General features: G+C 31.2%; 4 protein-coding genes across 4 annotated transcripts; 2 read left to right on the forward strand and 2 right to left on the reverse strand.

The window, feature by feature from the left end:
* The first annotated feature begins 4,622 nt into the window (after positions 1-4,622).
* Notum (palmitoleoyl-protein carboxylesterase notum) lies at positions 4,623-27,866 on the forward strand. Its single transcript, XM_065504543.1, has 4 exons — positions 4,623-4,738; positions 25,152-25,824; positions 25,895-26,401; positions 26,470-27,866. The coding sequence occupies exons 1-4, from the start codon at positions 4,640-4,642 to the stop codon at positions 27,540-27,542; spliced, it is 2,352 nt and encodes a 783-aa protein (XP_065360615.1). The 5' UTR covers positions 4,623-4,639; the 3' UTR covers positions 27,543-27,866.
* Positions 27,867-36,210: 8,344 nt separating this feature from the next.
* On the forward strand, positions 36,211-50,374 carry LOC135955497 (uncharacterized). The gene is made up of 7 exons (XM_065505847.1): positions 36,211-36,274; positions 36,346-36,759; positions 36,820-36,958; positions 49,390-49,553; positions 49,613-49,801; positions 49,872-50,035; positions 50,109-50,374. Exons 1-7 carry the CDS (start codon positions 36,211-36,213, stop codon positions 50,325-50,327), a joined length of 1,353 nt encoding a protein of 450 aa, XP_065361919.1. The 3' UTR covers positions 50,328-50,374.
* A 12,260-nt stretch (positions 50,375-62,634) lies between these two features.
* Positions 62,635-63,727, reverse strand: LOC135953640 (death-associated inhibitor of apoptosis 1-like). The gene has a single exon (XM_065503600.1). The coding sequence runs from the start codon at positions 63,706-63,708 to the stop codon at positions 62,776-62,778; it is 933 nt and encodes a 310-aa protein (XP_065359672.1). The 5' UTR covers positions 63,709-63,727; the 3' UTR covers positions 62,635-62,775.
* A 4,149-nt stretch (positions 63,728-67,876) lies between these two features.
* LOC135955235 (death-associated inhibitor of apoptosis 1-like) lies at positions 67,877-69,135 on the reverse strand. Its single transcript, XM_065505564.1, has one exon. The coding sequence runs from the start codon at positions 69,095-69,097 to the stop codon at positions 68,150-68,152; it is 948 nt and encodes a 315-aa protein (XP_065361636.1). The 5' UTR covers positions 69,098-69,135; the 3' UTR covers positions 67,877-68,149.
* Positions 69,136-72,089: the final 2,954 nt, after the last annotated feature.

Raw genomic sequence — 72,089 nt, forward strand, 5'->3', positions numbered from 1 at the left:
TTATCTTTGCCGCTCTTCTTCATCTATACATTTATTAAAGAAGTAAAACAAAAAGCAACAACAACAACTACAAATACAACCATTGAGTCAATAATGGTGATGATGATGACGACGACGATGAGATGACTATGACGATGATGATGATGAAAATACAAGAAGATCCAACTGTCTTACTTTAAGCTCTACAATAGTGAATTCTCTTTTTGGATTTTTTTTCGGTTGTTTTTATGGTTGACTGATGTCTGACTTACTTACAACATTTCGTTTGTCTTTCTGCTTGCGTTTCGTGTACCTTTACAACATTATTTCTACCAGTCGAAAATACGTATAACATCTGTGCGCGTGTCTCTTATTACTCTTGTAATTTATTGTTGTTTTTTTTTTCTTTCTGGTTTTAGGAAATGAAAATCAACTTGAAATGAATGTGGCAAAAGCTTAAGGCTGTTGTAATGCTATAAAGTTCATGGAACAAGATTGATTTGTTAGAAAAGGTTGTTGTGTTTTATTTAATTGTAGTTGATTTTTACTTATAGGAAATTGTTTGTGTTATAAGTAGTGTTTAAAGTTTAATACGATACGCTAATATTTTTCCAGATATTTTTCGAAATGTTCCATGGCAAGAAGTATGGTATAATGATGCCCGAAATCCGGATTTGTTTTTGGACAATCTCATGTGGGTTTTGTGAACCCCAAATGGCAGAGTTTTGACGATTAACAAAGCCATCCATGTGAAATGGCGCTTCATTGCTAAAAATTTATTATTTTTTTTAATTTCACTCAACAATGAGACAAAGTAGTTCTCCCTGCAATGCTCCATTTTTATTATCCTTAAACTGTTGAAAAGTTTCGACTTTTTTAAAACAAATACTAATTTAATACGATAAATATTAGATGTTCAAATTGAATATATTCGAATTAAAATGATATCAGAGTGTTCCGCCAAATAAAAAATATTGTCAATTAATATGCTAGATTCTGTGGACAGGCGCTCTCCAAGCAGCTCAACTGGGTATATCCTAAAACTGATCCCATTACGATAAACGATGGTTACCCAGATAGTGCCTCAACAGACATGTGTTGTTTCCATATTGACGGACTTGTCCCCTCCTCTTCGTCATTATGAAAACTTCTGCTCATAGCATCCGTTGCTATGGTAAAGTGTCCTTCGATAGTTGATAGCAGTGCTCTTATATCACTGGGTTTCGCCTAATCTGAGCAAGGTCATACCGTTTCTGTTGGACTAGCGACAATAGTCCTAAAAACACTTTCATTTTCCTTCATGTGGGACGCTCACTTCCCTGACATTGTCCCTTTATCTGAAGGGAACATTGTGAAACTATCTGTTGAGCCATTTGAAGTTTCAATTCTCATAAACGAGGATAGACTAAAATGGACCCTGCGTAATTCTGACCCATATAAATTCCGGCGAATCTACACTGGAATGAGGAGCTATTTATAGCTTGGTTAACTCGTATATATTCGCCCTGCTTAGCTTTGCTACATATTCCGGAGTCCTGGACCAGATATACTGTAGCATTCATTCCTAAGGGAGGGAAAACTTCTCATACTAGATAAAAATATAATCGATTTGCACTTACGGGTGGAACTTAATCGATTTGCACTTTCGTTCATCGATTGATCCAACCCGACTTTCTATGCCTACGTGAAGGGCAAATCTGTTGCGACGACTTTACACTCGCTTGTGAGATTTGTAGAAAAATCACTCGAGCAGAAGGAATATGAAGGGGTCTTTAACTGTGTGACGCCAGAGACGATTACTACATCTTTGGGCGGATTCGATATAGACTAGTCTATTATTTGCTTCATAGGTAGACTTCTGACTAATAGAGTCATTATTCTGCTACTATTTTCAAACTAGCGACTCCACAGGGAGGGGTTCTATCGCCACTCCTGTGGAATCTTATCTCTGCATGATGTGTAAAACTGTCTCATATGCTGATGTTGCTGTGGCTATTTCTGGGAAACATATTGATACATCATTACAAAGCCTTCAAACTTAACTTAGTACACTTAGCCGCTGGAGCACTGTAAGAGGACTTGGTGTGAATCCTGTTAAAACGGAGCTTGTGCTCTTTTCAAGAAGGTACAAAATACCCTCCTTCCCATTACCGCGCTTCAACTTGTGGAACTTAGGCTCTCGGATAGTGCGAAGTATTTGGGTATCATTGGAATCTGAATATCCAAGCGAGAGCGGCTAAGGCAGAAGGCCATTGGGAAATCCTGGGGAATAAATCCCAGAAATGCGAAATGGCTCTTTGACATAGTGGTAAAGCACTTTCTTGTATTGGCTAAAGGATGATCTCATGAACTAACAATTGGGAGGGATGTATATGTAATATTCCTACAAACATTGACTAGTCTACACCCTTTATTGACAGACACTTTTCTGTATCGATTGCGAGCGGGTCAACTTCTTCTAGAGACTCGTTTAGTATGTATACAGAAGGCTCCAAGTCTGCGATTATGTTGGGTGGGTGTTTCTATATTCCCCGTTTCCAGAAGATGGTGTAATTCAGGCTATATGATCAATGTGGTGCAATTCAAGCTGAGATTTCAGCCATCAAAAGGACGGTATACTGGATGAAGTACTACTTGATATTGGCTATTAAATCCCTATCTGTTGTCTATTCGACATCCAGATTGATACATGAATGCTGGGTGTCTCTTAACGAGATGGCGAGACATTCAAAACTGAAGTTTTTCTAGATGCCGGCTCACTGTACTCTGCAATAGTATCGCGGATGAACTGGCCAAAGCAGGCTTACGACTGCGAGAAAATCGATAATTTTTCTTGTTGTAAATCACTCATACAGCGCAAATTTATTGAGTCTGCTCAGCTCAGATGGTCTAGTTTGAAAAATTTCTTGGTATCGAGGCTTACACGGCTTATACGACCATCCTATCACGAGCTCGGCTACGAATTTTGATAGCCGTGCCTACAGGGCACTGCTTAATTGGTGCGGATGCTAGGAGACAGAACACTCCTTATAATGACTTCTGTAGAAGTTGTGATGCAAAAAAGAGGAGGAAACAGTTAAAAACCTCCTCTGTATTTTCCCTGCTCTATAGGGGGCCCGGACTACGACAATGGGTATTATTATGCACGGTTTAGCGGATCAATCGAGAGTGGATATAAGGAAGATAGATTCGTTTATTTCTGCATCGGATTGTTTAAACATCGAACCCTTTTCCGACATGTGAAGGACCTTTTGAGGACCTGAACATGATCCTTTAGGGTATCACAAATGGACCAATTCATGGACGCAAGTGAGCTGTTAAAACCGGTTGCCTTTATAACCTAACCTAACCTATGTGGTAAGCATGCTTCATAGCATACCAACATTCTAATTATCCATAAAACAAGATGAGTTTCACTACTTTCTTGAATATCCAAGGGATGCGCAATTTATTATATTCGGGAATTTTTCTAAAAATAAAATTTATGAAAATAACTGATATATTGCAATTCCTAGGACCAGATCTAGCTCTCCATTTTTAATAGAACATGACTTCATATATATGAAAGACATAAAAGTAAATACCTTCAATCTTACTCCACTAATTACAAGATCAAAAGCAATTATACTTTCATTAAAGTTCAAACTAAACTGCTGACAATTATAAATCGAAAAAATGAGACAGAGAAATATTGATCGATTACAATTTGATCGTACAATTTCCTTAGAACACTTTACGCATACGTGCACATAAACATAACGATAACAAACCTTATCTTAAACAAAATAAACGTTTTTGAAATTCTTTGCTGACTTTTTCCTTCCATTCTCTTTTAAACGATCAATTATTATTTTTGTTATTATTTTTCACATTCTAAACAATACATTTTTATTTATTTATTTTCCAACATGCACGATTTATTTGAGACAACTACAAAAAGAGAGTGTGTGTGATAGAGAAGGAGAGAGAGAGTGTTCCATTTTACAACGTTTCATTTATAGTTTTTGTAAGAACTAACCACACAGAGCTGGAGAGCGAGTGAGCAGAGGAGAATGTACCTGTGTGAAAATATCACTGTTTAGTTTCTTGATCTTTAAGTTAGTGGCTTTAAAAGATTTTGAAACGTCTTCGTAGTTAGTTGGTTGCTTTGAATGTGTGTGCATTTAAACGATCTTCAGAAGTAAACAACATTACGTACTTAAACACGAAAAGTATCTTTCATTCCGTCACGATTAATCGAAGTGAATAGATGTGCGTTCGGTTAAAATCAAAATAAAACAAAATCAAAAAAAAATCGTTATAAATAAACAAGAAAAAATAACGTTTAAATAATTAAAACTAAACGAAATTCGTAATATTTTTTTGCGGTAACGGAAAAGAAATACTTGTTTATTTATCTTTTGATATAAAAATCTTTAAATCAGCTAAAAAAAAACGAAAAATATGTGTGAAAATATTTAACGAAAAAATATATAATGCCTTATATTACCAAGCTAATTAATAATAACAAGCTAAATTTGATAACAGTGTAAAATTATGTGGAAAATTTAATTAATTTTTAGTGCAAAGAAAAATAATTTCTTTAATAAAAAAAGAAGGAAAAATATTTCTAAAGAAAAATTCTATTTATATGAAAAGAAGAAAAGCCTAATTATCAATTATGTTGAATAGCAGCGAAATTAAACATAAATTGTTTAACAATTCTCATCTACCAATGAATACAAAATCTCAAAAACGGATTAAACATTTAAATTATAAGGTAAGTGTTACAACAAAGATTTTTAAATACATACTTGATCGAATGGAAAACTAAGTACCAGACCAAAAATATAAAAAGGGTAGAAAACATGTGAAGTAGTAACATATAGGCAATAGTTCTAAGACTTATCAGGTTTACCGACTTTTTCTATTTCAAATATTTAAATCAAAAGATGTGATTTCTGAATATTTATTTAAAAAGTTTTTTAAGTACTTTAATTGAAGAAAGATTCAAAGTAGATTCTTAGAATTATTAAAACAACTAAGGAAATATTTTGAAACGATTGCTTTCAGGAAATTCTGAAATATTTCCAGTTTTATAATTGAAGCAGCCCCTGGTCATATTTTTCTGAAAATTTTAGAAAGATTTTTAGTGAAGTTAAGTAAAAATTGATACTTTATTCTAAAGATTATTAAAAATTAAACAGTTTTGATGTAAATCATTGAATAAACAAGTTTATTCCTGATTTTTTTTTACGTTCCCTATTTTTTGCCAATTTTCCTAAATAAAAGTTCTGATTATTCCGATATTTTTCGAAAATCTTAGTCCGTACAATTATAGATATAGTCAAGAGCTTTCAGAATATAGTAGTAAGAGCTTATAAATTTGTATACAGAAGACGCTTCAGTGAGCCTAAGTTCAGAGTCTTGCTTGTGAAAAGTATTTAAGAAATTACAAACCGATTTGAACGAATTTTGGATTTATTTAAATTCAACAAAGCTTTATCGACAGAAATGGAGTAAATCTTTCCAAATACGTGATCAAAGAGCTGAGAAATTTAAACACATTTGCTGCTACAGTGTGCCAAATTTCAATATATCTGGTGTGAAAATTATTCAAACTTGTCCGTTTTACAAATATAAAACGATTTTTAAGAATTTCACATTTTTAAATTGTTTAAATGATTAGTAATGGAAAACAAGTTAATCTTGTAAAATAATATTTGAAAATATATTGAAAAAAATACAAAACAGTGGGCACTATTCCGAGCCAAAGTAGACAATCTTGGTTGTAAAAAGCATTTAAGAAAATTTAAATCAATTTGAAAGAATTTATCAGTAATTTAAATTCTAGAATGCCTTATCCAGAGCATATGAGTTATTCTTTCAATATATTGTTTAGAGAGATGTCAAATTTAAATACAGTGGATGCTACAGTGAGTCAAAGTTAATTAAATGTGGTGAAAATTATTCAAAACTTAACTGCTTTAAAAATATAAAAAGATTTTAAACAATTTCACACTTTTGTTTAAACTTTAGTGATATAAAATAAGTTAATCTTTCAAAATACTGTTTGGAAAAATATAGAAACCTTAAACAGTGGGCGCTACAGTGAGTAAAAGTAGACAGTCTTGGCTGTGAAAATCATTTAAGGCAATAAAAACCGATTTGAAATAATTTTCGATATCTTTAAAAACAGTGGACGCTATGGTGATCCAATGTAGACAATATTTAAATGAATTTATCATTTATTTTAATTCTACTAATCTTTATGCAGATAATAGGAGTAAATTTTTCAAAATATTGTTTAGAAAGATGTCAAATTTCAATATATTCGATGTGAAAATTATTCTAAACTTGTCAGTTTTACAAAAATAAAACTGATTTTAGGGATTTCGTATTTTTTTAATTTTATTAAACATTAATGATAGAAAAGATGTTAAAATTTCCAAATATTGTTTGGCAATATGTCAAATTCTAAAACAGTGGGCGCTATAATGACACAAAGTTGAAAATCTTGGTTTGTATAAAACATTTAAGGCACAATAAACAGCTTCCAACGAATTTGGCATTTATTTAACTTATTTTCATTGTCTCTAGATAATCTTTCAAAATATTGTTTAGAGAGATGTCAAATTCAAATACAAAGGGAGTTACAGTGTGACAAAGTAGACCATTTTCAAGATTTGTTCGTATTACAAATATAAAACGTTTTTACAGTATTTCAAATTTGTTTAATTTTATTAAGACCCAAATCCCAACAAATTCAAGCACTTGAACATTTTGTTGGAATAAACTTGAAAAATATTTGAAAACATTAAATATTTTTCACATAAAAAACATATGGCTTATATTTATGTTTCCTGTTTACTGGATAATGCTATTGATATATAATGTAATACAACTATAATTCAATTGTTTGACTAAAATTCAAGGCTTGAATTACACTTGCTTTCAACTTGAATTCAAGTAAAAATGCTTATTGGGTTTCAAATTTGTTTCAATTTTATTAAGCACCCAATAAGCACCAATCAAAAAATTCAAGCACTTGAACATTTTGTTGAAATTTGACTTGAATGCAAATTTAGTTATGTTTTTAACTTGAAAAATACTTGAAAAAATTTAATATTTTCAAACAAAAACATATGACTCGAATTTGAATTAATAAAGTGTAACACAACTGCAATTCAATTGCTTGACTAAAATTCAAGGCTTGAATTACACTTGCTTTCAACTTGAATTACAATAAAAATGATTATTGGGCAATAGTTATAACAAATTAAATAATCGTTCAATATATTATTTGGCGAAACATAGTGGGTGCTACAGTGGGCCAAATTTTACCATATCTGGGTGAAAATTATTAAAAAAAAATCGTTTTATAAATATAAAACCATTTAAAAAAATTACACATTTTTAATATTTTATTAAGCAATAGGAGATTATCATTCAAATCTAAATATTTATAGCCAAAAATATTTCCAAATATCGAGGTAGTCATTTGTTCATATCTTAGCCATTTAGGGATCGATTTTTCTGATTTTAACTACCGAAATTCTCTGGTATATTGATACTAGACTCGTGCCAATATTTTATCTGAATATGTTAGAAATTACAAACGTTATGACAAACTTATAACAATTTAAACATATAAAAACTAACATTAAAATTATTGCCATGAATCTCTTAATACCAAACAACTATTTGAACACTGTCACTGCAACATTGTTAACGCAAAAATTAACTCCTAAAGCTATGAATTTTAAAACAAACTCCAACCAATTAATTGTTAGTTAAGCAAAGTAATTATTTAAATAACTGACAGCCTCTGAACAACATACCCCAATCTACAATGTTGTTACAAGTCAATAATAAAACCTAAGGAGAAGAAAAAAACCTAAGCTAAACTCTACAATTACTTAAACACAAAGTGTAATTGTAACCAATAACCAGTTGAAAATTACTTAGAAATGTTGAATTTATTAGTGATCTTTAACTAAAGACTACTAAAAGTAATGTAGTAAAATAGTAGTAAATAAACTCAATATAAATAGAATAGAATATATAGACAAGGCAATTAAATTAAACGATCAGATTTCAAAGCCGCAAGAACAGCTTAATTTCTAAAAGCTTATAGGCAACAATAGTTTTTTTTTTTAATTTGATTTTGCTTCAAAAGACTTAAAAGCCGATCGATTTGAAACCAAATAAAAAAAACAACAACAAGCAAGCAACAATAAATCCAAAAACCACATGTAATTCCCACTAAATGATATTATCACAGTAATAAAAATTAGGTAGCAGATCCCTTAAATTATAATCAATTTAAAAGAATCCGCACATACTAAACATTTCGCGTGCAACATCATCATAAAAACACAAAAACCGAAAAACAAAAAAACTAAAAATAATAATAACAAAATACAAAGTGGAAGCCGCATTTGGAAAATCGTATACAACCCAACCCAAAAAGCAAGCCATAAAATGAATGACCGACCGTGCAAGCAAGCAAACAACCAAACCTACCAACCACCGGCCAAAACAATAACAACAGCAACAACATTTAACGTTCAAGAAACCCTCATCAATTGTGCTCCAACATACAAACGATGAAGCTGAAGTTTATTTGTCTCGTTGGACGATTTTATGTCTGCAACAACAATAATGCGAGCAACAAACTCGACAATGACGACGTTAAAGACGAACAAGAAAAAGGTTAAAGCCAAAAAGGCAAAAAATACAAATCAAACCAAACCAAAATAAAAACAACCAAAACAATCTAACCACCATTCAACCCAGCCAAACAACAACTAGCCAGCCATTCAGCCGACAGCGATAGCAGCTACTGTTTACCGCCAAAGAGAAGATCAATGGGCGCATGCGCCCATTGATATATACGACAACCGTAAAGATGATGACGACGATTACAATGACGAGAAGCTTACTTTTTTTTCTTTTCTGTTTTTCATCTTCTTCTTCATCGTCGTCGTCATCATCATCATCTTCAGCGTAGTGGTCGTCATCTCCATCGTCATTGTCGTCTTCGTCTTCATCTTGCATGGCTTTCTTTTAATAACACAGCATGACCATGTGCAAATGCATTCGAAATACGAGTATGTTGGCTAAAAATATTTTATTTATCTAAAAGAATGTTTACGTTTGATGAATATTACAAAATTATTCATCTGATTCCAGAAAAATTCCATGTTTCGATATCCCAATCAGGTCCTCTGCACGTACGTTTGATATCAAACCACATGCAGGAATGAATGACTCCGACTCTCCATAGATCGTTACAGAAAAGAACTGCCTAATATATCGGTTATTATTCTCGAGAGAGCAGGGAAAGCAATAATATGTCTTCCTTTAACTCCCTCTAGTCCTCATCAAGATAACTTCTACAGAACTCATTAAAAGGAAGATTAAATCTCCTCGCATGCGCTGCCTTCAAACAGTGCTAGCCGGCTTTGGTTCCTTTGTGACAACCCATTGCATGAATGAATGAATGAATGAATGAATGATGAATCAGGTCGTGCAAAAACTAGCGTCAACAATAATAATGTTCCTATCCCCAAGAGAGATCAGGACAAATATAGATAAATAGAGGAGCTGTTCCACCACCTTCATCCTCATCATGACAACTTCTAGTCAAAACATTATAGCGATCAATACGCTGTCAACACCGTTACCAGAACCCACAACCATTCGCTCGTACACCCCATCAAAGCCCCCGACTAACTGCAGTCATGAAGGGGCCAAATAATCCTTAATGTCGAGAATGTAGTCAGAATAAACCATCTGGTGTGAGCAGAGCAATTTCAGAATTACAACAAAAAAGCGACTTTGTGAAGTTTTTAGACAGATTTGCCAGATTATCCAGAGCATTATAATCTTTAAACACACATTATGGAATCAAGTTGCATGAGTAAAGAGGTTTTGTTGCTACACCTTTTTCTCCTAACGGAGTGGGTTTTTTTCGCTACTCTGAAAACAGTAGTAGTCCCTTTAATGGATATAATAACTCATTTCTTCAGAAGTTACCCTATGAAGCTAACAATCGACCCCTCCAGAACTCGGAAAGGTCACTCTCTGTGCTCGACAATCTCAACTGATCTGTATCGACTGATCTGTCCTTCATGTAAGAGTGGTGAGAGGCAGAAAGTCCGGCCGGAACTATCTACAATGACAGATACAGATCGATTATACGTTCCAGGGTTTTCAAGAGGAAAGACATCAAACTAATGGGAAAGTTCTTCGGCCGAAGACTTATATTTTTCGTACATTCGAACGTAATAATCTCTAAATGTAGCCAAAAAGATGGAATTGTTCTTTAAAAATTTAAATTTTTGTTATAGTTTTAAAGGAGCATTAAAGTATTTATTCTTTTCTAGTGTTCGGAAATTCGAACTTCTAAAATACAGCTCAAAGGATTATCTTTCTTTTGCACTCTATAAAAAACAAAAATGTTTTCAAAATATTCCCTCATGTACAGCTTTCGAACATTAAATTTTATATTTAAAATTAAAAATAAAAATGCTTTCTTTCTTAATATTCGAAAATTCTAATTTTTAAAACTGTAAGCAAACTGATTATGTATATTTCTTTTACAGTTTATAATAAAACAAAATGTTTCATCGTTATCCTTTATCTAAACTTTCGAACATTGAATTGTACTTTCAAAATTAAACAATTTGTTAATACTGTTGGTTTATTAAAGCAGTATTAAAAATACTTATCTTTTTTTAATGTTCGAAAATTCTAACTTAATTTCGAATTTCTAAAATTAAATTTTATATATAAAATTAAATTTTTATTATATTTTGTTATGTTTCTGAATGGACTATTAAAAATATTTACTACATAGTAATATTCGAAACTTAATTTCGAATTTCCAAAATACATAGCGCCAAACTGATACAATCTTACAGTTTATTTTTCTGAATATTACATTTAATTTTATATTTAAAATAAAAAAATGTTGTTGTTTTAATAAAGGATCATTAAGAACTAGAATTTGTGTTAATGTTCGAAAATTCGAACTTAATTTCGAATTTCCAAAATATAGCCAAACTGATTCAATCTCGTTTGCGGTTTATAAAAATCATAATTTTTCTAAATATTTCTTCATCTACAGCTATTTCTTAACTTTCGAACATTGAATTTTAGATTTAAAATTGGAAATTTTGTTATATTTTGTTTGGTTTTTCAAAAAGCATTCAAAATATATACTTTTTCTTAATATTCGAAAATTTGAACTTAATTTCGAATTTCAAAAAAATAGCCAAACTGTTTCCATATCCTTTAGAATTTATATAAAACATAATTTTTCTTTATATTACTTCATCTACAGCTATTTCTTAACTTTCGAACAATAAATTTTATATTTAAAATTTTAAATTTTGTTATATTTTGTTTAGTTTTTCAAAAAGCATTAAAAATATATACTTTTTCTTAATGTTCGAAAATTCGAACTTAATTTCGAATTTCTAAAAAATTGCCAAAATTATTTTATTTCTGTTTCAGAGTCTGAAAAATAAAATGTCTTAGTCATACTCTTTCAAATTTGGTAGTTAAAAGCTTTCGAACTTAGAATTGTTTATAAAAATGTAAAATTCTTTTTATATTTGGCTTGCTTATTTAAATATCATCATAAATATAGAGCTTTTTTGTAATGTTCGAAATTTCGAATTTTAATTTTTGCTGTCTATTCATCTACAGCTATTTTAAGCATTAAATTTCATATTTGAAATTAATAATTTTGACAATATTTTGATGGTTTCATAAAGGAGCATTAAAAACTATAATTTCTATAAATTCGAAATTAATATTCCTTCAAAAATCTTTCGAACATTATCTAAATTTTATATTTAAAATTGGAAATTTTGTTATATTTTGTTTGGTTTTTCAAAAAGCATTAAAAATATATACTTTTTCTTAATGTTCGAAAATTCGAACTTAATTTCGAATTTCTAAAAAATTTCCAAAATTATTTTATTTCTGTTTTAGAGTATGAAAAATAAAATATCTTAGGCATACTCTTTCAAATTTGGCAGTTAAAAGCTTTCGAACTTATAATTGTTTATAAAAATTTAAATTATTTGTAATATTTAGCTTGCTTATTTAAATATCATCATAAATATAGAGTTTTATTTTAATGTTCGAAATTTCGAATTTTAATTTTTGCTGTCTATTCATCTACAGCTATTTTAAACATTAAATTTCATATTTGAAATTAATAATTTTGACAATATTTTGATGGTTTCATAAAGGAGCATTAAAAACTATAATTTTTGTTAATGTTCGAAAATTCGAACTTAATATTCCTTCAAAAATCTTTCGAACATTATCTAAATTTTATATTTAAAATTAGATATTTTGTTATATTTTGTTTGGTTTTTCAAAAAGCATTCAAAATATATACTTTTTTCTTAATGTTCGAAAATTCGAACTTAATTTCGAATTTCTAAAAAATAGCCAAAATTACTTTATTTCTGTTTTAGAGTATGAAAAATAAAATATCTTAAGTATAGTCTTTAAAATTTGACAGTTAAAATCTTTCGAACTTAGAATTATTTATAAAAGTTTAAAAATTTTGTTATATTTTGCTTATTTAAATATCATCATAAATACAGAGTTTTTTGTAATGTTCGAAATTTCGAATTTTAATTTTAGCTGGCTTTTAGTCTTTGATTTCATAAAGATTTGTTTAAATCGTGCCCCTTGTCAACAACATTATTTTAAATAACTGCTTTTTACAGTCATGCTTTTATTATGTTTGTATGCTTTTGTATGTTGTTAAGCTGATCTTGGAAAAAAACTTAAAATTTTAAAATGTTTTACGAGACCGTTTCATCTTCACGTAGTACATACCTATACATATATGTATATAAAAAAAACGACTTCAACAAAACAACAATAATATACGAAAACAAAAAAATAACCGAAACAGACGTAATCATCATGCTCTTAATGTAGCGCATACTACCTGTAAACATTTAAAAAATTGCCACAAGCACATAAACAACAACAGCAGCAAGCAGCAACGGCAACAACATCAGAAAACATCTTTAACGAAATGAAGAAGTACGAAAGCACAAAATTAAAGAATAACTTCACCGAAAACCCAGAAGAAAAAAACACTACAATATAGTATATCAGCATTATTTTATTTTACTTTAGTTTAAGTACAATCGGTCTCTTACTTAGTTAGTTATAGCCACCAACAACAACAATAACAACAACAAGTAACCATACCTTAACGTCTTGTCTCTTCACAGAGTCAGAGTCGGAGTTTTTTTTGTTGTTGTTGGTTCTGTATGAGTGTGTTGTTGTTTTTGTATCTTTCTTTGCAACATGCCGCCAAATAGGCGGCATAATACAAAGTAAAAAACGGCACGGGCTTAGCGCGTTCAGCTTAAGTTATATCTCAAACATACAAACACACACACTCACAGATACATAACCACACATACATTTAAACTACTTTTTATTTTTTTGATGTTGTTATTGTTTTTTTCAAGTTGTATCTTTCTTAAAATACGGCCAAAACCAGATGGACAGACAGACGGACATAATCCAACCAAACTTCTTGTTACTCTACTCTTTCAAAAGAAAACAGTAACAACAACAATGAAAATCTTGACTTTATGGCAAGCAGCGCGGCTCAGGAATGAACTTTTTGCTTTGAGGTACTATATAATGCTGAAAAGTACATTTTCGAGTTAGGTGCTAAAACAACCACTTCTTCTATGAAAATCCCTATTTATGTCTAGATTTAGGTTAGCCTTAATATGGATAAATAAATCAAAGTAACATTTATCTTACAAGCTATAATAATTCATATAATAGCACTTTTACATTTTAGATGCCTGGATTTTAGATTTCGAAATTGTTATTATTGTCTGAATAAGTACCCTCTTACTATAATATTTTTCCTTTTGTTTTTCCTTTCCTTTCATGTTATTTTTTTCATTTTCTGCGTGTGTTTGTGTTAAACCTTTAAATTTTATTTAAGAAATTTATCAGCTTCCGAATTACCTGTTTATTTATCAACTCTACTACTTACTTTGTATACAAAGTTATGCAGAAGGATCTTGTTTCTTTCTTACAATCTGCGTCCTCCTGTCTTAAGCCTTGAGCTTGTTTTGCTTTTAAAATGATGCTTAAATGTATTTTGCTTTTCTTGACGTTGTTGTTTTAGGAAATTCTTAAGAATAAGCGTGTTTTATGGCATAACAGGTGTTATTTTAGGTCAGTAATTAGTTGTTATTTTTGTTATTGTTATTATGGTTGTGTTTTTCCCTGAATTAAGTAAAAGGATTGACGCAAATCGCTTGCATTAAGGTTGAGGTAAAATAAAAGAATTTGGAAATTTTTGAGAAAAAAGAAATTCAATTTTAATTTTAAGCAACTATTTTACACTTTCGAACTGTGGGTTTCAAATTTTAATTATGTATGAGTTTTTAAATATTGGGTTTATGACTTAAAAATTAAGGATTTTTTTTTTTAAATTTATTGCTTTTATTTTGAAACATAAATTTATTCAAAGTATTGACCATTGTTAGCTATGACCTTTTCCCTTCTTTCTGACAAAAGAACTACTCATCTTTTGAGGCCAATAATGAATCAAGCCAATATCGGATGTTCTGTTCCAAAGTGAATCGTATCCCAAAGAGAGCGTGTTGCATCGACCAAAACAAATAGTAGTCGGACGGGGCATGGTCTGGACTATAAAATGGGTGAAACAAAACTTTCTAAATTCTTCATTATAAATACTTTTTAACAGGTATTGCAACATGTGGCCGAGCTTTGCACAGTGGTTTAGAAAGGTTTTTTTTTTGGAAATAATTCCGTATCTCGGCAACTATTAGAGATATTGTTACAAAATTTGTTAAGCTTCCTAGCGCTAATGGGGACCAGTGTATGGCCCCTCAAAATTGGTCACATCGGGTCTAAAATTTAAAAAGAATCCATTTATGATCCGAATAAGCTGAAATTTTAAATATAAATAGTCCAAGTAGCAGGTTATCTCCATTAATTGAAGAGATTTATTTTATTTATTGATTTTTTTTTTTTTAAATTTGTTCCATCTTATTATGGTTTTTTAGATATGGTGGACCTAGGGAGGGTCCAAATTTGTTTTTTAAAATGTCAGCTATATTGGTGATAAAACTCTAAATAAAATAAAAAAACTTGGTAAAAGTTATCTCGTCCCTATGAAAAGTTGCATGCATCCTAATTTGGAACATGTAAAAAGGGCCGTAATTTTTAAGTTTTTTCTTTTGTAGAAAAAAATTTTCTTCGGGACTATAAAAAATTTGTATATGATCTGGAAAGAGAACTTAATTGAAAAACATGTAAAGTAAAATTTGGCTCACTTAAGCGGACATAACACCCCCCAGACCTATCAAAACTTGGCTAATTTTAAAGAAACAATTTTTGGTTTGAGTTAAAAATTCTAAAAATAAAAAGCAGCGATCCTCAAAAAAAACTCCATATTTGTATAATCCTATTTGTTTCTTAAACACCAAAAAAGTTTTTTTACTATCGCACGGTAAATAACCTTACAGTAGGCCCTTTTCTAAAAAACACAGTTTTTGGAACACATTTTCTCCGTTTTAGGAATTTTGGTATTGGAACATAAAAAATTTTAAAAATTATAATGCCATTAATTTTAGAATATTTGAATCTATATTAGTTCCAAATTTTGTTATGATATCTTTAACCGTTAAACTTTTACATTAATTCAAATTTTATAGTTTTCTTCATGGAAAATCCCCATATTATAAATTTTTTAGTTTTTAAGATAAATGACGTGCCAAAACTTTATAAAATTACTTAATTTTATTAAAATATCAATCTTCAGGTTCTAAGCTTTCTACCAATATCAAATACTTTTATAGAAATCCTTTATTTACTTCACAGAAGTTCCACAAAACTTGCCCCCTTTGAAAAATGTTTAAATTTTTTCATACATATATTTCATATATTTCATTGGTGAAAACCTTAAGACATTGTCAACGAAATATTACGGTTCCATGTCTGGCCGCATATTCAGCACTCGCTACATGTGAATCAGTTGTGTTCGATACAGGTTTCCTGATGGTCTGGCCAGATTTCAGCAGCCAATTCTCTGTATTTGCTCCCACCAAATACAGAGAATTAATATAGCGCCATGGATATTTGGCTCTGGTAGCTGGACGGGCTTCACACACGATCTCGTAATGGATCCATTTTTCATCGCAAGTAATGATTCGGTTTAAAAATTATTTTCTTTTATAGCGTTAAAGCATCATTTCAGACATGCAAAATCGTCTTTCAAGGTCTCTTAGCTTCAAATCGTATGTTACCCAATTTCCCTGCTTTTGGATGAATCCTGCTGCTCGCAAAAATTTTGAACTTGCTGCTTGAGTAGCTCCCATTGATTTTGCAAGTTCTTGTTGAGTTTTACAACAATCTTCATGGAGTAATGCCTCCAATTCTTGGTCTTCAAACTTTTTTGGCTGGCCTGGGCGATCTTTGTCTTCCGTGTCAAAATCACAACTTCTAAACCGCACAAACCATCTCTCGCAGGTTGAAACCGATGGAACACATTCACCTTAAGCTTTGGTGAGTAATCGGTGTGCTTCAGCGGCACTCTTTTTTCAAATTAAAGAAGTAAAGCTAAACTTCCCGAATATGACGCTTTGTTGGCGCAAAATGAAAAATGCTTTTAGAATTTCATTGTCTAAACTATTCATTTCTAAATTTATTCATTGTGTATTTAAGAAAACAATTCCAAACCCTATTATATTTTTTATCAACTTAAGGTAGGCCAAAGAAATTTACATTTTTCCACAGAAGTTTCCACCACTTTTGTAAAATTTCTTACAGAAATGTCTGTGTGTTTTAATAAATTATTAACACGAGTAGCATTTTAGCTTATCAAAACTTAATTTTTAATAATAATAAATATTTTATAACTTTTTATAGACATTTACTAGCACTAAATTAATTTAAATATTCATTCAATCATTAATGACGAAAATAAAAATGGTTTTTTAACAAATTTCTTAATTAACTCTAAAATAACAAACCAAAAAAAAAACTATAAAGTTAAAAACATTAAAGCGGTATATATTTTTTTCACTTCTTAAACACAACTTTGATATTTACCGCCTTGGCAAAAACAATAACTACAACAAAGACCCAAAAATCTCAAACGGCCTACAAAATTTAAACAAACTGAAATGAAATGAAACATATCAAAATTTACAATATAAAAAAACCAAAAAAAGAAATAAATATAAAGCAAACTAAATAGCAAATTAAAGCCATAAAACTTTACATAGAGAAAAGAAAACCGAAATATAAATCAAATATTTACTACTTATAAAAACGGGAGAATCAAACCAATTTAAATAAAATTCAAATCAAATTCAAACACACACAATCACATACATTTCAATTAACTAATTCACAGCGCCAGTGATTAAAATATTGATAAGAATACAAATTAAATTCAATTAAATTAAACCGCCTCTATTTTTTTTTTTGTTTGTAAGATCCATCAAAAAGATCAACAAAAACTATCTAAAGGGCCGGCCGCTTCCAACAAAATTCATCAAAGAAATTGAAATAAAAAATTAAAAAACAGCAACCTCAAAAACGTTAAATGTTTGTTTTTACGATTTCCAAATTTATTTTTAAATTTTCAAAAGAAATTTAACGTTTTTGCAAAGTGTTTGTTTTGTTTTGTATTTTTTGTTCGTATTACAGAAATATGTCTTTGTTATTATCATGTTTGTATTCAAAATTGTAACCTTTTTTTGTTGTTTTGTTATTTTGAATTTTATTTTCGTATATAGAATTTGAGCGTGTGAAGTTTACCGCCTGTGTTCTTAACATTCAGGCCTTTTGAATATTGTGATTTTGTAGCAGTCAATGATAATGATGATGATGAGATTTTTAATGAGCCTAAATGTCTAATATTGACAATTTATTCAATATTTATTTGTGTTTGAAATCGCCGTTGATTAAGTTTGATATATTTAAACGTATATTTTTAATATTATTTGTATTGTTTAGAATGACAGCCTTATTTGTGCCTTATTTGGTAGTAAAAAGTGTGCCAAATTCGTTTGTAAATATTATAAGGGAGAACTTTTTTGTTGTTGTCATGCTGACAGTTATGGAAATGTATGAAATCATTAGATGATTTCAACTTCATTTTCCTAATGAAATTATAAAAGAAAAGGGTATTTAATGTAGTATATAACAGGATGATCCTCCACTGCTTAATCGAAATTGAACAAGAAAGATAGGGACCATGTATTGGACCCTTTGTAATACCCTAAAGTCCTGAAATGGTCCTTCACATGTCGAAAAGCGGTTCAAAGCCGAAGCAACCCGACACACGACTAAACGAATCCATCTTCCTGACATCCAATCTCGATAAATCAGCTAAATCGTGCATAAAAAGACTGCCCATTGTCGTAGTCCGGGTCCCCAATAGAGCAGGGCAAAGACAAAGGAGTTGTTCAACCGTTTCCTCCTTGTCTTCGTCATGAAGATCTCTTTCAATCTCCTGCGCATGCACCAATTAATCAGTGCTCTATCAAAATTTGTTGCCGAGCCCGTGATAGCACCGTAAGGGACATTAACCTATGATGGTCGTAAACGTGACAAGTAAGCCTCAATACTAAGCAATTTGTCAAACTAGCAAACTGGGCAAACTCAAAAAATTTGCGCTGTATGAATGATTTACAAGCAAGATTCGGGAACAAAATAATTATAGTGATGGGTTATAAGGGCAGCCGGTTTTACCAGCACACTTGGGTCTATGAATTGGTTCCTTTTTGATACCCTAAAGGATCATGTTCAGGTCCTCAAAAGGTTCTTCAGATGTCGGAAATAAACGAATTCATATTCCTAACATCCACTCTCCGCTAAACCGTACATAAGAAGACTATCCATTTTAGTAGTCCGGTTCCCCGATAGAGCTGGACAAAGACAAATAAATTGTTCAACCGTTTCCTCATCGTCTTCGTTATGACAACTTCATTATAAGGAGTGTTCAGTCTCCTAGCCTATTAACCAATTAAGCAGTGCCCTGTAAGCACGGCTATTAAAATTATTGGTCGAGCCCGTGCCATATTAACCTCAATACCGAGCAATTTGTCAGACTATACCATCTGAGCTGAGAAAACCAGAATAACTCCAGATTAGAAGGTCACCTCCAATTGTGTTTCCAAATAGGGACGAGTGGGTAGGATTAGTTTTCACTGATGGATCCAAAATGGAATCTGACACGGGAGCCGCAGTTTTTGTAGTAGATGAGGACATCAAAGTGTCATACAGATTCCCAGGCAAATGTAGAGTCTTCTAGGCGGATATCTCAGCGATCTGGAAAGCCACATTGAACATCGAAATGTTCCGAGACTCTAGGAACCTATTCTGGTGTAATAGGAGTGAGTGCAGGGTATCCAGGGCTACTTGGCCAAAGTTGGATGCAAAGACAACCAGAACGCTACGGTCTTTAGTAGGAGTGATAACCGGGCACTGCTCATTTGGAGCTTTCATTGGTAAATGGAATATGAGCGCGCAGGACTTCATTAGGTTGTGCGAGGATATTAAGGTTCTAGAAATAGTGGAACATATTCTGTGTAAGTGTCCTAAACTACAGAGTCTCGGGCAAAAATGGCTAGGGTAAAGATCTTCTGACTTCTTTATTTTTCCTCTCTTCAATTTCATGTCTTCTCTTCACTTTAAGTTCACACCGAGTTATATTTTCTTAAAGGTATCACAATGAGTCCTATGGGTCTCCGAGTGGAAGTGTAATTCCTTCAAATCTATCAATCTATCTAAAATGTGTTGCCATCTCCTTAGGAGATACCCGGCATTCATGTACCAATCTGGATGTGGAATAGACACCAGAGAGGGATTCAATAAGTAGCAGGTTTATTGTATAATTATCAATCCGAACAAAGTTTTTCATATAATTTGATCCAAAGCCGGTTCTACCTACTTTGGTCATTGGATACATAAAGTAGCTATTAGCATTAACTATTCGTTTTTAAACCTCTGAGGGAGGAAAATTTAGTTTTAAAAGTAAGTTCCAATTTTGGCCACTTTCCATACCAAACATATCTGATCAGCAATAAAATATTTGGGGAAAATTTCATTACCCTAGCACCTTCCCTCTAGGACCCATCATAACCTCAACAGAGAGACGTACAGGCATAGCTAGATTGTCTAAGAATTTTATGTTTTTGTTGATGGGTATAAAAAAATGATTGCACTCTTTTAAAATCTCTGCCTGCGTTACCCAAACAAACGGGGTTGCGTTGCAAACTTACTGATGACGTCTACAAATGCAAACATCTATAGATGGCGCCAAAATTTAATAATGTTTGTAAACAAAACACGTTTATGCCAGGCTAACAACAGCAGTCAGCCGATTACGCTGATTTAGAAGATCAATTGAAAACAAGACGACAATAGAGAGAAGCAGAGAGAGAGAGTAATGTTTGATTAACGTTATCGTTATTATGGTAACTAACTATATTGTTAATAAAATTTTAAATTAAAATGATTTATTTAAGGTGCGGCACATTATTTTATTTATTTTTCATTTTCAAAACTAAGCGCCATTTAATTACACGCCTAAGCCTTCAAAAGGCTTATAGATCAAAGTAATAATGGTAATGTTTATTGTACTAGTTGTTGTTGTTGCTATTTTATTATTTAATTTGCTGTAGCGGCTAAAAGGCGGCAACATAAAATAGAAAACTTGATTTACTACACAATAACTCTTTTGCACTGTTTAATACTTATTGATCTAGCTCTCTCTCTCCCTAACACCCTCTTTGCCATCCACTGTTCGTACTCTGTCTAGAGCTCTCTATCTTAAGATGTCTGTCAGTTTGTCATGTATTGGAATGTTGTAAATGACAAGGAAACTTGTTTATATCAACTCAAAATGGTAATTAAAATGTCACAACAAAAGGTAGGGGAGTGATCGAGTGCGAGAACTAAAATGCTAAGGCAGTGCTCAAAATGGTAATGATGGTGAGGGGTTAAGTGTGGAAATAGGAATAATTTGTTATTAATCGATTACTATAAAATGTTGTCAAGTGTTGTTGTTTTACAATGTTTATAGTCATTAAACATGTTAATGAAAATATAAAACACCGCAAAAAAGAAATCAAATATTTTGCCGCCAATTTTATATTTAAATTGTATACAATTTGTTTATATGTACATTTTAAAATGCGTTTTTTTAGTTTTCATTCATAATAAAGATCGTTCGCTAGTGTGAATGAATAATAATAATATTGGGGTTTATGTTTGACTATAAACAGTTTCCATTTGTTGTTATGATTCTTAAATATTTTCTGTTTTCAAAAATTTAACAAACAATTGCCGCTTTTGTGTTTGTTTAACAATTTGTTTATGTTTTTTTTTTTTTTTAAATAAAAGTTATTGTTGTTGTCATTATTTAGATAAACAATAAATTTGTTGATAAATAACAACAAAAATTTAAGAGGAAAAAAAACAAACTCCAAATTTGGTTGTGCAAAATCCCTTTGGGCGGTTTTTTTTTGTACTCATCTTTTTTTTGTCGTCGTCGTCGTCATCATTATTATCATCATAAACAAAAACAATAATAACAAAAAAATACTACATATAATCTTCAACAACATCATCATACTCTTGTGTTGTTGTCTTTTTTATATACATTTTCATCATCATGATCGTTCGCTTTTGTCGACGACGTCGTCGTAGTCGTCAACATTGGGTTCGGTAAAATGTCTTTGATCTTATCGCAAAGCTTCTTGCTCGCATTTTGATCAAAGCAAGTTTTTCCGCCAAAGTGGTGGTAGAGTAACAGAAAAGACCATAATAATAACAACAACAATAACAACAACAACTACAACAAGTACCCCGTACTACTACGACAATAACAACACCAAAACGAAGTTATAACCACATGACGTTGTAAAAAATTTACCCATGATACGACTGAGCACAACAACATAAAAGAAGAAAACAACAACAAAATAAATAATAATAATAAAACAAAAACAATAAATTAGTGATCATTATAAACTTGTTATGAAAGGTGGAGTGAGAGAGAGAGTTCAAGAAAGAGCTCCACTAAACAAGTGATAAAATGTTGATTTAAGTGCAAAAAGAAAATTTAAGAGCTAAATTTCCCAAAACAAATGTAGTTTGCTAGATATTTATGGAAAATGTGGTTAAACCTAAAACGTTACTTCTGTATTTTAAATGTGGATTCAAGAAATTATATTTTGGTGCTCATACAGATCGGTCCAATAGTTTTAGAAAAATATTTTGGATCCTTACATGTAGACAAATCTGTGTATAGTAAGAGAGCTATATTTGGCTTTGCCGAATCTTATATACCCTTCACCAAATAATACTTTAAAATAAAAATTTTAAATATTTTTAGGTAAACAAAATTAAAATTTTTTTCCAGTTGTTTTTTTCGAAATTATTTTTAAAATTTTTTTTTTTTAATTTTTAAAAATTATTATTTAAAATTTTTAAAAATTATTATTTAAAATTTTTAAAAATTATTATTTAAAATTTTTAAAAATTATTATTTAAAATTTTTAAAATTTTTTGATATTTAGTGAAAAAAAATCGGGTTAAAAAATATTTTTTCCGATTTTGACCCATTGTAGGTCCAACTTACTGTGTATGGTCTTATATACGTCGCAAAGGTCTTTGAAATATCTATCATTCATATCCATACTGTCTATATTAATGACTTAGTAATCCAGATATAGGTCAAAAATCGAGGTTGTCCTGGTTTTTTCCTTATATCACAGCCATTTGATGACCGATTTTCTCGATTTTCCGAGCCGGAAAAATTTTGGAGATATTGATGAATGAATCGAAAAATTGATTTCAACACACAGACGGACATGGCTATATCGACACCGCTAACTATTACGATCCAGAATATATATACTTTGTGGGGTCGCAAATGAAAAATGTAGAAATTACAAACGGAATGATAAACTTATATATACCCTTGCCACTCATATTGAAGGGTATAAAAATAGAGCTATTTTGACCAATTGTAGGTCGAACTTACCATAGCATTTTATACATCGTTGCAATGGTCTTTGAAATATCTAACATTTAATATCCATATTGTCTATATTAAGGACTTAGTAATCCAGATATAGATTAAAAAAATAGGCCAAAAATCGATGTTGTTCAGGTGTTTTCTTTATATCTCCGATATTTTTGGGCCGATTTTAAATAACTAGCGAGACGTGTCTATGGCGGATATATTGATGTAAGAATCATGTATGTAAGTTATTTGGGGGTTACGGAAAGTTTATTTCAACATACAGACGGACAGACGTACGCGGCTATATCGACTTCACTATCTATAACGATCTAAATAAAAAATGTAGAAATTACAAATGGAATGACAAGCTTATAGTATATACCCTTGAGACTCATGGTGAAGGGTATAAAAACACCTTCCACGATTCGCTGATTTTTGTATATTTTTACATGTACATCAAAATCACTTCCGTTTTATGTCACCACGATATATTTCACCCAATATTTTGGACAACAATATTTCGATTGACCAAATTATTTGTCAGTTACTCTTATTTTGCAAAATCTATTCCACTCTATAGGCGTACAAATGTCATGTTGTACTCGGACGGGGCAAGGTCTGGACTATAAAGCGGTTGAGGCAAAACTTCCCAACCACTTCATTCTAAATACTGTTTAACAAGATGGAATATTATAGTTTCATGTTTCATGACTGGCCACATAGTCTGTGCGTTTTTCGGTCAATGCTCGCTTCAAACGAATCAGTTGCGTTCAGTACAAAATCCCTGTGAGGGTCTGACCAGAATTTAGCTGCTCATAATAGACAAAACCGATTTGATCGCACCAAATATAGAACATTACCTTAGAGCCATTGATATTTGACTTTGGTGTAGATTCGGCTGGTTGGTTGGGCTTCACATGCGATTTCTTATCATAATAGATCCATTTTTCATCGCAAGTAATGAGTCGGTTCAAAAATCATTTTTTTTTATAGCGTTGAAGCATCATTTCAGACATACAAAATCGTCTTTCAAGGTATCTCAGCTTCAATTCATATGGTACCCAATTTACTTGCTTTTGGATGAATCTTGCTGTTTACAAACGATTTGAAATTGCTGCTTGAGTAGCTCTCAATGATTTTGAAAGATCTTGTTGAGTTTTACAACAATCTTAATGGGGGTTTGTCTTCCAATCTTGGTCTTCAAACTTGTTTGGCTGGTCTGGGCGATCTTTGTCTTCCATGAAATCCCGCATTTTTAAGTCTTTCATATAGATAAGGGCAAAAGTTATCAACCCTTGACATTAAAGACCTTTCGGTTTACATAAGTTTTAAATTTTATTACAATATCTTAATCCGTTCGAATTTTACAATAATTTAAAAATTTTCTTCACTAAAAATCACGATACTTCAGATATTTGTCATCAATTGAAAATTGATCGGATACAATTTTCCTTCAAAATGTTAATCAGCTAGTCCTAAGGTTTTTAATAATTTCAAATACTTATAGATAGAGCTTATATCTACCCTTCAGAAGACTCACAAACCATACCTTCTCTTGAAATTTTTAACGTTTTCACATTCCCGTCGCTTTATACAAATTACACTTTTACATTATTATTAATTTTTTTAAACTAATATTTACATTCTTATTGAACGTTTATGTCTTTTTGGATGACTCTATTTTAAAACCAATTTATTTCTCCGAATTTTTATTTTCATAACCAACTACGAATGATGGAGCTAAATTGTATACAAAATTATTATATTCTTATTAATCGTCATTTAAATAAGAATCGGTTTAAATAAGAATACATACAAACATAATTAATTAAGTTCCCATAGGTTTCAGTTAAATATTCTCCAACAATTCTTAAATTTTTTACTCTACTTAAAATTTTAACCGTTATTGTAACTAGAAAACAATCTGGCATTATTTATTAGTCTATTTTACAACCTTTATAGCGTAACAGGAAATAAAAAGCAATTCCCATGTAGCCAAGACACACACCGCCTGACACACCTAAACCCCTGTTATTCTAGACAAAAATCATCAATTTAATGTGCCATAATTTACTTGACTCACCCTATTTTCTCTTTTTTATTACAGACACAAACCTTTAACACCTCATTCCAAACAAAAGCCATATACCAAATGGATTCTACAACATATTCCACCATAACCAGCAGCAACACTCAATCATTAATAGCAGCAGCCATCACCACATCGTCATGTACGTGTAGAAACAAAGCCGCAGCAACAACATTATACCACAAATCTACTACACTATCCACACGCCTCATTAACCTGTCCTACATACTCCTGCTGGCCACTATACTCCCTTTAATATACACCAAAAATATTGTGGTTACAGCAGCACCCTCCCACCAAAGTAACACACCCCCCTTAACGGAGGCAGAATCACTGGTAACAAAAACAGCCGCCTTGAATACATTAAATTCCACAGCGATGGCCTTAATGGAACTGCAGCAACAAACTGTTAAAATCAATTCCGTCCAGACGACACAACCGGGTGTTGTTGCGTCCACGCCCCATCCAGAACATAGTAGAGCTTTAAAAAAGGCCTGGTTATCGAATCGTACTATAGTTTGTAATGATGGCACAGCGGCTGGTTTCTATTTGCGTAAAAATCCCAACTCCAAAAAATGGATTGTGTTTTTGGAGGGCGGCTGGCATTGTTATGATAAGAAAACTTGTAGGTCCCGTTGGAATAGACTGAGACATTTGATGACCTCCACCGATTGGCCAGAGACAAGAGATGGTAAATAGTTTTTAAATTAAACAATTATATAATTTAACATTAATTCTTAATTTTTTTCTTATATTTGCAGTTGGTGGCATTTTATCAGCTTCTCCCGAAGAAAATCCCTACTGGCATAGTGCCAATCATGTATTAGTACCCTATTGCAGCAGTGATTCCTGGTCTGGAACTAAGGACACTTTTGAATCAAATGAATTTAACTTTAGGTTTATGGGTGCCTTGATTTTAAAACAAGTTATTGCCGATCTTATACCCATGGGCCTAGGCAGAGTACCAGGTGCAGAACTTTTGCTGGTCGGTTCTTCGGCTGGTGGTTTAGGTGTTATGCTGAATCTGGATCGCATAACAAATTATTTGCAACAAGAACGTAATCTGCAAGTTACAGTGAGAGGTGTCAGTGATTCGGGTTGGTTTTTGGATAGAGAACCTTATACACCCTCAGCTGTAGCCTCCAGTGAGGCCGTAAGACAGGGTTGGTCTCTATGGAAGGGACAGCTGCCAGAAGCCTGTGTTGAACAGCATAAATCTGAACCTTGGCGTTGTTATTTCGGCTATCGTCTTTATCCCACTTTAAAAGGTAAAATATTACAGAGTTTCAGTTTAGTTATAATAGAAATTTTAATTAATAAATATTTTATTTTTTAGCTCCTTTGTTTGTGTTCCAATGGCTATTCGATGAAGCTCAAATGAGAGCTGACAATGTAGCTGCGCCCGTTACTCCCCACCAATGGAATTATATACATGCTATGGGCGGAGCCTTACGCTCTTCTTTGGACAATGTTACTGCAGTTTTCGCTCCTTCCTGCATAGGTCATGCTGTACTCTCTAAACGCGATTGGACTGCATTAAAAATCGATGATATTTCACTGCCCACAGCTTTAAGGTGCTGGGAACATTCCACCAGACAACGCAAGAAGCGTCATGATAAATTGAAACGTTCCACTGAGGCCACCATTACCCACAAGGACAACAACAAGAGAAGACATGAGAAACAGCACAAGGACAAACAACGGGAGAAGAAAAAGAAAAACAATAATAACAGCAACAGCAACAACAATAACAATAATGGAGAGAAAAAACGTTTGACCAAAGCCGAAAGAGAAGAACGCAAACGTTTAAGACATGAACAGCAAAAACGTAGAGAAGAAAGACGCAATCGCCGCAAGAACAATGTGGTGGCCTTCCATGAAAGCAATCTTACCAATTCCTTACGTTTAAATGAAAACTCCACCGATGCTCAGGACCAGGACAATCATACTCAGCAGCAACGTAAACTCAACAAAAACAAACGCAATGAATTGGACAAACAAAAGAGAAATCATAATAAACAAAAGAAACGTCAACGCAGAAAGAAGGAGCACAATTCAGGGGATAACCAACAACCCGAGAGGGAATTACAAAAGGAACAGCCATTGCCGGAGGTAGTGGAAAAGCGTACCAATACAGCCAATAAAATTAATAGACGCAGTGGTGTGCCTCGAGTGCCAGAAAGATGTTCACTACGCCTGTTGGAACGCTGCAGTTGGCCCCAGTGCAATAACTCCTGTCCCACCCTTACGAATCCGGTAACGGGCGAAGAAATGAGATTTCTCGAATTATTGGCTTCCTTTGGCCTGGATATTGAAGCTGTGGCAGCTGCTTTGGGCGTGGACATGCAAACTCTTAACAACATGGATCGCACCGAATTGGTGAACATGTTAACGCAGCAGGTCAGCTGATCAAAAGATTATACTCGAACTGGGAGAGCATAGTAAACTCCTGGGGGTTAAATCATATTTGAGATTAAGACAAGAGCTTATAAAGAGAGTGTTTAGAAAAAGAGCTCTATCCAATAGGGGGTTTGCCAAAAGCTTTTTAACAGACTAGCAAGCCTTGTAAGAATATTACCAAGTAATCACTTAACAAATCTAAAGCCTACTAAATGCAAAATATAGTTGTATATATGTAAATAACTAAACTACATTTTAAGTACTTAAAAGTTCAAATTAGTAAAGTAAGTTTAGCAAATAAGCTTTAGCAATTAAGAGAGAAATGTAAATAGATTTTCAAAAGTGTAAAGGAGCCTAAAACTTAAAGATATTAAAGGGAGATTAAATGCTAAACTAGTTAAAGTTTTAGACGATTTTAATTATGACTTTGAACTTCAACAACTCCAGATATAAGTTCATTTAAATTCTGTAGAAAAGTGTCAAGGCATATCATTATCTGATTGTATAGAGCAGATATAAAACTAGAAAAAAAAATTCAAGTAAAAAATCGTCTCTAGGATGCTTGGCTTTCAAATAATTTTGAAAGCGAAGTAGCTTTATCAAAACGTAAAGACTTTCAAAATTTGTTCATTTGAATTTAAAGCTCTTATTTTGTTTTTAGCTTTTTAAGCTTTCAGACCCTTTACATCTAAATTACTAGAATTTCTTACTAAAAATGTGTTGTATAAATGTAAAATTAATTACTATTTACTTAAAACAGAGGGTATTTAATTAATCTATAACTAAAATAAACATAATTTAAAACAATTTACAATTTTTATAAACCCTTTATTAAGCTTAACACAAAATGCAACACACAAGACTGTTTATTGTTACAATATTTTAAATTTAACACACATTTTTAACCATAATAATTATACTTTTATATTCAGTATAGAATTGAAAACAAATACTCTTAAGATATGGCCATTTTGTGCAAATATTTGCTGTTATACTATTATTTTAATTGTGCATACCGAATATTTGTAAAAGCAAACAAAGTTAAGTGGCCATATCTTTACAAATACATACTTAAATACACATATATCCATATATACTGACATAAAATTCATACATGCATACAGTTTCAAAACCTACCTCATCTATTTAATAATAATTGTTGTTGATTTTGTTTTATTTTATTATTATTATTATTTTTTTATTATTATTTTTTAGTAATAGTAATATTATTTGAATCAAACACTAATCCATCCTTTTTATTAGATTTAGATTTAAAGGAAATTTAAATATTTATATTGTCAACCATTTCCATCCATATTTATTATTTATTTACAAAAAAACAAATACTTAAAATCAAAAATAAAAACAAAAAATAATAAACAGTAACAAATATTTTGTACCTGTAATAATTACATATTTTTTACATTCATATGTAATTTAACACAAATCAATCCAATCAAATAACCAACATTCCTTCTGTTTAATAATATTATTAATTACCATTTTTTTACATAATTTAATAATTTATTTATTATAATTTTAAGTTTTTTTTATTTTTTGTAATTTTTTCTAATACCAATCCAAAAATTAAGACATTTTAAAAGATCGAAAAGAATTTCTCGAATATTTTTTTTTACATTTTCTAATTTATCTGTGTACTATAATTAAAACTTGTTTTTTATATACTTATTGTACAGTTTAGTTTTATAATTATTAATTTATAAATTATTGTTATTAAAATGCAAAACAAAGGACATGCGAAAAAAACTACAAAAATTCAAAAATACCCAATATTAAAAATTAATAAAAAATCAAAGTACAATTTTCAAAAATAATTGAATTATTTGTTTTTATTTAAAGAACTATGAATTTCAGAAATGATTCTAGATTTATCATTGATTGTTAATGATAATATCTCTGAGACACTGGTGAAATAATAATCTGAGTTAGTTTCTCAAATGGGGAAGTAACTCCCACAAAGTAAAGCTGATATATGTATATTAGAGTGTCCCTTAGAATTAAATTTTTGGAAATGTTGAGACGGTACCCCCTGAAAACTTGTGTAATGACATGAAATACCACCAAAAATTTTTTTAGCTTGTTCTAAGAAGGGCTACCCGTGCCGACTTAGCGATTTAGTTGTGAGGTGCATTTACAAGGGGAAAAAATGCATTTTTTTCAGTTTTTGTAAAAATTTTGCCATTAAATAATTACTTTTGCAATTTAATTTAAAATAATCGAAATGTGTAAGTAATTGTCGTTCTAATAAGGTATAAAAGACAAAAATTGGTTAAAAAATGTTAAAGTTATTAAAAAATCGCCAGGCCATTAACGTGTCTCAGGCCACTAGAACATGAAATGTAGGAACAAAATTAACATATTTTGAAAAATATTAAAATAAAAGTTTATTTTTACTTCGAATATATCCATATTTACTTGTATAAGAGTTTTGGTAAATATCGATTTACATGGACAAATACAAATCAAACAGCACAATTTTTTATTATTCTTTTCTTAATAAAGATATCTATCAATAGAATCGTGAATAGTGACGATCCGTTACCTAGTTTTCGAGATATTGTATATAAAAGCGGACCAAATTACCTAAAAATGGTCTGGTTTTTTGAAAACTAAAATCAGTCAACTTTGACGGACTATATGTATATTCTGAACCAAAAATCTGATTGTAATAAGAGTAGCATATTTGAAATCGTCCTGTAAAATAGGTTTATTCAATATTTTTTAGGGGCACATGAAATTTTTTGATTTTTGCAACCTCACTTGTTCTACGGTCACCACTGTGCGTCGTTGAGCCTCCAATTACAATTCGCAATTTTATTTTACATGCAATGTAGTACACTGGTTTAGAAACGTTTTTTTTGGAAATAATGCGGTAACTGGAGAACTATTGGAGATATCGTAACGAAATTTTATAATGTTGGAGCTGAGATATTTTCGAGTCCATTTATGGATATTTAGCTACGTTGTCGAAGTCAGGGCCAGTGGGTGGACCTTCAAAGTTGGTCACCTCGAGAGCCATTTTTTTTACTTTTTTTTCCCAAAAAAAAGTCTTTTATATTGTAGAAATTTTCTTCGGGACATATACAATTTTTATATGGCCTGAAAATGAACTTAATGCAAAAGCGTGTAAAGTAATTTGGCTCACTTAAGCGAACATAATCCCCCCCAGACATATCCAAACTTTGCCAATTTTGAAACAACATTTTATGTTTGAGTAAAAAATTCTAAAAACGCAAAGCACTGATCTTCCAAAAAACTTCATATTCGTATAACCCTGTATACTACTGAAATACACAAATAGTTCTTTTTCTATCACACTGTAAAAAACGTTACAGTGGCACTTTTATAAAAAAAAAAACTCAGTTTTTTGGAACAAATTTTCCCCATTTTAGAATTTTCGGTGTTTGAAAATAAAAAAAATGTCAACAATTATAATTAGTTATGATATATTTAATTAGTTACATTAGTTATGATATATTTAACCGTTAAAATTTAACAATAAATTAAATTTTAATTTTTTCTTCATGGAAAATCACGTTACGTTTTAACCTTTTCAAAACGTTTGGTTTATTTCCTTTAAATAAACCGGATACTTTTGCTTGCAAATAAAAGCCGTTTAGTAGTTTGAAAATTGTAACAACTCTTTATTTATTTAAAAATGTCTAACAACAACAGAATTAAATAGTCACTCAATGCTTTTTATACACGTTTGCAAATTCGCTGAAATACAGACACAATTTATAATGTACACGAATTTACTTGAAAAACACAACACACTTTAAGTCACTCAGTTGATGTTTATTCGTAAAGCGTCTCTGATAAACTCCCTCACGACTGCAAACTCTGCCACTATTTATAACACTGCCATCTGCACTCTAGATTGTTCTTTAGCTGTCAAATTTCGAATATTCTAGATCTTACTAATACATACGCCATCTGTGGTGTACTTTCTACAATGTTCTTTAACTGAATATTCGAATTCGAATACAGCGTTGCCAACTTACGATCAAATCAACTGAAAGCTTTTATTTAATAATGCCCACAGATATGTTACAGTTTGCTATTACAGCACTGTTATTTGAAAGCATTATGCTACTTTTAAATCAGCCCTTAAAATCGTTATATTTGAATTCAAGTACAATTTCGTAAAAATATTATAATTTTAGTTTTTAAGATAAATTCGAAACGTAAGAAAAATTTATAAAATTATTTAATATCACTTAAATATTAATCTTCAAGTCCTAAGGTTTTCAACAATACTAACTACTTATATAAAAATCTTATACTTACTATTCAGAAGCTCCACAAACTTTGCCTCCTTTCAAAAATGTTAACGTTTTTCATATATTGCATGCAAAACACCTTAGCTCCAACAATGTGAAATTTCGTATCAATATTTTTAATAGTTCCCGAGATACCGAATTGTTTCCAAAAAAAAAAACGTTTCTGAGCAGCTGCAGTCTCAAATCAATGAGTTGGAGAAATGGCTTCACAAATGGAAAATAAATGTTAATCCTACAAAATGTGTTCACGTTTCGTCCACTTTAAGCACAGACAGTTACCCTTCAATACAAATTAACAATATCAGTATACCCGAACAAAACCATGTAAGCTACCTTGGTATCCATTTCGACCACCGTCTAACGTGGATACAACCGAAGTATATTCAAATGCACTGAATACTTGGTCCTCGGTCAGCCCTAGACTTGGATTACAAAGTTCTCTTGTATAAGGCGGTTATAAAACCAATACTTTGGTAAAGGGTATATACAATAAATCATTATATATCCATTGGGTGAAAATTGTTAGAAGTTTATCTTGACCCAATCGGTTTTGAGGGTTAATTTTTTTATTTACAGGTCTGCCACGCATTTAATTCGGAATGGTTTCAATACCGATGTTATTCTTCCGATTTATATGGTTTTAGCTTCTTCAAAAATTTGATTTTGTTAATCCCCATAGTATATGGGGATTTTTAGGTCTTAATCTATATACATATATAAAAGAGTAACGTTACTGACTGACTAACTGATTCATCATCGCATAGCCCAAACGGCTGAAGCTAGAATCACGAAATTTTAACTGTGGGTTCCTCACTCCCCAAAACGATCCGATAAGAGGGATTTTTGGAAATTCGAACGTTTAGGGGGTAAAAACGGGTAAATTCGGTAACCTTATATCTTCAAAACTAATAAAGATACAAAAAATCTTAAAATTGCATGTTACTCCATTTAAAAAATAAGCTGACAGGTGTTTCGTACTTTTTCGAAATTCGAAACATTTAGGGGAGAAAACGGGTAAAAACTGTATTTTGGTACTTTTTTTGCACCCTATGTATCTTTTAAGCCAATAAACAAATAGAAACAAATTTTAAATTGTATTCTTTAATTATCAAAAAATAAAAAATATAAGTTTGGTACTTTTTGGAAATTCGAACCCTTAAGGGATAAAAATTGTGTTTATTTTTGGTACTTTTTCATAAAATATGTTTTTCTATAATCTGACATAGACATACGAATATTTTATTATGATCTCCCACCACGATACAGAAATTTATTTGAATAAAATTTTACCAAAGCAATGGGAATAAAAAATGTACCAAAAAGGGGATAAAATCGGGAAAATACATTTTATTTGAAATTATTAAGCCAATTTTGATAATTTTTTTAACATTGGTTCCTGGATTCATACAAAAATTAACTAACAGGGTGTTATTTGGAACTCGAGTGCCAAGGTGTATATTGTGACAAATCCGGGTAAACAGTTTGGTACTTTTTTTAAAACATATTTTTTCTTGGGCACATTAACACAGATTTTAATATTTTGAGACATGTCTGTAGCATAAACAATTTTGGCAAAATGGAATATTTTTAAAGTTCGAACTTGTGGGGTGTTCGAGGAAGAAAAGGGAAATTGGTACTTTTCTTCTAATGGTACTTTTTTAATATTTTAAATTATTTCACTTATCGACATTAAAGTAAGCTGATTTGTATCTGAGTGAAGTTTGTGTTAGGCATAGGGTACAATAGTTAGGTACCAAAATGTGAGAACTGAACTATAGGTACTTTTTTATTCATCTAATGGTACTTTTTGAATTTTATATGACAATGGACTTAGAAACATGAAATTAAGCATACACGGTCCTAAGTCAGTGAGAATTCTAGAGGGAGACTTTTTGGTACTTTTTCTCTATTCGAATGGTACTTTTTGTAATTTCTTCACCAATGAACCTAGAAACATGAAGTAAAGCTTATATGGACCGGAGTGAGTGGGAATCCACAAGTGCCTGATTTTTAGTACTTTTTATATATTGTAGCGGTACTTTTTGAATTTTCTGTAATAATGAACATAAAAATATGAAATTAATCGTATATGTTCTAAAGTGAGTGAGAATTCTAGGGGGAGACTTTTTGGTACTTTTTCTTTATTCTAATGGTACTATTTTGAATTTTCTGTAACAATGAACTTAGAAACATGATATTAAGTATATATGGTCCTAAGTGAGTGAGAATTCTAGGGATATACTTTTTGGTACTTTTTTTTTATTCGAATGGTACTTTTTGTAATTTCTTCACCAAATAACCTAAAACCATGAAATTAAGCTTATATGGGAGTGAGTGGGAAACCACAAGTGACGGCTTTTTGGTACTTTTTATATATTCTAATGGTACTTTTTGAATTTTCTGTAATAGTGGACATAGAAATATGAAATTAGGCGTCTATGGTCCCAAGTGAGTGAAAATTCAAGGCCATACTTCTTGGTTCTTTTTCTTTGTTCTCATATGTATGTACTTTTGTGAGTTTACTATAATAATTTCAAAACCACGGTTTCATTTTTTTTGGGTTTTGTGATTATTTTTAAATATTAATTGTTATAGAAAAAAAATTAGTTGATAACATAGTAAAAATAGAAGGTAGTTTCATTCTATCTTTATTTTTTAAAATTCTACGTCTGACATGCTTAAGGATTTTGACGTTTTCGTTAAAATAGTAATACCATATTAATTAAAAATTTTCCCATATATTCTTTGAAGTTTGTGAAAAAATTAATACATAATTTTCATTAATTTTAAAAATATTAAAAAAAATATAAAAAATATTTACTATCAAATTGGGATCAAAAGTAAGATTTTAATTTTCAAATATTTCAAAGCTAATTTGTTAACATTATTTTAAGATTTAACAAACATGAGTTGCATTTTCCCCAACTGCGAAAATACAAAATATTTTTGCAAAAATTCAAATGTAAATTTTTTTAAAGTCCCTACATTACCTAACAAACGACAACAGTGGCTGGATGTATGTAAAACTTGCGAAGAAGATTTGCCAAAAGGGCCAATGGTGTGCTCCGACCAATTTCTTAAAAGCAATATTTCAGTTAATACAAAACGTGTGAGGTTGGATAGAAATGCTGTCCCAATGACCACAAGGTAACTTTAAAATACTATATTTGGGGTATACAAAATATGTTCATAGTAATAAAAAATGAAAAAAAATCTTAATATACCTATAAAAATAGTCAACGTGTTTTAATTATAAGTAAGCGAATGTTAGGAATTGAATCATTAACTTCCAAAACAACATACTTAATACATTTTTATTTAAATACTAAATTATAAATTACACATTTTTTGTAAAAAATTTCTCTAAAATAAAAATAATTTTTAGGAATGTGGCAACGCTTTTTATAATGCTCACAAAATAAGGAAACTTCAAAAAACCTTATTTAAAAAAAAAAATTTTGATTGAAACTACCTTCTATATTTTTATCATGGTTGATAATATAGGAAAGGCTGTACAAATTTAAAATTCAAACTTGACGGGTTATGGTTTAGTGAATGCTAATTCAAAAGTGATAATCAATGGTACAGTTTGTTTATTGCAATGGTACTTTTTGAATATTTTATAATAATAAACCTAAAAATTAAAAATTAGGCACACATGATTCTGAACGAATTTGAATTCACAAAACGTGACTTTAGTGGTAACTTTCTTTTGCATTTTCTGTAATAATGGACCAAGAAATATGAAATTAGACATTTACAATTAGATTCACAAAGGGAGACTTAACAGTACTATTTCATTCTTCTAATTGGGGTGGCGAAGCGCACCGGGTCAGCTAGTATAACAATACAGATATCCTAAAATATGGGTTGGTTGAAAGGTATTACTAGAAACAATTCTGAAAATTATTCGAAATCATTTACTAAAAATTCCAACGCTGCTATAAAATACTATCACAATAAACCCTCTAAATATATCTAATATGCAGTGATGATATGTTCATTGCTCTACTTTTATGTAAGTAAGTAGTACTACATTTATTAATTCATGATTCATATTAAAACAGGGTGTTGAGGCACAAATATTTATACAGAATTGATTTTAATTTTTTTAAATGTAAGTGCAATTGCTTAATAGAAATTTAATAAGTAAAACTTAAATTTGTTACTATTATTCTTGAATATAAATTAGTATATTTGTTATTGCAATTTAAGCTCCCTGTATTTACACATAAGTTTAAATTAAGCTTAATAGAATGATCTTTTCATCACAGCTTATCACGAACAACAATTTGTCAACATTTATTATAGTTTTTCCAAGAAATACACATGTGAAATACAAGCTTAAGAAAAAAAATTATACAAAAATTAAAATGCTGCATACGTATTACAAAATTATAATTTTAATTTATATATCGAACTATAATTTAATACAAGGTAAGTTATATCAGATAACTCTATTTTAGACTAAAGTTACTTTAATTGTTTCCCTTTTTTCCTATCATTAGCTTGTCCTATTTATCTAACGATCGGTTTGGATGGCAGCAATTATCAAGAATCAACTTTACATTTAAATTGGGCCTCTGATTGTTATATACGCCCTGAATGGTATGGCATCTATAATGAGGAACCCTCGACCAGCCTACTGCAGCCTTTCATACGTCTCTACAATATCAGCAATGCAACATTTCAATTGTCAATTAAGCAAAAAATTGGAAAACTAAAATTTCCCAAAGGTTGGAATCGCAACGATGCCGATGTACAGCCAGTTCACTATTCAAAGAGTAAATGTTTGGACTACTATGTGGCCAGTTTTCAATACAATGAACTTTTGTCGGTGGAGTGTCTTAAAATCTATCCTACTTGGATGACCAAACAAAGTGATATTGTTAAAATGCAACTAAAGGAACTTTTTATACCAGGTACCTTCTTGTTCTTGGTAGAGAGTTAGCATTTTTATATGATTTTATTTTACTTTTTAGGAACTCATGCTTCCGGTGCGTATCTTACTAATTATGGTGCCACAAAATCGCTTTTTATAAGGGAACACGCTATTTCTCAATATTTTGATGTCTGGTCTCAATTGGTATTTGGCATACGTTATTTGGATTTGAGTATTGGGTAAACAAAACAACTAATATTATATTTAAAATGTTTAGCTTTCATTTTGAAACATTAGTACAATATAAATTTATTCAAAGTATTGGCCATTGTTAGCTAACACCTTTTCCCATCTTTCTGGCAACATATGGATTCAGCTCATAATTTTTTATGGCCAAGATCGAATCAAGCCAATTTCGGATACTCTGTGCTAATGTAAAGCGTATCCCAGAGAGAGAGAGTTCTGCATCGATCGTAACAAATATTAGTTGAACGGGGCAAGGTCTGGACTATAAGGCGGATGAGGCAAAACTTCCCAACCACTTCATTCTAAATAGTTTTTAACAGGTACTGCATAATGTTGCTGAGTGTTGTCTTGATGGAATATTACGGTTTCATGTCTGGCCTCATATTCTGGACTTTTGCGGCAAATGCTCGCATCAAGCGAATCAGTTCATAGTCCTGCCAGATTTCCGCAGCTCATAATAAATAGGGCCCTTTTGGTCCCACCAAATACAGAGCATTATCTTAGCGCCATTGATCTATGGCTTTGGTGTCAATTCAGCTGGTTGGACGGGCTTCACATACGATCTCTTACGCTTCGGGTTATCGTAATGGATCCATTTTTCATCGCAAGTATTGATTCGATGCAAAAATGATTTTCTTTTATAGCGTTCAAACATCATTTCAGACATTCAAAATCGTCTTTCAAGGTCTCTCAGCTTCAATTCGTATGATATCCAATTTCCCAGCTTTTGGATGAATTCAGCTACTCGCAAACGTTTTGAAATTGCTGCTAGAGTAGCTCCCATTGATTTTGCAAGCTCTTGTTGAGTTTGACAAGAATCTTCCTGGAGTAATGCCTCCAATTGTTGTCATCAAACTTTTTTGGGAGGTCTGGGCGGACTTTGTCTTTCGTGTCAAAATCACCACTTCTGAAACGCACAACCATATCTCGCACATTGAAACCGATGAAACACATTCACCATAAGCTTCGGTGAGCAATTGGTGTGCTTCAGCGGCACTTTTTATACCCTACACCACCATAGTGGGGTGGGGTCTGTCCGTCTGGCTGGTTATCTGAATTTCGGTTCATTATTTCACCTAGCCCCCATAGAAATGTCCTCCCGAAATTGGAATTTATCGGTCATAAATGTTTAATTTATATATGTATCTCCACAAATTCCGCTCCAAATAAGTTTTATATATACAAAATTCATGTCACCATATTTTGTTACGATCGGTTCATAATTTGTCATAGCTCCCATATAAGTCCCACTTCCGAAAATCACTCACGAATATAATCTATTGATATTTTAAAAGAAAAATGTTTTTGCTCATTTACTTAGTGTAGGGTATAATATGGTCGGGCTTGACCGACCATACTTTCTTACTTGTTTTAAATAAATAAAGCAAAACTTCCCGCATATGACTATTGTTGGAACAAAATTCGACATTATTTTTCTCTTAATTGAATATCATGTTAAGCCAAAGGTTCGAAATAATTAATTCTTACTTCCACCCGTATTTTATGAAATAAACAATTTAGAGTTAAAACATATATGTAAAATGTGAGTGCTATTCGGACAAAGTTTGAATAATCTCGTTATTATAGTTCTCAAGATTACCTGAAGCAAGAAAACAAAAATTTACAAATTGTCGCTGCCTTTTCTCTGCCAACAAACTCATCTTGCTGGCTTTAATTGAATGGGGACGCAGACAAATTCTGCTACAAACTCATCTTGCTGGCTTCAAATGAATGGGGAAGCAGAAAAATTCTGCCTCCCCATTTCCATACTACTTTTACAAATAACTGTTTACTTTGTATTGAGAGGTGAATCACCCCCTGTACCGATCCCTCCCATTTTCAAACAAACTCCGTATAGTGTTAAGAAATTAATTCGTACAAAGTTGAAATACTTTTACGATTGTAAATAGTTCTTTAGATATTCGAAATTAAGGATTAACAATGTATGGGAGGTGCCACGCCCACTAATACAATACCGGCCATTTTAAGCTAAACTATGTACAATAATAAGTGAGATATTCAGGCTAAATTTATAAAACATCCACAACTATAGTTCTCCAGATATTCGAAAATAAGTATTTACTTTGTAAGGGAGGGTCCACAACCCTTGTTCCGATCCGTCCCATTTTTGGTTAAACTTCAGCACTGATAACATATTGATTCGCATAGAGTTTAAAGATTATGAGAATTATTGTTATGCAGATATTAGAAAATATCTATTTACTTGGTATGTGTGGTGCCATGCCCATTTTTCCAATTCCGCCCAATTCCAATTCCGTACCAAAATAAATTTTTGCGGCTTTCACAATTATAGTTCACCAGATATGAGAAGTGCCACGCACACAAAAAATTTCAAAATAAAAAGTATCCTCTTGTTCAGATATAGAGGATCGGTCCAGTGGTTTAGGCTCCTATAAGTCACAGACAAACAAATAAACATACATACAACACTGCCTCCTTTTCACTACTCAAGAAATTCCGGTATTAATTATATTCATTTATTATACCCTTCACCTTCGTGAGAAGGCTATATCGATGGCTTAATATAAAAAAAAGGCGTAACTAATTTTTTATTTTCAAAAATTTCATTGAAAAAAGAATTATATTAAATAACTTCATTAAAATAAACAAGTAAGAGAGCTGTGCTGTGCCGAATCTTATACTTTAAAATAAATTTGTTTAAATATTTTTAGGTAAACAAAATTTAATTTTTTTTTTAATTGTTTTTCAAAAATTTTTTTTTTTAATTTTTTTTAAAAAAATATTTTCCAAATTTTTTTAAAAAAAATTTTTTTTTGGAAAAAAATTTATGACATAAAACATTTTTTAATGTAAAAAATTTTTTTTTCCCGATTTTGACCCATGGTAGGTCCAACTTACTATATATAGCCTTATCTACATCGTTGCAATGGACTTTGAAATATCTATCATTAGATATCCATATTGTCTATATCAGCGAAATGCAAACTCACACCACTACAGTTTTTATATATTGTAGTTGTATGAGTTGAGTATTACCCAGCGGCGAAATTTTTGAGGCCTTCAGCTATAAGGCCTTCTGTAAGACCTTCCTGGACCTTTTTTTAGATTCTGTACTCATGCTCGCTTGCCTTCTCAGGAAGACCTTATGGAAGGCCTACCTGCTCCCTTCTTTTTGTTGCTACAAACCAGTGTAGCCAGATGTGGGGATTTGTCCCCAATTTGGGGATTTCAAGATTTTTTTGGGGACAGAATTTCGTGGGGAGGGATTTGGGGATTTTAACAAATTTTGGGGATTTACATCCAATTTTGGGGATTTTACATTTTTAGACATTAGCGGTATTCACAATGTAGAGTCTTGGCCTAGTAATAAAGCAGAAGAGATATTTATTGACAAACATTTCAATTTCTAATCTATTTGGTTTTATATTTTGTTTAAATAATCATATTTTTTTTTTTCATTTCTTCAGAATTTGATGAAAAACACAAAAATTTTAGATTTTTCGTTTCCAGGACACTACTTTGATAATAAAAAAAATTAAAAAAGGATTTCATCAAAAGTTCAGAGATATTAAATTGTTTTAAATTCTTGCTAAACACAGAAAGCTGAATCATTCTCTAGGAGCCAATTTTTGACTTCGTATTTAAATGTTAATTACACTGTTCGAAAGTGAAAAAAATTTCAAAAAATTTCAGAAACATCCTCAAATTCAGAATTTATTCTAAAAAAAAAGTTTTCAATGATGTTCGTCAACTTATCGTAGACCTGTAACTTAAGCTGGCCACACACGGTTGATTTGTGATTATTATTTGTTCGTGTTCGACATCTTGTTACTTGTTAATGGGGATGTGCGCGATAAAAATCACAAATCATGCGAACAAATCATTCCGTGTGGGCCAGCTTTAGTCAGTTTTTATCCGACTTTATATTTTTCAACGGGTTTGGAAAGAAATCTGATTACGTTTTAAAATACCGTGCATCTTTTGATACATTTGTAAGTTATAAGTATTGTTTTTGTTAAGAATATCTAAAAAAAAAACAAAATTTGGTTTTAATAGCATTTCAATACTTATTTTGATATGAAAGCTTATACCAGTGCAACGATATACATTTTATTGCAATGTATAAAGAAAATTTAGTTCTTAACATGTCTTCTGTATATGTATATGAAAACTATTTGTGTTGAATTTTATTTGAGTTTGAAATATTTTTAAGAAATCTATAGTCATTAAAATGATCTTCGGAAGTGGGCATTATATGGTAAATTTGGTGAGACAGGTTCGGCATATATAAAACTTATTTTTGCTGAATTTGTTTTTTATATCTATATAACTAAGATATTTATGATAGCTTAACTATTTTCAGATAGGGCAATCGTATGGGGGCTATGAGAAATGATGTACCCATTCTAATCAAATTCAATAGGTTTCGTCCTTGGGGCAATACAAGAGCTTGTATCAAATTATCTTTGAAATTGCGACCTGTAGTTTGATTACAATGTTTACATGGACGGACGGACATCGCAAAATCGACTAAGAAAGTGATCCAGAACATATTGGTATACTTTAAGGTGGGTATTGGGACAATATTTTTGCACGTTGCAAACATCAGCTCTAACTCAATATACCCTTCTTTGGAACTTTTTTCGAAAAAGTTTCATAACTTTTGCAAATATAAACCGATTTCGACAAGTAATGTTTATTACTATATATTCTATTGTCTTTAAAACACTGTGTAAAAAATAGGTTTTCATACAAAAAAAATTAAAATAACTTTGTTAAATTTGAAAAACGACGAAAAAAATATGCAAAATGTGTGAGTTAGAGGTACTAAAGTACTACTTAAAACAGTTTTTTCAAAATAACTCAAAATTTTGAGGAAGTTTCAAAATCTTTGAAAACGGTTTTAGTATTCCCTCACCTAGGCCTACAACCACCATTGGGTCGCTTTTCAAGTTCTGACAAAAAGTTTTATTTTGTAGCAGAGTGTTATCTTTAAGTTCTATTTTAATACGACAATGAGTTTTTCAGTGCTTTTTTTAAATTATACTTAAATGGATTCCACTTCCGATGCGGTGAAATTATGGTTTATTTTGTCCATTTTTTACAAAATATACTTTCTTTTTCTGGAATAAAAAATCGAATATTATAAAGCTCTTGATTTCTCAAGGAGTTATAAAAACTAATTCATACAAAAATCGGATAAAGATCAAGAATTCTTTGGCAGGTTTCAAAGTAAAATGACATCTTCCAAACAACTTGTTCCCAAATCGATGAATCAACATTTTGAAAACTGACAATGAGGAAAATAGATGAAAAAATGCTTGTCGTATGTTATTATACCAGATTGCAACTTTAGTTTGTTAAACTCAACATAGTAAAATTTAGTATTAACAATATAATTTAATTTTTTTTATGGTGACAAAATTGGGGATTTAAATTTTGAAATGGGGATTTTTTGGGGACATCGACTTTCAGATTGGGGACATAAGGTAAACTTTGTCTGGCAACACTGCTACAAACGTAGTACAAGCAGAAAATACCGTTAAAAACTCACATTCCAAAGACAAAACTACAAATACAAAAAAATGCAAAAAGTGAAGAGAGAAAAAGAAGTAAACTTAAAATAGTTTTGCTTTAATTCTTGAACAAAGCGGTTGTGAGAATTTTTTACTTGGTCATTATTGGATTTTATTATAAAAAAATTAAAATAAATAAGATATCGCTTAGGCCGGGTAAGTTATTAAATTTTAAACATAGTTTAGGCTTAATCAAAGATACAATTTATTTAACAAAATTTATTTAGAAAAGGCCTGAAAACAAGCCTGTGAAGAAGGCCTGCTGCCAGGCCTGTTGAAGAAGGCCTTCTATCAGGCCTGTTGAAGAAGGCCTTGGCTGGCTAGGACATCGTGTGTAAAAAATATATGAGTATGGAATGGAGCAATGAGGCCTTGTGTCTGATAAATAAGGCCTTCCAGAAGGCCTGCTTACTACTTCTTTTCGCCGCTGGGTATTCTCCGGCAAAAACAAAAACAAATAGTTGAAATAATGAAATAAACAAGCATAAAAGCGTAACACAACCTGCTTCTATCAATGCTCATGCGAGACTGACTGTTTTTATACTATAAAAACAGTCAGTCTCGCATGAGCATTTATAGTATAAAATTTATACAATGTGTGTGCTTGCGTACATGCGAAAACAAAAACAAGAGAGCTCATTTGAGAGCTCACTGCAGGTCGCTGGTCTATATTAATGACTTAGTAATCCAGATATAGATCAAAAATGGGTCAAAAATCGAGGTTGTACCGGTTTTTTGCTCATATCTCCGTTATTTATGGAAAATGGTCTTCAGAAAATTGATTTCAACAGACAGACGGACATGGCTTAATCGACTCCGCTATCTATAAGGATCCAGAATATACATATATACTTTATAGGGTCGGAAATGAAAAATGTAAAAATTACAAACGGAATGACAAACTTATATATACCCTTCTCACGAAGGTGAAGGGTATAAAAAAAATAAATTTTAAATAAGAAATAAAATGTGATGTCTGTTCTTATTAAAAATAGCATTTAAACTTTTTTTGTGTCTAAAATTTGATGGATTTTATTAATTTTTTCCTTCTCCTGTAAAGTAACAAAAAATCGAGTTACGCCTTTTTATACCCTTCACCAAGAGTGGCAAGGGTATATATAAGTTTGTCATTCCGTTTGTAATTTCCACATTTTTCATTTGCGACCCCATAAAGTATATATATTCTGGATCGTTATAGATAGCGGAATCGATATAGCCATGTCCGTCTGTCCGTCTGTGTGTTGAAATCAACTTTCCGAAGCCCCCAAATAACATACATACATGATTCATATATCAATATCTCCGGAATTCTTCCGGCTCGGTTGCTATTTAAAATCGAGAAAATCGGTCCACAAATGGCTGAGATATAAGGAAAAAACCAGGACAACCTCGATTTTTTACCTATTTTTGACCTATATCTGGATTACTAAGTCATTAATATAGACAATATGGATATCTAATGATAGATATTTCAAAGACCTTTGCATCGACGTATATAAGACCATAGTAAGTTGGACCTGGGCTGAGATATAACCAAAAAAACCAAAACACAATGTATTTTGTTATTGTTTTTCATGACGTCATGCAAATATATGTATAATAACAAACAAATTTTTATTTGTATGTATGTATGTATGTATGTGTTTTTTTGTCAATATTCAGCAATGCGAATTTATATACCAGGTGGTGTCGATTCTACAACAAGTACAACATTTACAAAAACCACATGCAATTTGTTTTTGTTTATGTGGTTTAAGCTGTCAAAGTTTGCCTGTTGTTTTTGTTACTTTTACGTTTGTTGTAGCATTCGCGCAACAATCATAGGATAATTGACAGCTCAAACATACAAACAACATTATCAACACCACCTGGCAAGGTTGCCAACTCTTCAGCTCAGAAAATGGCTATATTTTGAATTAAAAATGGCTAGAAATGGCTAAAACCCAAAAATAACTGAATACAAATTCAAAAATATTACATTTCTGGCCCCCATTACCACTAACCCCCAATTACACGAAGTCTGGTTATGTGTTAACTAATAGTTATACTGACAGTTTTCATACAAAAATAATTTTAAACGACATTATAACTATTAGTTAGCACCTAACCAGAGTTCGTGTTAATGGGGGTAAGTCTGGTTATGTGTTAACTAATAGTTATACTGAAAGTTTTCAAAAAAAAATTTTACCGACTTCGTGTTAATGGGGTTTAGCAGATTTAAAGATTGTAATATCAATAATTTTTTTTCCTTTTTGATAAATTAAACAAATTTCTGGGCACTTACAATCAAAATCGGATCCATTGAAGAAATGCAAAATTGACTGTTTTCGTAAAACCAATAATCATAGGGTAACATAAAGACGAGACGGAATTGTCAAAAACCTATCTCTTGCAATAACAAAATACATGCTAGTCAATGTATTTTGTTGTTGTATCAGAAATGTTATTTGTTGTATTTTTGTTTGACAAATCGGAGTGTCTCGTCTCTATGCCAATAATATTCTCATCAACAGACGAATTTTTTTGTCATTTGATAAAAAATACAGTTTTATTTAAAAAATTAGAAAAATGTTTATGAAAAGTATAAAATAAAAAAGGCTAGGACAAAATAAAATGGCTAGATCTTCCGGCTGGATTAAATCTAGCCATTTTTTTATGGCTAAATGAAAATAAAATCGCTAGATCTAGCCGGAAAATGGCTAAATTGGCAACCTTGCCACCTGGTGTATAAATTCGCCTTGAGAGAGAGCTTTTTATAATGTGTTCTCAAAAGAGCAACTCTCTCACGCGTACACAGAACCAGTGTTGCTATATATTTTTTGAAGAAAACTTTTTATTTCTAAGTACATACTAAAATTACAAAACCCAATTCGTACATATATGTAATCAAACTGAGATAATTTATGTGAATTTAGTGCTGGAGACACTTTCAATATATTCAAATCAATCTCCCCATTTAGTGAATGAATTTGGAGACTATCATTTTGAAATCATCGGTTCAACTTATTGATATCAATTTTCCAAAAAAACTTTTTTTTTAAAATAAAACTTTTTGCGTCTCAAAAACCTTGCTAAAAAGGGAAAACTTGACATATGGTAACACTGCACATAACACATATTGTACAAAAACAACAACCACGTTGTTTGAGCACGTTGCTTTTGCGCTTATTTCATTTTTGTTGTCGTATGTTGCTATTGTCAACAAATAATTGAGCAACGCACCACTCCCAGCAAGGCGAATCTATAGAAGGTGACGACAGAACTACAACATGTACAAAAACAACAGGTACTTTGTTTTTGTTAAAACGACTATCTTTCAAAGTCACTGTCAAAGTTACCTGTTGTTGTTTTTGCTTTTGGGTTTGTTGTATTTTTCGCCACAACAATCACAAGTGAATTGACAGTTCACTTGTCTAAACAATTCGCCTTGACTCCCATATTGTTATTCAATTTTTTTAGCCGTTTTTAAACATGAAAGTAAATAACAAACATTTCAGAAAAAGCTTTTTGTTCGATTGTTGTGTTTAATTCTTTTAATACCCTTCATCATAAGTGGCAAGGCCACAAAGTATACAGAGGCGTCAAATTTGACAGTTCAAAAACACTAAAATCTGTTTTTTTTGAAATTGTTTCGATAGAAAGAGAAAACAAATTTGCGGTTTAATACAGATAGTGCGTTTAAACAAACAACTATATAAATAAGCACAAAACCAAACCGGTTGAAATTGTTTCGAACGAAAGAGACAAATATATTTTTTTTGCCGTGTCGCCTCTGTATACTTTGTGGCAAGGCTATATACATATGTATATGTAAGTTTGTCATTCCGTTTGCAATTTCTATAAAATTTTATGAAATTTCAACAGATTATGTAAACGATTCTATATTGGATTTGCTGTTACGGTTCCATATGTGTTCTCCTATTTTAAGATTTACTTTTAATCTTATATACAGGGATGGAAAATTATATTTTTGTTCCGTATTAAAATAGTATTAAAAAATTACTTTCTTCATCACCAGAGTACTTAAAATTTTAATATTACTGTAGCTTTATGCTGTAAACAGTCGTCTGTTATCACAAAATTGTCTATAGAAAGTGCTGTTGAATACGAGATTTTCTATAGAAAATGATTTATAATAGACAAGATTTTTAAAGAAAATGCTGTTTTTCATACGATTTTCTATAGAAAATACTGTTATACACAACATGTCCAAAAAATATAGTTATAGACAAGATTTTCTATAGAAAATTATTTTATTTTCTATAGAAAAATGTTACACTCAAGATTTTCAACAGAAAATATAGTTATACTTAAGATTTTCTACAGCAAATATTGTTATACACAAGATTGTTTATAGAAAATATTGTTCTACGCAAGATTTTCTATAGAAAATATTGTTCTACACAAAATTTTCTATAAAAAATATTGTTCTACACAAGATTTTCTATCAAAAATATTGTTCTACACAAGATTTTCTATAAAAAATATTGTTCTACACAAGATTTTCTATAGAAAATGTAGTCATACACAAGATTTTCTATAGAAAATATTGTTATACTCAAGATTTTCTACAGAAAATATTTTCTATAGAAAATATTGTTCTACACAAGATTTTCTATAGAATTTATTCTATAGAAAATATTGTTCTACACAAGATTTTCTATAGAAAATATTGTTCTACACAAGATTTTCTATAGAAAATATTGTTCTACACAAGATTTTCTATAGAAAATATTGTTCTACACAAGATTTTCTATAGAAAATATTGTTCTACACAAGATTTTCTATAGAAAATGTTGTTCTACACAAGATTTTCTATAGAAAATGTTGTTCTACACAAGATTTTCTATAGAAAATGTTGTTCTACACAAGATTTTCTATAGAAAATGTTGTTCTACACAAGATTTTCTATAGAAAATGTTGTTCTACACAAGATTTTCTATAGAAAATGTTGTTCTACACAAGATTTTCTATAGAAAATGTTGTTCTACACAAGATTTTCTATAGAAAATGTTGTTCTACACAAGATTTTCTATAGAAAATGTTGTTCTACACAAGATTTTCTATAGAAAATGTTGTTCTACACAAGATTTTCTATAGAAAATGTTGTTCTACACAAGATTTTCTATAGAAAATGTTGTTCTACACAAGATTTTCTATAGAAAATGTTGTTCTACACAAGATTTTCTATAGAAAATGTTGTTCTACACAAGATTTTCTATAGAAAATGTTGTTCTACACAAGATTTTCTATAGAAAATGTTGTTCTACACAAGATTTTCTATAGAAAATGTTGTTCTACACAAGATTTTCTATAGAAAATGTTGTTCTACACAAGATTTTCTATAGAAAATGTTGTTCTACACAAGATTTTCTATAGAAAATGTTGTTCTACACAAGATTTTCTATAGAAAATGTTGTTCTACACAAGATTTTCTATAGAAAATGTTGTTCTACACAAGATTTTCTATAGAAAATGTTGTTCTACACAAGATTTTCTATAGACAATTTTTATTTTAAAGTATAATTTGGTGAAGGGTATTTAAGATTCGGCACAGCCGAATATAGCTCTCTTACTTGTTTATATTAAGCCATCTCATTCTATTTATAATTTCCACAATATAATTTTTCGATCCTATAAAGTATATATATTCTGGATCCTTATAGATAGCGGAGTCGATTAAGACATGTCCGTCTGTCTGCCCGTCTGTCTGTTGAAATCAATTTTCTGAAGACCCCAGATATCTTCGGGATCCAAATCTTCAATAATTCTCTCAGACATGCTTTCGAGAAGTTTCCTATTTAAAATCAGCAAAATCGGTCCACAAATGGCTGAGATATTAGAAAAAAAACCAGGACAACCTCGATTTTTGACCTATATCTATATTACTAAGACATTAATATAGACAATATGAATATCTAATGATAGATATTTCAAAGACCTCTGCAACGACGTATATAAGACCATAGTTATTTGGACCTACCTCGGAAAAAATATTTTTTAACCCGAATTTTTTTTTTCGCCAAAAAAAATTTAAAAAAAGAAAAAAAATTAAAATTTAAAAAAAATTAAATTTTAAAAATTTAAAATAACAATTCGAATATAGCTCTCTTACTTGTTTTTTATAAAATCTCTTCACATTTTTTATTTTACTGCGTCAGGGGTAGCGAAGCGCACCGGGTCAAGCTAATATATAATAATACAACCAAATTTTTGCATATTTAATTTCGTTAACAATTTCCAAATAATATATAGCGATGCTATTAGGAATATCGAAAATATTAAAAGTGCTCTATATAGAAACTCATAAAACAAACGATTTTTGCATATATTTACTAATTTTGATCAACGCTTTGGCTGTGTCTCGCACTCAAACGCAAGCAAAGATTGAGTAAATAATTCCGAGATATTCGCATATAATAACAATTTTTAGTTTGCAAACTTTATATCGCAAAATATTTAAAAATATCGAAAATTATCATTTAGCGATTATTTTTAGAATGTTTGAATTTGCATCTTATTGTCAAAGATGTAAAAATATTACGATCACGCGATATTGTAGATCTCTAACCACAATGTTATGAATCTGTTCAATTGAATAAAAGTGGTATTTTTAAAACTTTCATGTTATTTCTATAAATGTTTGCGGTGCTCATACTTTGTTTACACTTCTAGCACATTATAGTGACGTAGCTCAAACGAAGCATATTCACTTCAGTTATGATTGTGTATATATACATTTCTGCAAAAAATGTGCAAAAATTTGAATTTGTTAAAAATCGGTTTCACGACTTTACCACTGCAAAAGTCTTGTGGGGTTGAAAATTCTGAAGTTTACAAAAATAACATTTATCTTACAATTTCAGCTATAAACCCGTCGATTTATATGACACACAAAATCCCGAAAACTTTTGGATTGTCAACGAAAATATGTTCATCAATCAGTTGCGTTTCGTTCTCAAGGATGTTCGTAGATTTGTTACCATTTCCGGAGAAGTTGTTATACTGGATTTCAGCTCATTTCCTATAGGTAATTTGAAATACTTTAAATACCTTAAAGGATTACATAATGAAAACATTATTTTTAAGGTTTCTACAAACATCCCGAAAGACATACTGGACTATTGCATTTGATTTCCAATGAATTGGGTCATTTGGCATTTCAGCGCAGTGATAGAAACGTGCCATGTTACGATTTAACAATTGAGCAAATAATTGCAACCAATGGAACGATTTTGATATTGTATCCATTGGAAGAATTGCCACATCCAGAAAATGGTAAAGAATATTTGAAAATGCAATTTAAAATTTGTAGAATTGTTTGTAAACTCTTATATTTTAATTTCAGAATCTCCGATTTTATGCTCACCCTGGAAACGTTTCTCAACTGGTTTCATGAATACCTCTCAGGCTCTGGACTATATGCGTCTTCTATTTAGCAAAAAGAAAACCTCACCGGTACAAGATGAAGGTTGGATATTTAATGCCATTAAAAGTATGGAACAATCATTGGTGAGTAACTATCTCTTGCAGTGAATTTAAGTGCAACTTATTTAAATATTATTTCTTCCTGTTTCCATAATAGAACACCAATAAGTTACAAACGGCCAAAGAAAGAGCCTCACATATCAATACAAAAGTATCGAATTGGCTTAGAGGTCCCTGGGGCACAACGGCAAATATTGTGGCTCTGGACTATTTTAGCAGCACCAATATAATAGATGTGGCCATTTATGTGAATATACAAAAGGCATTTTTAAAATTAAATAAGGAGTTTGTTAAATTTGAAATAACGGAAAAATAAAATTAAAATTGATATGATGGAAATCGATTTTGAAAACGAAAACGAAATGATATGATGTATTTATTATATCTGTTTAGTTCACTGTTTAAAATATCATTTTGATTGGTTGATAGATTTGCAGTCATGGTATCTTGCTGCCCTTATGTTATCAACTAATTGGTCTTCTAATTGAGACTTCCTAACTGTGACAGTTGATAGCGGCCATATTGTTGATGCTACATCTGTCAAATTGCTATAATCTATTCACTTTGTTTTGCCAAATCACCTTGGACGGATATAGCGTTCAACAGCATGAGCAAATGATCAAAATGTTTTATAACAAGTAAGAGAGCTATATTCGGCTGTGCCGAATCTTATATACCCTTCACCAAATTATACTTAAAATAATTTTTTTTTAAATTTTTTTTTTCCAAATTGTTTTTTAATTTTTTTAAAAAAGGTTTTTCCAATTTTTTTTTTTTTTTTCATTTTTTTTAAATTTTTTTAATTTTTAAAAAAAAAAAAAATCTAAAAAGAATTTATGACAAAAAAATGTTTGATGAAAAAACATTCGGGTTAAAAAAGTGTTTCCCGATTTTGACCCATTGTAGGTCCAACTTACTATAGCCTTATATACATCGTTGCAATGGACTTTGAAATATATATCATTAGATATCCATATTGTCTATATTAATGACTTATTAATCCAGATATAGATCAAAAATAGGCCAAAAATCGAGGTTTTCAATTAAATTGTCTCTCATGGCGAAGGGTATAAAAATGGATGTTATGATCTGTTCGTTTTTCATAAAAAAATCATCTTCATCGATAAGGCCCATTTCAGGATGAATGGTTACTTCAACAAACAAAATTGACGAAATCGGAACGATACCAATCGACATGAAATACAATGCATCCCTAAAAAGACAGTGTTTGCTGTAGATTTTGGGTTGGTGGCGTCATCGGTCCATGTCATCACCGTCAACGGCGACCGATATAGGTCGATGATTAACAACTGCATTTGGCCTGAATTGAAGGATATGGACACCAACAACATGTAGTTTCAACAGAACGGTACTACGTGCCGCATTCATGCCACATATGATATTCTGCACGACCGATTGGAGGGCATGTTCATCTCAAGTGGAGATGATGAGAACGTGGGATTTAATCCCTTTGACTTTTTCTTGTGGGGTTCCTGAATAAGCCACAAACGACAGCGGCCCACAAGTCCAACATATCCCATTCCACCAGGCTTCACATACGATCTCTTATGCTTCGGTTTATCGTAATGGATACATTTTTTTATCGCAAGTAATAATTCAGTGCAATAAATTATTTTCTTTTATAGCGTTCAAGCATCATTTCGAACATGCAACATCATATTTCAAGGTCTCTCGGCTTCAATTCGTATGGTACCTAATTGTCCTGATTTTGGATGAATCCTGCTGCTCGTTTTACAACAATCTTCATGGAGTAAGGCCTCTAATTCTTGGTCATCAAACTTTGGCTGACCTGGGCGATCGTTGTCTTTTGTGTCAAAATCACCACTTATGAACCAAACAAACAAAAGATACGCCATCTACAGTAAATCTCACATTTTTAAGTCGTACACCCAATTTAATAACATCTTAAGTCGTATTAAGTCAAAATCGAGTTGAAGTCATTCTGGTTCGCCTTCTTTAATTCCATTCGATTAAGATAATGTCTTAACGAATGAAGAGCCATATTTTCATATAGAAGTAATAAACTGGTTCATTCATTCCGTGGTTTCGGCAGATACGACAGTAACTGTTGAAAGGACTTGCTTTTGAGGTATTACCAATCACCCAACGACTTCTTAACACTACAATTAGCCTTAACATGTTCTTCTAGTTCCTGTTTGAGTGCTTAACGATCACCCAATGACCGGTTAACACTGCTGTTAGCCTAGACATGACCTTCCGATTCCTATTCAAGAGTTGTATAGCGTTTTTCCTATTGTCCGCAGGACACATTTTCCTTTTGTGCCATCTTTTGTTAGTCTTCTTAGGATATTACCAAAATTTTTCACTTTTAATAGTTCCAAGTGTTATTACGAAAGAAACTGATACAGATACATTTAAAATGGATCTTTCTCCTTAGTCTGTATGTGTAGGGATCAAAACTGAAATTGTGTGTGATAGATTTCCTAGCCTAGACAGCTCTTTCCTACATTGTTAGAAGACTTGGTAAAGGATTTATTTGACATAAATGTATGAATGTTGACAGAAATTCCAGTGATCCCACGAATGTTTCTTTCGCGTTGCACTATAGCCAACATATCCGACTGAAAGACATTAGTTTTATTTGGAAGACAGTTTTTTTCATGTTACCTCCTCCATTCGCATTTGAAAGGAATAAGAACATTGAACGTCCTTTTAAATTTCGTATGAGCCGTTATGTACTTACACAGAGAAAACAGATTCGTGATAGCAACCGAATTTGTTGCTAATCGAATGATTCTATATTAGTGACGTAATTTTACAGTTGTGGTTACAATATTTTGGAATGCGTAACTAAAGTTTGGTTGCCTCAATTGAAATTCTTCATTATCAACTGACTTTCTGTTGTTAGAACTGACAAATGATATGTGTGCAACCGAATCATTCGATTGGCAACAATTGATTTGCTATCACGAATCAGTTTTCTCTGTGTAGTGTTTTAATTTAGGAACGAAGATCCTTACGTGTATATATGTTTTAGATCTCATGTGAACATTAAATAAAGGTACAATATAGAGTTCCCCAATCGAAGGAGATCTCAGAAGCATGCAGAACATACTTCCTTTCTGTTGCGGTTCACCAAACGATAGATCCGCAAGCCAATATTGGACGTATTAATGCGGTGTAATTCCGCTTAACCAAACATCTGTGATTATTTGTTGTTTCGAGTCATAAAAAATTCCGACATACAACTCTAATTTAAGTGTTTTATTTAAAATTGCAAAAACTCTAAATGAATCGCCCCTTTATTTCATTGCAACGATCAAATTGTCGTTGAAACAACAACGCCTGTTTTTCTAAGCATATTATAATGATTCTGAGCTGTTTGAAATGTTTTAACACCTAAAATGTCATAATTATATAGGAAGTATCACTTGTCTATAGGTAATTGTAATTCAAAGCCTTATCTCCACCATATTTTGTATAATCTTATTTGCAATATGCATAAATTATTTACAAATATGTCTATATAAAATATATATATATATAAAAGAGTAACGTTACTGAGTGACTGACAGATTCAACATCCAGCCCAAAGGTAGAGACATGAAATTTGGACTACAGGTTCCCCTCTCCTTATGTAAATTCACTAAATTTGGAAAATCAAAGGTTTAGGCGGTAAACTCTTCGAATACATATTCTTAAACAATTTTGTTTATTTTATTACGATTGGGGTGGCGAAGCAAACCGGGTCAGCTAAAAGTCCATAAAATAGAGTACCCTTTATAACCATTTGATCGCTACCGCCTAATAATTAATTTTATACGCCGTTTATATTTTAATAAATCAATTCTCTAAATAAGTGCAGTGAACATAATGTTTCTGTAACTTTTAAGTAGCTGCTGCTGCAGCTTACAAAATAAATAATAAATTCAATTATGAATGACGTCTTTAGCAGTTTTAACTCGTTTTTTATTGACTAGTACTTAGAATTTGTTACAAAAGTTTAGCAGTGTGTGATTCCAGCAGTTCTAGGAGAAAGTCCCGAACTAGTGATTTTACCCTTCATTTAGGGTGGGAACTAGTTACTTCAATAGCTACGTGACTAGTTATTTTAACACTTGCTAGTGGTCAATTGACCCTTTTTAGCTGGTCCAAAGTAGTCAACGCATTGGATTCACATACTGGTTACATAGCGTCAGTTACTTTACTAGCTACCAAACTGGTTACTTGATCAGCTGCATAACTATTTATTTTAACATGTACGGGTGCTATTGACCACAAATAGTCATCTAAAAAGACATGTCACTGACAGTCCAATAAACGATTGCTTGTCCTACGACAAGTCACCAATAGAATGCTTCTGGTGGGTAAAATAACTACTTTCTAAAGGGCAGTACAAAATAAATGTTGACTATATGTTACTAAGAGACACTAAAGTGACTATTGACTTCACGCTATGTTACATGTAGGATTTTTATCCCGGGAATTCCCGGTACAAATTTCCCGGGAATTTTGCCAATTTTTCACTACTCGATTCCCGGGATTCCCGACTAAAAATCCCGGGAATTAAAAACTGACGAAAATACATAGAAAACAAGTTAGAACTCTGTTTTTTTCACCTATAAACATTGAAAAGTTTTTTACAGTTTTTTGCTTATATCTTGGCAATAATAGACCGCTTATTATTATTATTTATTTGGGATTTTTCGTATGAAAATTTAAAAAGAGAATTCATTATTTATAGATATTATTTCTTATTGAATCATTCTAATTTCTTTAAATTTTTTCTTCAAATCCATAACAAAATAGCTTCAAAAATTGATTAAATGATTAAATTTTTCTTCAATTAAAATCTAGTACAAAAAGGTTTAAGACAATTTTTTCATTTAATTTTGTAAATGATTTGATTTAACAAAAATTTAATCATTCAGAGTTTGAATAAGTTCCGTTATTAATTAACTTTAAAATTCAGTTTAAACAAAGGCTTTAAAATGAATCTAAAAAATTAAATATTAGGAATGGATTTATAGAATGAAAGGCTGAAATTTTTAAATTACGGATTAAGATTTTAGTGAATTAAGCTCAAATTTTATTAATTAATTCGAAGCTCTGGTATTTAATAATTATAACACTAATTTTTTATATGAATTTTGGCTATAATATTCCTAATTTACAGTATCATAATATATTTCGGGAATAGCCGGGTACCCGGGAATGTAGAAAAAAATTTCCCGATTCCCGGGAATCAAAAAGTCCGGGAAATTAAAAACCCTAGTTACATGGGATATCAGCAAAACTAAAAATAAACTGTATGAGAATTATATCAACACAATTTGTATAAAACCAGTTTGTACGAATTACTCACAAAACGTTCAAAGTGACTACACTCTAGATAACTTAAAGACACTTAAGTGACAATTGTCTTCCCGCTAGATTACCTGGGATGTATAAAGTAACCAATTGTCTTACTGTCTATAAGGGATACATTGACTACTTGCTTAACTGCTGGGATGTGTTTTCAGCTGCATGGCTAATGATTTAGGTGTACATAACTATCAGAGATGTTGGCCAAATAAGAATTCTATCATAGTTGGCAAAATTAAAAAGTAACACTTAAGATACATATGTATATGGGGAAAGCACTTAACGACTAAATGATACCGTATAGAACAGTTGAACTATGTGAAATATATAAAAAAATATAATATTTTAAGGTAGTATTCTGATCTCACAATTTACTTGTTCTTAGAACTTTCTACTTTTTTAAAGCATGGGTCCATAATTGATGACCGTTTTTTTTATTATATATATTTTTATTTATTTGAATTAATTCCAAAATGCTCTTGTTTCTATATACGACAATTTGATTTGAACTTGTCTTAATGGGTTCCAAAAAAGGAACAAAAATTTTTGTCTTCTACTAACATTGAAATTGCCTATATTGTCAGACTTCGGCTGGGATATATCGCTATAGACCCACAAAATCATTTGTTCAGTGATGAAGCACACTTTTGGTTAAATGGCTATGTTAATTGCCGCATTTCGCGCTATGCTAACCCTCAGTCGGTGAAATTATTGGTTCATATGTCCGCACAAACATTACAATAAACGATGAGGGGTTAGAGATAAGCTTATTAACTTTTTCGTGCCTCAATTGGCATTAGTATTGAGGTTTCATCTGGATGGTACCACATATCACACAATACGCGATATAATCCATTTACTGAGAGAAAAATTTGGCGAACGAAAACTTTCCATAAATGGACCTGTAAACTACAGTTGGCATAATCGTTTTTTTTTACTGATTGGTCGTTTTTGTTCAGAACAAATAAATGAACAAGTTCGTTCTTTTGTTCACTTTTATTCTGTGGAGTTTGACTGAACAAAGTGATTGAACAATTGATCTATTAATGTTTTTGGAGTGAACAAAACGAACAGGGCACTTCTGATTTTGGAAAATGAATTTGATTTTAATAATAAAGAAAATAAGAAGGAATTATATAAAATTCAAACATTAAAGCGTTTTCAAAATATAAGTTTCATATGACAGATGACAGATGACCAAAAGGAATAAAGTGAATAAAAAGAACGATAAAGAACAAGATGATTGAACAACTTCACATTGTTCATTTGACTGAATTGTTCAATTGAACATGTTCGTTCATGAACAACCCAACTCTATTGTAAACTAGCTACCTCGTTCATGTGATTTGACACCATTAGATTACAATGTGTGTAATTTTTTAAGTCATGGAAGTATATCCATATACGGACATTTAGAAATACATTTTTTTAAAGTATGCTTTAGTTTATAACAATTTAATAGTTTATGGCCCAAGACACTTAATTCCTTTAGTTTTTTCTTACTAACTTATATTGACCTACCTAAACGGCGTTAAGAATCATTCCTAGGAAGTTCATATGTTCTAGAAAGTTATTTATTAAGATTTCAGGTACATTTTTGTGGCTGATTATTTCTTTGAATTTTGAACGGTTTGATACCTATGGACCTGAACAGGGGAAAAAAGGTAAAAAAATGATTTTTGATTTTATATCTTCACAATTTTTGTTCTTTATGGCAAGGGCTACAACTTTGCCTCAGAGAGTAAATCAAAATTCCAAACTGTTTGCAAGATATGAGCCTGAAAAAATGATCACTTTTTTGCAAAAATTATACAGAGGTCCCAAACCTTTGGGGGCCCAAAAAAAGCATGACTTGGGAGACACGGGACTTTTCTTCTGGTCTTTTATCACGTAGTGGTGTCCGTATACGGTTATATTTTTTCGTGTTGCACTGTGTTATTTTCTCTGGGGATATGTAAGTCTCAGGTCTATGCTGATAAACCAGAAAGGATTGGAAGACAATATTCAAAGCGTTATTGCCGAAATATAGCCACCAATAGCTTAAATTTAGATTATATTTTTATACCCTCCACCACCATAAGTGGTGAATGAGGATATATATGAGTTTGTCATTCCGTGTGTAACATTGATAAATATTCATCTGAGACCCAACAAAGTATATATATTATTGATACTTATGAAATTCTAAGTCGATTGAGCTATGTCCGTCTGTCTCTGTAAAACACGCTCTCGTCCAAAATAGCCAACGAAAATTGGTAAACTTGCAAGAAAAGTGTTTATTGTTCTCCTAAGCAGTTTGGTATTGAAAATCAACAAAATCGGTTCAGTCGAACCAGAGTTATGAACCAAAATCGAAGACAACCTAAAAAAAAACTTGATAATTTTAAAATTGTTTTTGTTATTTGTGCAAATATATTGCAGATAATACCATTAAATTTTACACAAATCGCTACACCTAATTCTATGAAGATCGGCCAATAATTGGTTATAGCTCCCATATAAGGACCACTTCCGAAAAACACAATAACCTAGATAAATATCTAAAAATTATCAATATCAAAACAAAATTTCACACAGATCCGTAATTTATATTTAGGAATCATACTACAGGATTTTGTGAATATCGGTCCATATTTGACCATAGCTCCCATATAAGGTCCAATTCCGAAAATCAGTTAAGTACTCATAAATCTCTTATAAATACCTTTATCATGCTAAAATTCGACACAAATAATACTCATATACATAGATATCACTGTACCAAATTTTATGCAGATTAGCCGATTATTGGTCATAGCTCCCATATAAGGCCCATTTCCGAAAATGATATTAACCTTAAAAAATATTTAAAACATATCGATATTAAAATGAAATTACGCACAGATCAGTAATTTGTATCCAGTAATCATACTTCTTGATTTTGTGAATATCGGTCCATATTTAACCATAGATCCCATATAAGGTCCACTCCGGAAAATCACTAAAATCCTCATAAATTTCTTACAAATATAGTTATCAGATTGAAATTCGAAACAAATTTATTCAATATATACAAAAATAGATGTACCAAATTTTATGATGATAGGCCCATAATTGGTCAGAGCCTCCATATAAGAACCACTTCAGGAAGACACTTTAACCTGCACAAATATCCAAAAAAATCTGTACTGAACCAAAATTTTACACCGATCAGTAATTTGTATCCAAGAATCGTACTACAAGATTTGTTAAATATTGGTCCATAATTCGGCCTAGCTCCAATATAAGGTCCACTCTTGTTAATAGCGTTGTTTATATGAAATTCAACAAAAATAGCCCTCAAATACTTAGGACCATAATAGGTCATAGCATCCATATATTAAACCAAAATAGTACAAAGATCAGTAATTTGTATTCAAAAACCATAGTACTGAATTTTGTGAATATTGGTGCACAATTGGCCACAGCTCTCATATAAATACATAAAAATCACGTTAAAATATTTTATGACAATCGAATCATAATTGGTCATAGCTCCCACATAAGTCCAACAACCCAATATTTTTAAATTTGTCTAAATATATTTGTATACCCTTTTTTAAACTCTGTTTCTTCACTTGAGGTTAAAAAGGAAAAATGTTGATCCAAACGTATTAACTAATTATTAAGTATATCAATTGTTAAATTTCATACGTTCTAATAGGAATTTCAATTATAAATTGCTGAATTACTTAGAGAAAAATTGTTTGTACTTTTGAAATAAAATATTTTCTGCGTAAACTAGTCTTTCTAACAATTGTTAAATATATTATTTCAGTTGTTATACCATCATATTTAGGTGGAGGGTATTTAAGATTCGGCACGGCCGAATATAGTACTCTTACTTGTTTTAATACAAAATGTTGTCATTATATGAAAACTCTTGGAAGGAAGACTGTCTCAAAATCCACTTAATAAAAATGATTGCTATAAAAAATTGCAAATTACCCTGTAATAACTTAGTATGTTTTATTAAAAATGTAGGGTGTATAAAACCCACCACATAATAAATCAAATCTTTAAAAAAAAAAATCAAATAATAAATTGCGCCTCACACTTTTATGTTAAGAATATGTATATAAATATATCAAAATAAAAAAAATCAATCAGCTTTTGTATAATATTAGACCATGGAAATTCTGAGCCTACAACTCCTTAGAGACAATTTTCATCTTAGACTATTTAGTCATGTAGAATTCTAACATTAGATCGGTTCTTTTCTGAACGTACATAGATGTTGGATCCGTTCATTTTTAGTTGGATCATATGATCTGTTGTCGGGTAAGTTCGTTTATAGTTTGTACTGTGACCATATACATATCAACCGACCCCAGTTTGAAGTTTTGTCCATGTTATAAATGTTGTGAATAAATAATTATGTATTTAGATACGATTATTACCATAATAATCATATGAATTTAATTGTTATCTTTTTATAGAATTTTATAATTGTAACATGTGGTTACACATCTATATATCAGATAATGAATCACACACAAACTCATTGGAGATTCCATAAATATAACTTGAGTGATATGAAGTGATGCCAAATATTGATGAACAAAACGTAATGCTGAATAGATATTGCTTTCAAATGAGAAGGGTTATATTTGTCTTAACCGAAATAAATTGAACTGGATACTTAATTTGCCTCTACTTTTTAATGTAAACTAGTCATTAAATTATAAATACTTTAAAGTTTAAACTAAGGTTTTAGTTTAATTTAGAAGGGGTGTACACTATGTGCACTTCCACTCTGAGATCTTATTAAACAATTATTAAGATATTACCGTAATAATCGCATGAATCTAATTGTTATATTTTTATGGAATATTACACAGTGCAACAGTGAAAAAAACATACGACCATGACTATATAGGTTCGACTCTACTACCAAAGTGTAGTAAAAACTTTGTCCATTTTGGTGACCGATTTTTTTTTATGGGCCCCCAAAGTTTCTGAAAATCAGTGGGGCATCTAAAAAAGGTGTCATCAGTTTTTTGTTAACAGCTAATTCACACTTTGTGATACGGCTTAACTTTATATGGCAATAATATAGCTAAGAGTCCGCCAAATAAATTTTGTTAAAATTTTTTTCCAAAAAATAGCTTTTTCGTGCACTTATGTTGAAAAAATATAGGAAGAAAAATTTTTTTTTTTTTACTTTTTTTAGAATAAATTCCAGGGTCTCCTAATTTTTCACTAACAATATTTAGCAAAGTTGTAGCTACGGTAAAGTTGAACAACTCTTGATAATATATCAATGCATTCTGAACTTGTCTAGTCACTCTAAATAGCACATAAAGACTACTTTGTAGCTTAACAATTTTCGTTTTTACTATTTTTTGACTCTAAAACAAAGATTTTTTGTTAAAATAGTATGATCAAGTCCACACTTCTATGTTGTGCTGTATTATCTACTCGGCTGAAGGTTTCGGAATGGGGATCAGTGAGTGGGCCCTCAATGTCACACATTTAAAAAAAAATCGCCAAAAAGCTATTTGTGATCCGAATGAGCTGAAATTAAAAATATAAATAGTCCTTGAGAAGGTCTACAAAAATATGCTTTTATCTGTAGGTTATCTCTTTTAGTTCAAGAGATATTTAGGTTTAATTTTTTTTTTTTAAATTTAGCTCGATCTTTTTTTTTGTATTTTATATATGATGGTCCTACGAAAGGTCGAAATTTGTTTTTTATATATGACGTATATTTGCGATAAAATTCTAAAGAAAATAAAACAAATCTGATAACAATTATTTCGTCCCTATAAAAAGTTACACGCATCCAAAGTTGAAGCTTCTTTTTATATATTTCAACTTTGTATGCGTGTGTTTTTTACGTTTTTTTCCCAAAAAAGTCCCCATATTTTTTCTTTTATAAAACACTAATTTTCTTCGTGGCTATAACGCAAAACGTATAAAGTAAAATTTGACTAACTTAAGCGGACATTGTACCCCCCAGCCCTATCCAAACTTGGCCAATTTTGAAACAAAATTTTAGGTTTGAGTAAAAAAATTCTAAAAACGCAAAGCACCGATCCTCAGAATATGTTGTTTATATACATACAAAACGTTTTTACTATCATACAGTAAATAACGTCAAAGTGGGCTATTTTCTAAAAAAACTTAGTTTTTGGAACACATTTTCCCCGTTTTAGGAATTTCGATGTTTGAAAACAAAGAATAACAACATTAGTGATGCCATTGACTTAAGAACATTTAGATCTATATTACTTCCAAATTTTATTGTGATATCTGTAACTGTTCAAATTGTTCATTAATTCAAAGTTTTTATTTTTCTTGATGGAAAATCACCATTTTATAATATTGTTAGTTTTTAAGGTAAAATACGTCCGAAAAAACACAAAATTAATTCATTACACTAAAATGTCAATCTACAAGTCATAAGGTTTCCACCGATATCAAAAACTTATATAAAAAGCTTATATTTACTCTTCAGAAGCTCCACAAACCATGCCCACTTTCAAAAATTTTAATGTTTTTTCATATCTTGCATCAAGCCGGTCTTGCGTGATCAAGATTGGACAAAGTGATGCGCCCGGATCATACCGATAATGATTTGCCCATTCTTCGTTATTAAAGCACAATAGAGAAGTACCTCGAACATAAATTTTTGTTTTAGAGTCAAAAAATAAAAAAACAAAAAGTAAAAAACTAAAATTTGTATGCTACAAAGTGATTTTTGACAGCTATTTAGAATGCCTAAATATGTTCGGATTGCATTGATATGTTCACAAGAGTTATTCAGATTTACCGTAGCTACAACTTTGCAAAATATTGTTATTGAAAAATTAGGAGTCCCTGGAAGTTATTCTAAAAAAAGTAAAAAAAAAAATGTTTCACCCTATTATTTTTCAACAAAAGTGCACGAAAAAGCTTTTTTTTGTAAAAAAATTTTTACAAAATTTATTTGGCGGACTCTTAGCTATATTATTGCCATATATAGTTAAGCCGTATCACAAAGTCTGAATTAGCTGTTAACCTAAAACTGATGACACCTTTTTTAGAGGCCCCACTCATTTTCAGATACTTTGGGGGTCCATAAAAAAAATCGGTCACCAAAATGGACAAACTGAGTATAGCGTTTTACTACCCTTTGGTAGTAGAGTCGAACCTATACTGTCATGATCTTGTGTTTTTCCAAAAGTCTTCATTTGTTGTTAATTGTAACATGTGGTTAAAAATCTTTATATATCTGGTAATTAATCACACCCATATTGATCTTATATTGATCAATGTTTTTTTGTAACAGTATTTTCGTTTATTTCGTTAATCAACTCTCAAAAAAATATTAAAATCATAAAATGTTTCATAATAAATTCACTGAAAACTTCGTTTAATGTGTTTTTTACAGAATCACATAAAAATCTGTCGTCATCTCAAGAGAAATATATCCGTATAACACGTTCAATTGGCACTCGGCACAGGGGACAATCTTTCGATGCGAGGGCGCACTCAGTACAGGCCACAACATGACCACATGGAACATAGGCTGTATTGCATACTTTGTCAAAACATATTTTACACAATTTATCATCATCTGCTTCCGTTGATGTTGTCTCCCCTATTTCTTGATTTTGTTCTCCACTTTCTGCCAATATTTTAGATGTAGAATTTTTAAATTTAGCATTAACATCTTTTATAAACTTTCTGCCCTTTATAAGCTTCACATAGGGACAGTAGTGTCCCATCCACAAAGCATGCTGTTCCCACGGATCGTCATCCAAATCCCAGTCTTTGAGACCACCCAAACAGCTGAAACATATTACACTGTCCCCAACGCCCCTATAATAGAAACCAGCCTCGGCCAGTTCGTCTGGCTTTTGTTTCATACTTCGTGGCCAGTCGGCAAATGTTTGTAAACGTACCGCCTTAATAGAGTAATCGGTACTTGGTCTTGTTTTCCAAGTGGAAATGGGTGGAGTATCGCCTGTTGTGGGTTTGGCTGGTGGTAATAACTGGTCTAGAGTAACATTATTTATTGGTACATTACTGGTTAGGCGACGTTTTAACAGTGGACAGTTGGGCGACCAGCGTAAATGTTCTTGTACAGGATCATCTTCTAGTTCCCATTTGCCAATAATTATGTCACAAAAATAGCAATTGGTTCTATCACCATCTCCTGTATAAAACATTCCTGTGGCGGCCAGTGTGTTTTTACACAACCATGTTAGTGGCCAATTATCAAATGTCTTCAAACGTTCTTTTTCAATTTTAAAACGATCGTCGTTCCATGCATAATACTGAGGCGTTGAACTGCTATTAAGTTGAGACATAGGTGTTTGAAATTCCGTTAGTACGTTGGAAGACATTGTTGCCGAGGGACTTTGGTTTAGAGACTAAGAAAGGCTATTGTTTGATACATTAATTTATAGTAGAATTTTTTATACATAAGTTATTATTATACAAACCGCAGCAATTGAATACTACGTATATATTTATCTTCATATCTATATGGAGTAATGGGTAGAAACGTTCAAATATTGAGAAGATGCTCTTCATATAAGATTTACGGATTTATCTAGAATAAAACTATGAAAAAATTAATTTGAAAAATGAAGGCCTTTGAAACGATTTCTGTTGATATTATGGAACCTAATCTGGCCATTTTTTTCCGGAATATTTTTTTAAAAATTCAACAAAAATTTCTAGAAGTTCTTTTCTTTTCTAAGTTACAGTTTATTTCTGTTGTTGTCAATCGATAATTCGATGATATCCATCGATTTTTTTGATACTAGCAACAGAAAATTAGTTGACATTGAGAATTGCGATTGCTAGAATCGAATTTTGTCACCCCAACTAAAATGTCTTGATTAATAATAAATTCGGTTATGCCAAACAAAACTATTTTCTCTGTGAGTCAATATCTGAAAACTATGTATTTAAAACACACAGAGAAAACAGATTCGTGTTCATAACCGAATTTGTCGTCAATTGAATTTTGTCGGTTCCACATACTATCACAGAATTCGATTGTGATGTATCTCTGGTATTGTCACAACCATAATGCTATTGAAATTTTGTATTTTATAATTGTAATACTTTAATATCTCATATTAAATATTTCAAATATAAAATCGAATTTTTTTCTGTGTACATGAAAATTTACTTTTCTAGTTGACTTAGGAATTATTAAGATAATTAATATTAAAACTTTCGAGAAAAAAGAACTCCTCATCTATTGAGCCCTAGAACGAATCAATCCAATATCGGATATTCTGCTCCAAATTGAAGCGTATCCCAGAGAGTGCGTTCTGCAACGATCGAAACAAATAGTAGTCGGACAGGGCAAGGTCTGGACTATAAGGCGGATTAGACAAAACTTTCCAAATACTTCTTTCTAAATAGTTTTTAACAGATATTGCAACATGTGGCCGAGCGTTGCCATGATGGAATATTACTGTTTCATGTCTAACCGCATATTTTGGGAGTTTTCCGGCCAATGCTCGCTTCAAACGAATCAATTGCGTTCGGATCAGGTTCCCTGTGATGGTCTGGCCAGAATTCAGCAGCTCATAGATATGACGCTTTTGGTTCCACCAACTACAGAGACATTGATAATTGGCTTTGGTGTCGATTAGGCTGCTTGGCCGGGCTTCACATACGATATTTTATGCTTCGGTTAATCGTAATGGATACATTTTTAATCGCAAGTAATGATTCAGTCCAAAAATGATTTTCTTTTATAGCGTTCAAGCAGCATCTCAAACTTTTTGAACTATATTTAAGGATTCGAAAAACATCAATTGTATTAATTTTTGATGCAGAATCGACTGGTGTAATCAGATTTGCAATATATTCAACCGTTTTTGCTTTACAGAAAAATGTGCTTCAAATCAGCGTCTTTAGGTGCGTTGAACCGCCACAAGGAGTGAAAATTTTTCAAAAAAAAGGACGCCATTATTTCTATTTACGCAAAAACCTTCAGAAAAGTGATGATACCCGAAAAACAAATGAATTGACCTGGTCACAAACGAACTCTAGTCTTCATAAACAAATCAAGCTAGTGCTAAATAAATTATAATTTGTATCATTAGGGATATTTTACCACTTGTTTCATTTGAATTTTTATTATGAATGAAAACGTGTTTTGTAATTCAAATTTATATAGAAATATTATTGTAATATAGGTAATATTCATAATAATCTTATGGTTTGCTATTGTTAATGAGAAGTTTATTTTAATGGCAAATGATTTATTTATTCTTAGCATACTGATCGAAATTAGAAAAAATTACAAACTTGCCACTCATGGTGAAGGGTATAACAAGTAAGAGAGCTATATTCGGCTGTGCCGAATTTTATATACCCTTCACCAAAATATACTTTAAAATATTTTTAGGTAAACAAAATTTAATTTTTTTTTTTTAATATTTAGTGACAAAAAAATTTTGGTGAAAAAAAAAATTCGGGTTAAAAAATATTTTTTCCGATTTTGACCCATTTTAGGTCCAACTTACTATGGTCTTATATATTGATTTCAACACACAGACGGACAGACGGACATGGCTATATCGACTCCGCTATCTATAACGATTCAGAATATATATACATTGTGGGGTCGCAAATGAAAAATGGAGAAATTACAAACGGAATGACAAACTTATATATACCCTTGCCACTCATGGTGAAGGGTATAACAAGTAGAGAGCTATATTCAGCTGTGCCGAATCTTATATACCGTTCACCAAATTATACTTCAAAATACAAATTTGAAATAAACAAAATTTATTTTTTTTCCAAAGTTGTTTCATTTTTTGTAAAAATTTTTTTTTCGAATTGTTATTTTAAATTTTAAAATTTTTTTTTTAAATTTTAAACATTTTTTATTGGTTTTTAAATTTTTTTTTGGTGAAAAAAATAAATTCGAGTTAAAAAATATTTTTACCGATTTTGACCCATTGTAGGTCCAACTTCTTATATACGTCTTTGCAAAGGACTTTGAAATATCTATATTAATGACTTAGTAATCCAGATATAGGTCAAAAATCGAGGTTGTCCTGGTTTTTTCCTCATATCTCAGTCATTTGTGGACCGATTTTGCTGATTTTAAATAGGAAACTTCTCGAAAGCATGTCTGACAGAATTATTGAAGCTTTGGATCCCGAAGATATCTGGGGTCTTCAGAAAATTGATTTCAACAGACAGACGGACCTTCTCACGAAGGTGAAGGGTATAAAAACTGGCTGCGGTTGGATTTGAAGAGAAATTAGTATTATAATTTCTTCACGAAATATGTTAATGATTCGTTCGTAAAAATAGATTGGTATCAGAGACCAACAGCTACGGGTAGAATTATCAACTACCACTCAAAACAGAGAAATAACTTGATTAAGAGAGTTTTTTAGTGTGCATATCAATTGTAAATATTTTATAATAAAAAGTTTATTAAAAAAGTTAAAAATCAATTGTTATTATTATTTAAATGTACATCCCAGTCTCACATACAGTTCGGAATGGTTTTGATTCGAGAACTATTGGAGATATTGTTACGAAATGTCACATGTGTTCGAATTAATTCACAGTTGTTCAGTTTCCTAGGCGTAATGGAAGCCAGTGCGTGGCCCCTCAAAGTTGGTCACCTCGGGTCTAACATTTTTTTTAAAAAATTCGCCAAAAATTTATGATCCAAATGAGCTGAAATTTAAAATATAAATAGAGGATCTACAAAAAACATGCGTACTTGTGTAGGCTATCTCTTTTAGTTGAAGATATATTTAGGTTTCTTTATATATATATTTTTAATTTTGCTCGATCTGTTTTTGGTTTGGCCGAATTTTTTTTTTAAAAATATCTCTTTCCTATAAAATGTTACACACATCCAAAGTTGGAACATGTAAAAAGGGCAGTATTTTTTATTTTCAGCTCATTCGGATCATAAATGGATTTTTGACGATTTTTAAAAAAATGTGAGGAAGATGAACAATTCTGAATCAACTCGAAAACACCTCACTTCAACCAGGTGAAATTTCGTAACAATATCCTGCAATAGTTCCCGAGATACCGAATTATTTCCAATAAAAAAACATTTCTAAACCCCTGAGCATTGTCCCAATTCATATAATCACCAAACACTAAATTTGGAAGTTCTATTATTTCCCCACTATAGTTTCTGTAATTCTAATAATAATTGGAATTACGGGAAAAATAAAACTCCTCAAATGACTTTTATTTTATGACGGAAAAAATAAAACTCCTCAATTGAGTTTTTTTTTCTGACAGGAAAAATAAAACTCCTCAAATGTGTTTTTTCATGAAGGCTATTTAAAACTTTTTTTTAAGAGTTTCATGCGAACTTTGAATAATAACTGTTTTGAGATGGATTTTTATTTTTAGGTCACAAAATAACTGTTATAAAATTTATTTTTTGATATCACGGTCCCTGAAAAATAGTTATATTTTTCTCACTCCATAAGAACTGGACAAAATTGTCACTCCTGTGTAAACACTTCCGAACTGAATGCGTGACTAATAAAAACATTTGATTTTTAACTATTTTAATAAACTTTTTATTATAAAATATTTACCATAGATACATATTTACCAAAACATCGAATGAAAAGTATTGAAATCGTATAATCTTTATTTTATTTAATTTAGCAATTTTCCATTTTTTTCAACACAATTTCTTTCAAACTTTTGTTGTTTCGTTTTACAAAATTAGGCCCGTATTGTCGTATTATTAAATTTTATTTGTTCCAATAAAATGAATATACAAAAAATTTCGTCGAATCTGCCGTTTTATTTTTTTTTTCAAGATAAATATATACGTACAATATTTTGAATTGGCCCTCGACACAGGGGGCAATCTTTCGTTGCGACGGAGCACTCAGCACAGGCCACAACATGACCACATGGTATGTAGGCTGTATTGCATTCTTTGTCAAAGCATATTTTACACGATTTATAGTCATTCGATGGTGCTGATGTCGTCTCTTCCCCCTTAATCAATTGGTTTTGTTCACCACTTTCTGCCAATATTTTGTTGGGTGTAGGATTTTTAAATTTACAAACCACATTTTTAATAAATGCTTCACCCTTTACTAGCTTTACATACGAGCAGCAGTCTCCCATCCATAAAGCATGTTGTTCCCAGGGATCGTCATCCACCTCCCAGTCTTTAAGACCGCCCTGACAGCTGAAACATTTTACACTGTCACCAACACCCATATAATAGAAACCAGCCTCGGCCAATTCCGCAGGCTTTTGTTTCATACTTCGTGGCCAGTCGACAAATGTTTGTAAACGTACCGCCTTAATAGAGTAATCGGTACTTGGTCTTGTTTTCCATGATTGAATGGGTGGAGTATCGTATGTGGCGTATTTGGCTGGTGGTAATAACTGGTCTAGAGTAATATTATTTATTGGTACATTACTGGTTAGGCGACGTTTTAACAGCGGACAGTTGGGTGACCAGCGTAAATGTTCTTGCACAGGATCATCTTGTAGTTCCCATTTGCCAATCATTATTTCACAAAAATAGCATTTGGTTTTATCACCATCGCCTGTATAAAACATTCCAGTGGCAGCCAATATATTCTTATCCAGCCAATTGAGTGGCCAATTATCAAATGTCTGCAAACGTTCGTCTTCATTTTTAAAGCGATCGCACAATCTATACTGCGGCCTTAATATACTGCTGCTGTGAGTAATGGGTTTTGGTTGCAGCATTGGTAATTCCCTTAGTGCATTGCAAGCCATTGTAAATTAGTTTTCGTTTTGCGGTCCTTTCCGACGGGCTTTTCTAAAGTGAATGAAAGATGCTAGTGTGTGATACATTAATTTATACAAGAAAATAAACCGTTGAGGTTAATCTAAATTTATCTTGTGATACATATTAGATGGTACGTGTTATTATAAACTCTAATTAGGGTATTCAATCGATTAATTGTTACTCGCTTAATCGACGAATATAAGTGAACTATTATATTAAAACTACTGATTTCGAGAGACAAGCCAGCCAAAAAAGTTTGAAGACCATGATTTGGAGGCATTACTCCATGAAGGTTGTTGTAAATCTCAACATGAGCTTTCAAAATCATTGGGAGCTACTCAAGCAGCAATTTCAAAACGTTTGCGAACAGCAGGATTCATCCGAAAGTAGGGTACCATACGAATTGAAGCCATTGACCTTGAAAGACGATTTTACATGTCCGAAATGATGCTTGGTATGCACTGAATCATTAATTGCGATGAAAAATGGATCCATTATGATAACCCGAAGCATAAGAGATCGTGTGTGAAGCCAGATCAAATAGCTTGAAATCTGATCAGACGGAACCTGTACCGAACGCAACTTCCAATTATTTTGAAGCGAAAATCTCCCAGAATATTTGGCCAGACATGAAACCGTAATATTTCAACATGACAACACCCGCTTTATAGTCCAGACTAATATTTGCTTCGATCGATGCAGAACGCTCTCTCTGGTATACGCTTCACTTTGGAACAAAGTATCCGATATTGGCTTCATTCGTTCTTGGATTCAAAATATGAGCAGTTCTTGTGGCTCGGAATCCATATGTTCGCAGAAAGATGAGAATAGCTCATAGCGTCAGGTTTTCGAAATTTTTTTATTCGTTTTTTACATAAAAAATCATGGCGTTATTTGAACGTCGATTGTATTTTGTTGGTTCGGTTTCACGTATTAGAGTCCAGCAATAATCTCCCACCATTTAAATTTTTAAAAATATTTTTTAAATTTGAAAAATTTTTTTTTTGGTGAAAAAAAATTCGGGTTAAAAAATATTTTTTTCCGATTTTGACCCATTGTAGGTCCAACTTACTATGGTCTTATATACGTCGTTGCAAAGGTCTTTGAAATATCTATCATTAGATATCCATATTGTCTATATTAATGTCGTAGAAATCCAGATATAGGTCAAAAATCGAGGTTGTCCTGGTTTTTTCCTCATATCTCAGCCATTCGAGGACCGATTTTGCTGATTTTAAATAGGAAACTTCTCGAAAACATGTCTTGCAGAATTATTGAAGATTTGGATCCCGAAGATATCTGGGGTCTTCAGCAAATTGATTTCAACAGACAGACGGACATGGCTTAATCGACTCCGTTATCTATAAGAATCCAGAATATATATATTTTATAGGGTCGTAAAATTATATTGTGAAAATTACAAACGGAATGACAAACTTATCACGAAGATGAAGGGTATAAAAACATGCTTCGTTTCTGCAGTAAATTTTTTTTTTTTTCAAATTCTTATACCTTTAAGTTCAAATCTCAGGTGCCCCAAAATTATAATATGTATTGATCTAATTTTTGGATTTTATTCTCATACATACACAGAAATAACTATATCTTAAACCGTTTCAATTCAAATATTTGTCACATATTGAACTGGTTTCAATTATTTCATAATTAAATCAAGTATTCATTTGCTCAAAAACAAAATTTCTTGATATTTTCTATTGAATTTTGAGTTTTGAATTTGATTATTTTGACAATTGAATATACAATTTTCGTTATTGGTTGAATTTCAAATACAAAAATTATTGAATAGATAATTTTCGTATTTGAAAACATATTTTTGTTATTTTTTGTGTTTCAATTACGAAAATTATCTATTCAATAATTTTTGTATTTGAAATTCAACCAATAACGAAAATTGTATATTCAATTGTGGTGGTTCAACGCACCTAAAGACGCGCATTTTGAGCACATTTTTTTGTAGAGAAAAAAACGGTTGAATATATTGCAAATCTGATTGCGCCAGTCCATTCTGTATCAAAAATTAATACAATTGATGTTTTTTGAATCCTTAAAAATAGTTCCAAAAACCCACAACAGATGGCGCAAATCTCATACAAAAAAAAAACAAAATTTTATTTTTTTAAACATGCACGATGAAAAGTCATTTTAAGCTTAGGAAAACGGCACCAATATTTCCAATCTATCGCTAACCATTAAAAAGTTATGAGGCTTCAAAGTTATTTATTTAACAAGAAAATAATGATTTTAAAAAAAAAATTAGACATTTTTTTGTTAGTTTGCCTTAACAAAACATTTTTAAAGCCACATAACTTTTTAACGGGTTGTGATAGAAAGGAAATATCCGCGTCTTTAGGTGCGTTGAACCACCACAAGGAGTGAAAATTTTCCAAATAAAAGGACGCCATTATTTTTATTTACACAAAAACCTTCAGAAAAATGATGATACCCGCAAATCAAATGAAGTGACCTTGTCACAAACGAACTCTAATGTACATAGAAAATTATAAAGAGAAATTCTTTAATTTTTAGAATTTGTTCAACAAAATTTGAAAAGGTTTGGAATTGGGTGATAATAAAACGAATTTATGCGGCTTTATTTGTGATAATCATTTAACATAATACGAATTAGGTTTTTCTCTAATTCGTAATAATTTGTATAAATTGGATAGAAAAATATGGGATTCTAAATTTTATAGAATCCTGTCTGTCCTGGTTCTGTTTAAAAAAAATGGAAAAACGATTAAATTTGAAATATATCAAATTATTATTTAAGTCAAAACCCTGATTTTCGAGTTATTTGACTAATTGTGCCGTGTAAATTGTATGCCCTAATACTTATATTTATGTATATAAATAAAATTGTAAGAAATGTTCATTTAGATTTAAATATAAATACATAAGTTAATAATTACCAATCTTATTTAAATTTTACAACAATACATGTAATTCAAATGAGGCAAA

This window comes from Calliphora vicina, chromosome 3 (assembly GCF_958450345.1).
Source record: "Calliphora vicina chromosome 3, idCalVici1.1, whole genome shotgun sequence".
Taxonomy (NCBI): domain Eukaryota; kingdom Metazoa; phylum Arthropoda; class Insecta; order Diptera; family Calliphoridae; genus Calliphora; species Calliphora vicina.

Coding starts and splice junctions, on each gene's coding strand:
- Notum (XM_065504543.1), top strand. CDS start 4,640: ATGTTGAATAGCAGCGAAATTAAACATAAATTGTTTAACAATTCTCAT. Junction 25,825..25,894: donor TTGGCCAGAGACAAGAGATG/GTAAATAGTTTT, acceptor TTATATTTGCAG/TTGGTGGCATTTTATCAGCT. Junction 26,402..26,469: donor TCTTTATCCCACTTTAAAAG/GTAAAATATTAC, acceptor TTTATTTTTTAG/CTCCTTTGTTTGTGTTCCAA.
- LOC135955497 (XM_065505847.1), top strand. CDS start 36,211: ATGCTGCATACGTATTACAAAATTATAATTTTAATTTATATATCGAAC. Junction 36,760..36,819: donor AAAGGAACTTTTTATACCAG/GTACCTTCTTGT, acceptor TTTACTTTTTAG/GAACTCATGCTTCCGGTGCG. Junction 49,802..49,871: donor ATTGCCACATCCAGAAAATG/GTAAAGAATATT, acceptor TTTTAATTTCAG/AATCTCCGATTTTATGCTCA.
- LOC135953640 (XM_065503600.1), bottom strand. CDS start 63,708: ATGTCTTCCAACGTACTAACGGAATTTCAAACACCTATGTCTCAACTT.
- LOC135955235 (XM_065505564.1), bottom strand. CDS start 69,097: ATGGCTTGCAATGCACTAAGGGAATTACCAATGCTGCAACCAAAACCC.